At 42.4% G+C, this 72,089-nt stretch overlaps 1 protein-coding gene across 1 annotated transcript; it reads right to left on the bottom strand.

The window, feature by feature from the left end:
• Window positions 1-17,758: 17,758 nt before the first annotated feature.
• Window positions 17,759-66,079, bottom strand: FHDC1 (FH2 domain containing 1). The gene is made up of 12 exons (XM_081925948.1): window positions 65,928-66,079; window positions 52,822-53,449; window positions 43,114-43,175; window positions 42,432-42,534; window positions 35,759-35,844; window positions 35,570-35,670; window positions 32,538-32,608; window positions 32,304-32,411; window positions 31,289-31,359; window positions 29,471-29,588; window positions 26,132-26,296; window positions 17,759-22,089 (listed from the first exon to the last, which is right to left on the bottom strand). The coding sequence occupies exons 2-12, from the start codon at window positions 53,293-53,295 to the stop codon at window positions 20,065-20,067; spliced, it is 3,384 nt and encodes a 1,127-aa protein (XP_081782074.1). The 5' UTR covers window positions 53,296-53,449; window positions 65,928-66,079; the 3' UTR covers window positions 17,759-20,064.
• Between the last annotated feature and the right edge of the window lie 6,010 nt (window positions 66,080-72,089).

Below are 72,089 nucleotides of genomic sequence, written 5' to 3'. Positions count from 1 at the left end.
AACAGGGAGTGGGGACTGGTTAGGGGAGAACATGGAGAAATTGTCTTTGGCTCATCAAAGAGCTGGAAGAAATCCATCAACGGAACCTTTGAGCTATTACGCATTTTAAGCAGCAAGATGAAATCATGAATAATGAGTTCCTGCGTAGACACTGCTGAAACAGGAGTAGTGGTGGTTTAAGGAGCAGCCTCCATCCTGGTGGATCTTCGAGTGCAATTCACATGCACTCTGGATTTGCACCGCACCACAATCAAGCAATTGCTTGGATGGGGAAAAGTGCCCAGGAATGGCTAGTACTCTCTAGCACAAAGAGGATGGAGTAATACCTTTGAGTACAGCTGCCAATGACCCTGGTACTCACATTCATATCTCTCTCTCTCTCTCTCTCTCTCTCTCTCTCTCTCTCTCTGTGTGTGTGTGTGTGTGTCTACATTTATCTATGTGTGTATTTGGCTCTGAAATATTACAATTTAAAGGTGAGGGACCCCTGCCCTCTTTTTCATCTGCCCATCATAACACAACCACATATGGACCCATGTATGTAGCTTTTCCAAAAGGAAAAGGAGATGCAATGTTCCTTAAGAATGAAGTTCATGAGGCTGACAGAGGCCTCCAATCTTGTCTGCACAATTTCACCACTCCAGTGAATTGTTTGGGACCTTGGGAAGAAGATGCAATTAGGAATGATGCTTTTCTGCACATAGCAAAACACATCTCCTTCCTTCTACACAACCTTTGTACAATGGTCAAACCAGTGCACAGAACGAGGTAGTTCAGATTAACTAAACTCACTGATTTAAATTTTTTTTAATCCTCTGCATTACACCTGAAAGTAGGTGCTATAATTTTCTGGGGAACAGTATGTTTGTGTGTGTGTATACAGGATATCTCCTCACACTTAACTCTGTGTTTGATTTGTGGCCATTATAGTCACCATTTTACCTATCTGAAAAGCCATGCTACTGTTTCAACTTATGATATGTTGGTATGTAAATACTTTTAAAACAAATAATAAAGTAAGCTTTCCAAGCAATGGCTCAAACTGAATCAAGGCTAAAGGCTAAATATATTCAGCAGCCTAGAACGAAAACCCTCTCCTTTTCTCTCAAAACTCTTGTTCTCTCTTCAAACTACTGTTTCTCTATTCCCCCACTTCAGTCTAAGTCACTTAAGAGTAAGTGAACAGGGTGAAGTAATATTGCGTGCAATACAAACTGAAAAGAGTACAAGCATGTTAAGAACCTACATGAAACAGGGAGATCTTGATTAAACAACCATAGGAGTTTTGTGTCACGGTCTCTTTGTCACTCACCCTCTGCAAACATCGTCTCATGGCATTTTATCTTCTTGCTTCTCAGCCGCAGGTGAGACTGAGCTCACCAAGACTCTGCAGCCTGGTGGAAAAGATCGTCATTTCAGCTAAAAAAGGAAGGAAAGAATGAATAGCGATATTTACAAGACATCTTGTAACATAAGGGAGTGTTCACAGAGAGACTAACATCTGCACTATACAAATTAGTTAAAAATGAAAGCTGGAGTTTCAGATACACACACAGTTTAATTGAACATTTTTCATTTATGTATGAGGTGATGCGTTTTCTTTTGATGGGGGTTTCCCAACCCCCTCACATTTAATGTAATTACTTCTAGGTTAGCCATCTTGCTTATCTATTATGTCGGGCGATTCCCTGCCAACCTGTCCGGGTTGTAACGTTTTTCATTTAATGCAAATATAAAGCAAAGGTGGGAAACTTGTGTCCATCCATATATTCTTGGATTCCCATCAGCCCCAGCCACAATAGCCAATGGTTAGAGACAGTGCTATTTTTATAGATAAAGAGGTTCTGGAACTCACCATGAATGCCTCCCTTGTCCTCTTATAATGCCAGTGGTGCCCACCTGAGAGGTGCCAGACTAAGTTCCAGCAAGTTCCAGCTGAAAAAAAGTCCTGGCTAGAGATGATGGGAGTGGATGTCCACAGGTTCTCCATTTTGGATATAAAGGATATGAGATCACAGAAGACTAGAACAACCAACAGCAACAGGTGCTTGTTTGTAGGATATTTATCTGTAGATGATTAAAAAGAATTTACAGTGTAATCCTTATTCAGAGTTAAATCCCACTGGACTCTGTGAAACTTTCTCCCAGGTAACTGGGAGATACATTGGGCACCTTAGATACATTGTCTTTATTTAAGTATGAGTTAATTTCAAAACGATTATTTAGTGAGTGAATGTTTACCACTGGATTCTTTTCCAGCTGCATCTACAGAAGCTGTTTGGATGGATTTACTAGGAAAACAGGGTCTCCTAAAGCACAATATCACGCACTGTGTTGTTGAACTGCCAGCTGAATGTACAGCAGCTCAAAGGTATTGGAGAGGCAACCTAAAAATGTGCTAATCCTCTCTTGTCTAGCCAAACTGAATTTACATCTGGCCAATAGCCAATAATAATGTACAGAAACCACACTCATTTCAATAATCGTCAAACTAAAACATTAACTAGCTCACTGTTGATCCAGCACAAAAGGAAGTGGATCCCTTTCAATTGAGTCCTTGTATTAGGGACAAACAAAGGGTTCTTTGAACAAGCCTAATGAATGAGCCTTGATGTTTAAGATGCCCATGACTGTCAAAGATTACACTTCAGAGTTTAGCATTTGCATGAATCCTAGGAAAATACATTACACTCATCAGTTTTGAAGCCAAATGAAATATGGCATTCGTGTAATTACTAAATGAGTGGCTTTTTTGTTTCAAGAGTAAATATTAGCTCATCCATATTGGGCGCATGGCTTGAAGCTTCCTGTCCCTCTCCGCGTCCCCTGGTGCTAGTCTGGATCAGCTAAAAAGTGAACAGAAAAATAACCTAAGACCAAAAATGATGCATCAATTAATCCTAATGATCCCTTTTGCCAGCGGAAGTAGTACTGTAAGATAATTGCCAGTTGATGGGTTTGTGTACAGCATGTGTTTCAGGAGAGGTCAGAAACTTATGTCTGTTACATTACCTACACTGAATTCAAACCATAATTGCCTAAACCCAAATGTAGGTGGTGCCCACACCCAAATGTGCAAACCTGCCCCTAGCCTCCAGGTTTGAGCATGAATTACCTTAAATCACCCCTTTTATAATCCAAGCTAAGTGCTAATTAGAGGAGGCTTCCAACATCTTCATGCTAAAGTGTGGTACAATGAATCATGGACGTGTGGTTTAAACAAATATAGCTTGAAGAAAGGCAGGCTTCTTGTGCTAACATTTGTCAAGTCCAGGAATAAAGAAAGAATGTAGCAGAAAGGTGTTGTCATGGCTCAGGCCATGCATGCTATCCATCAAACTGCTGGGAATAGTAGGGAAGGAAGCTCTGGAGGCCCCAAGAGCTCTTCCTTCTGGACAGAAGATACGGCTTATATTATAGGGAGCACAAGAAATGGGAAAACAAACAAGATCCCCAAATGGCCAAATCTTGCAACATGAAAAAATGCATTTTTGAAAATTGTAGTGAAAACAGGAATTTGCAAAGCACATAATTTTAAGTTTCTCAACCAGCTTTCATGGACTTAAGCATACTTGAATTAAGTCATTGCAGGCCTGGTCTCATCCATTTTAAAACTCAAATAATCCTAGATAGTCACTGAGAGGTTTCCCTAGAATTAGTTGCTGACTTTATAGGCCCTCTTTTGTTAATCTATTCTTAGGGTAATCGTTCTGTATGTTTTCCAAGTCAGGATAGGGGCAGGAAAACAACTGACCTTCTTTTGAAGAAGAGTTAGGATTCTCCTATTGCAATATGAATATTCTGACACGAACCCTCCATTTTTCAAAGATACTGTAAACCTCAGAGCAGTTTAGTTGTGCTTAAGTTCCATCAGTTTCAGTAAGTTAGTCATGGGAAACATTTCCCAAGGATTTCAATCAATTTGGGTCTATTCCCAGGCATAAGAAGAGCCTGCCGTGCCTGTGGGAAACCTGCAAGCGGGACCTGAGCACAAGAGCACTCTTCTCTCCTGGAGTTTCCAGCAAGTGGTATTCAATCTCTGACCATGTAGGCAGAGCATAGTCATTATCACTAGTAGCCACTGACAGCCATATCTTGCATGAGCTTATCTAATCCTCTTTTAAACCATCCAAATTGGCGGCCATCATTGCTTCCTGTGGGAGGGAGTTCCATAGACTATGCGCTATGTGCCTTCTTTTATGCATCCTGAATCTTCCAACATTCAGCTTCACTGGAGGTCCACCCATTCTAGTGTTATGACAGCAGGACAAAAACTTTGTTCTACTTTCTGCATGCCATGCATAACTTCACAAACTCCTACGATGTCTTACTCACCTTTTGTCAAAACTAAAAAGTCCCAAATGCCACAACCTTTCCTTACAGGGCTGTTGCTCCATCCTTTGGTTGCCCAGCACATTCCGACTAGACCACATGGTTTAATATAGTCTAATGAGGAAGTCACAGAGCACTTAACTGCTATTTATCTTTTCCACACATAGCGTTGTGCTCCTCAAAACGATATCAAACTTGTTTTCCAAATACAATTGCCCTAAACAATATTGCTGGCTGATGATAGTTTTCATCCTGTGCACGGCCACAACAACCTGTTGCTAGGAGGACTCAAGCCCACTAAATATAGGACTTGGAAGATGCATAGAACAAAAATTCAGCCTATGTGCAACTGCCAAGTTCTGGCCAAGCAGGGAACTACAAACCCAAAGAGCCAGACGTGACAAGAAGCCATTTGCAGAGGAATAATGCAAGGAGTCTCCTTGAATCCTACAAGAACTTCCTGGCCAGTCTTCCTCTCCATTCTGAGCAATAGCAGGACTCCGTAGAGCATGAGATTCTTAATCTCAGGGATATGGGTTCAAGCCCCACGTTGGGTGGAAGATTCTTGCAATTCAGGGAGTTGTACTAGATGGTTCTTGTGGTCCCTTCAAACTCTACAATTCAATGATTCTTCTTGGTCTTCACCTCTGCCTTGATCTGCCCCACCCCGCTTCATTGATGCCTGCTGCCTGCAACCCACCTGGCCTTGCTCCCAGGACCTTGCCTCTTGATTTAGTGAAGGTTAAGCCTAACACCACTAGGGGGACCCCGATGGGGGAGGAAAACTCCTATCATGATCCATTATTTGGATGCCTTTCAACAGACATGAGAGCAGGGAGATTTATGCACGGTATCCCAGCTCTGCATCATTCTGCACTGCAAACTAGAGCTTGTGTACATCATATCTTCCACTTCTTTTTGTTAGTTAATAGTAGGAGCACAAAGATCCTGCAGTGTAAACCCGCTCATACCATTGTCCCCAATCCTGCCATAAATGGGGCACCCAATATATATATTACAGACCATGGGAAAGAACAGAAGCAAATTCTTTCACCTTGTGCTATTTGTTCTTTATTTAGTGATGGAAGTGAGATTGTTCCACCTCTGCAACACTGAGATTGAACAGTCACACTTTCTGGAAGGCTTCTTCTTCCTGCTCAGCTAGAAAAAGGAAGAGAAGAGTGTGAAGGCAAGACTAGCAAGTTTTTCAGACAGGGCAATGCTGAAACAGTGGAGCCAGGAGCCTGCAGCTGGGGTAACAGCTGCTGCCAGTCTCAGAAGCCTTAAGGGCAGCGTCTAGGGACAGGGTTTGGTGGCCCTTGGAGGAATAAACATTGCCTGCAAATCAGATCTCCTAGTGGCACTGAGCTAATCCCAATTCGCAAACACAGGCGCTCCAGCCTTGCAGGTCCTCCCAGCAGGGATATCAAGTTACAAGCATGACATCACTTGCAGCTTCATTGGCTGGGTAAAGCACGGACAGATTAGGAAGTCAGTCAGTTGCATTATATAAATTAATACAGCCGTGGCTAGGAAATCACTTCTCCACGATTGCCAAATCCAAATGTTAACAAGCAAATAATCCCCTCGCCCATGTTCACATATTTAACACACATGCAAGCTCACACACATATTATGGAATTATGTGGATTCGCCTGTGTGTTTTCAAAATCAAACCTTTTCTGAGTTGTTGCATCCAGCATTTAGCATAAAGTTGGAAACTCTATCCATTCCCCCACCCCAGATAATAATGCTGGAATTGTCAGATAAGTGAAAAGCTGCCCTTCTTGTATACATCTAAATCAGTCACTGCACATCATACAGCTATGATCACATTCAAGGCCTGCCCATCTCAAAGTCATGACATTCCATACCACTGTTTCCCAGACTTGGGCCTCCAGCTGTTTTTTGGACTACTACAACTCCCATCATCCCTAGCTAGCAGGACCAGCGGTCAGGGATGATGGGAACTGTTGTCCAAAAACAGCTGGAGAAACACAGTGCCATACGGTGGATTGCAAGTGCTGGACTGCCATGACCTTCTGGCCAGGACTCTGCATTTTACAGCGGATGTGAGTGAAGTGTTTCATTCATTGACATTCCTGTCTATTGCACTCCAGCTTTCCCACTATAAAAAGCCCACTATGGTAGGGTGGGGAACCTATGGCCCTCCAGATATTGCTGGAATACAACTCCCATCATCCCTGAACTCTGGGGCCACTGGCTGGAGCTGTTGCTGTTGCAGGTTGAAGTCCCAAGCATCTGGAGGGCTGCAGGTCCCCTGACCCAGTGCTGGAGTCTCAGGTGTCTCTTTGAGCATCTTGAGGCTTGACTGCAAGGGAAAGTGTCCCAACTTGACTTTTGCCCCTATGATTAATGCATTCCTGGTGCCTTACGTGCAGCATTTCCTTTTGGAATAGCGCTTTGCCTGGCTGCTCACCCAGCTCTACATGTGATCCCGCACATGTTCCATCACCAAGTGATAATTATTGCATCTTTCTGGTAGCCCAGGAAGCAATGCAAGTCTTCTCAAGCTGCGGTGAGTCACTCTGAATCTGCCTGGTGTGGCTCTGGCGAAGCAAACCACCCTATTACTCACCCCACTGTTGAGTAAACAAATGGATTGAAGATCAGGTTGGCAGTGAAACGGGCTGGGGCACAATGGTGTTTACCAGAGCATCCAAAGCACCCACAAACAGCAATTAGCAAAGTGCCCCACTCCTGCCTCCTCACCAACCTACTCCTAACCTCCCAGCTTTGGTGAGCCCATCACTTTGGATGGAGGAAACACTGGCAAATGACCACAGTTGGAAATTGCACCATGGCACCTCGTCTAAGGCACGATTGCAGCAGATGTCCTAATTAGTGCCACGTCAGCTGCTCCGGAGAGGTGTTGAAGATAAATTGTGAAGCTGCCTGCACCTACAAAACAAGGGCACCCTTGTAGAAGTAACAAATAGAGATTGACTTCAGGCACATTCTCCACATAGAAGCCAAGGGCATCAGAAAAGCCCCACTGGATAAAGCCAAAGATTCATCTTCTAGGCTGGCATTCTGCTTCCTGCAATTTCCAACAAGGTGCTTCCAGGAAACTCACAAACAGAGCATGGAGGCAACTGGCCTCTCTCACTGTTGTGTCCCCCCCCAACCCAAGTAATTGACATTCAGTTACATCTGAACACAGTGTGGCCATCATGGCCAAGCAGCCATTGACACATTTATCCTCCATGAATTTTTTGCCTATCCCCTTTTCAAGCTGTGTACCGCACCCTGTGGCAGTGAATTCTATCAATTGATTATGCGATAAAGATAAAAAGGGACTTATCCATTACTATCACTACAAGGAACTCTCAGCCTTGCAGCAATGTGTGTGTGCTGAGGTCCTCCCATTAATTTCATTCACAAAAAGGCAAACTCCCAAGATTCCAGGCAGGAGGGAGCAGGACAATTAAACCACTTCATGCTTATAATATAGACATCAGAGAGCAAGATTGATTCAAAGTGGGGAGAACAGTGCTGAGAAATTACAGTTCATAACTGATGGCCTTCCAAGTCCTTTCACTCGAGATTGATCGGGATAGCTCAAGGCTACGTGCGTTAACCACATTCTTAATGAGGGGAAGGGAAAATCAAAGCTTGCTCATTTAAAAAACAAAGCCATGCATTAATGCTTTGGTCAATACCTACTAATTATAGAACTCCCGGCTGTGACTTCTGAAGAGAGAAAAATAATTCCCCATAATGTCAAAAAGACAACCTCAGAAGGATAGTGAGAGTGTGTACAGAGGATGTTTGCTCTCTGCAGATCAATGGGGGGGGGGGAGAGAAATAGGGGACTTAGCTATCTAGAATGATAAACAGCTACAGGTGAGAATTCCAATCTGACAGCTGTTATGTTCCACTTATTCCAGATTCTTCTGTATTGGTTGGAATCAGATCACATGTTTTTTTAATGGTACTGTTTGCAAAAGATTCGACACCACATACTATGGATAGCTGCTTGCAGGGATATGTGGATTGCTTGAGAAACTCCCAGAGCAGGTGAGATGTAAGATGCATGCATTGTGCCTAAGTGGACAGATTGACACCAGCCTCATGTGCTAATTAGCCTTTGAGCACCTGAAGATGGGAGGAAATAACCTTGCTGCAGGCAATATTATGCAGGGGTAGGGAAATCCATACTCTTCCTTAAAGGTAAAGGGACCCCTGACAGTTAAGTCCAGTCCTGAAGGACTCTGGGGTTGCAGCATTCATCTCGCTTTAAAGCCGAGGGAGCCAACGTTTGTCTGCAGACAGTTGATCCGGGTCATGTGTCCAGCACAAGGGAACACTGACACCAGAGCCATTTACCTTCCCATCTGAGTGGTACCTATTAATCTACTTGCACTTTTTTGGGGGGTGGCATGCTTTCAAACTGCTAGGTTGGCAGGAGCTGGGACTGAGCAACAAGAATTAACCCCATCACACACAGGGATTCGAACCGCCAACCCAAGGCTTAGTGGTTTGGACCACAGCGCTACCCACTTATATTTATATTACACACACACTTTTACCCATGGTTCTAATGCAGCAAGCCCATTGGGCCATGCAAGCAGCAAAAGTGACCTTTAAAGTGAATCTTTGAACACTGAATATATGTACTCTCACACTGTTGATGCAACATATGTCCGTCTTGGGTCACCACACCTACTCTGTAAGAGTAGAGCAAGGGAGGTGAAGGAATGTGGGAGACAATAAGCTGGCTAGTCCAGATCATCCTACAAAATTCATGGCCAATCATATCAGGAAGCAAAAGCTACTTGCATTCAGGAGCTGTTGCAAAGATCTGTTCAAGAATGAAGGAAGGTGTGATGTACGCCAACTTGAATGACTTTAAAAGAGGATTGTACAAATTAATGGAAAATAAGGCAGTCAATGAATGGCTTTGCTCTATTTCCATAGGGAGTCAGTGTGGTGTAGTGGTTAGAGCAGTGCTTCCCAAACTTGGGTCTCCAGCTGTTTTTTGACTACAACTCTCACCACCCCTAGTTAGCAGGAGCAGTGGTCAGGGACGATGGGAACTGGGTTTAGAGTGTTGGACTAGGATCTGGGAGGCCAGGGTTCAAATCCATGAAGCTCACTGGGTGACCTTGGCTCCATCACTGTCTCACAGCCTTGTCTACTGCAGGGTTCAATGAGGGAGCAGAGAATCAGGTGCATCACCTTCAGCTCCTTAGAGAAAAAGGTGGAATACAAATGCAATCAATCGGCAGAAGCAATATGCCTCTGAATGTTGGTTGCTGGGAATCATAAGTGGAGAGAGTGCTGTTGCATCCCAGTCCTGGCGATGGGCTTCCCATAGGCATCTGGCTGGTCACTGGAGAAGAGGATGCTGGACTAGCTAAGCCTTTGGCCTGATCCTGCAGGATCTTCTCATGGTCTTGTGTGTGAATAACCTTAAGGATGGATGAGAAATCCCTGATTTGCTAAGACGTTCAGCTAAGAAGAGCCAGATTACACGGGATGAGGGAGATCCATCATCAGACCTTTCTCTTTTTTATAATTAAAAGCAATCATGAAAGGAGTGGCCGACATCCAAGTGGACGGGAACTGCAGCCTGGGGGAGACCTCCTTTCTCTTTTACCACTATAACTCCTTCCCTAATAGCAGCTGCAGAGGGTGGAAAAGCCAGGCAGCCACTTTTTTCTTTATGTTATTACTTAAATGATTTTATTTAAAAGATTTTTAGCTCACAGAACCCATGGTGTTGCATAATGGTCACCCCAGGCGTTCAGCACTCTGGCACAAAAATCCCTCGTCAATTTATGTTCTGGCACACTTTAAGATTATATTATCTAATAACATTTTGTAACCACTCCTCCTCATATGGTCATATGGAGGTTTCCTATTTTCTTGCTTCTTTTACCACTTTTTTTTTCCTGGCAGCCGTTAACTTGTTTTCCCAGCAGTGTCTTTTATAATACCTCCCTGCAATACATGTCAGGGATGAGGTACCTCAGGCTCAAGAGCCAATCAAATGCAGCCCTCCAGGTCTCTCCCCCTGCTTTGCACCTTCCCTCACAGTTTTTGCTAGGTCCAGAGGTGCCAACTGAGCAGAAGATTGGGGGGGGGAGAGTTATGACATATGCATGATGTGTGTGTGATGCAGGGATGCTGGGAGGAGCCAGGTGTAGATCCAGACAAAGCAGGATGGTTCAGTAGCTGGTGGTTCCTCATCTCTGGTGCTCAGATGAGGAAGCTTCTCAACCATGAGGGGATTGGTTTAAAAAGGGGGAGGAATTGAAAGGGCAAATTGAGAGGGTAAAATCTTTCCAGAATGCTTGGGAATTATTCAAAACTTCAATAATAGCAGCTCATCTAGAATTTATGCCACAGATTAGGAAACATACCCCCAGGGCCAAGAGGAGGCCAGCAAGGTTAAGGAGCAGAGTCAAAGAAGTTATGAGGGGAAAGAACGCTTTCTTTAGAAAATGGGAGCCTTGTCCAAATGTGGGGAACAAAAAGGGACACTAACTCAGACAAAATATATGCAACCAGATAATAAGAGATGACACACACACACATATATGCACCTCATCACTTAAAATATTAGGTCCCACAATTATATAATATTAAAGTAGGAAAACAATTAGATCTTTGAACAACAAAGAAGTCAAAGGTGTGTAAGTGAAGGAAAAGGAGATTGCAGAGAAGCTGAATGAAGTCTTTGTCTCTGTGTTCACAGCAGGAAATATAGGGCAGATCTTTGTGGCTGAACTAAGCCTTTCAGGAAGGCGGCCTGAAGAACTGAGGCAAAAAGCGGGGACAAAACACTAAGTTCTAGCTCTTAATGGCAAATTTAAAAATGAACAGTCAATGGATCTAAATGGCATTTTAAGATGTAATGCTCTGAACTCCCTCCACAGTAGATCCAAGTGTGAATACGTGTAGATCAGGCACCCCCAACCTGCAGCCCTCCAGATGTTTTAGCCTACAACTCCCATGATCCCTAGCTAACAGGACCAGTGGTCAGGGATGATGGGAATTGTAGTCCAAAACATCTGGAGGGCTGAAGGTTGGGATGCCTGGTGTAGATAAATCCTATTTCTTAAAGTCACTAGTCTCTGCTGTGCCTTGCTTGCCCAACTGGGTGAGTGTCTGGAATCTTGTGCATCCGCTCAGAGGAGATTGGGGCATTGTATATCAATATGTTTTGTGGGATGTATTGATAGCTGGTACAGTACAACTTTTTTGCATCAAAGATACAGTGATGGGAAAAGTTGCAGCAGTGGAATCTCTGGCCAGGCAGGAAATATTTTCATGCCTATAACTGCCCTTGAAATATCTTATTAGTAACCTTTATCCATTTTCTGCACAATAAGTCCAGTTTCTCTATTTGGAGTCATTAACCGTTGTTCAGCACGATGGCAGAAAAGCAATGGAGTGGCAGCTTTAAGCTTTAGACACTGTTCCATAAGGTAGTCTGGTATTTCCCCCAGCTTCTCTTCCCTCATACGTTTAGAAGGCTAAGGTTGGTATCATATATTCGAAACTGGAGGATGGTGTGTTCCAGGTTAACAACTCAAGTGTACCAGCTTTGATACCATCAGGTGGCTTGGCTTTGGGGCAGAAAAATGAAAATGAGGATATGAAAAGGCAGCTACACTGGCGTAACCACATTTTGAAATGAATGAAGTAATAAACATTACTATCTATAGATGTGGTCTGGGATGACAGTTATGTTCAGAATTTAAAATTACCGAACTGCACTATTGTGATGTTTTGTTTTTTGTTTGGGGGGAAGAAAGAAGCCGTCGGAGCAAAAAACCCTTTGCAACCTGAACAAAGAAAATATAAGTTACAGCGGGGCTTGTTAGAGAAGGATAGAAAAAAAGAGACAATAAAGGGGATGGGAGTGGGAGGAAATTGTCCTGGAAATAGATAAAGGGAGGGTTGGAATTAGAGAAAAACCAAAATATCAGACGGGTAAGGGAAACACAAAGTGCACGTGCAAACATTTTAAAAATACTGCAACTTTTAAGACTTTTAATTTTTTTATAAAAAAACAAAACCACAATTTTACATAGAATCATTAACAACCTTAGCATTGGGAAAATTCTGTAATCAAACACACCAAAATTAAACCTAAACCTGGACACCCAACAAAAACATTCCTCTTCTCTCAGGCCTTGGTTACGTAATTAAACAATCCATGGCCTTTTAAACTGGGGGAGGGTCTATTGTTTTTGTTTGTTATTATGGTATGTATTTTTATGTTTCTGTACTGTAATGCGCCCTGTGATCTTCAGATGAAGGGCGGTATAGAAAATAATTACTGTATAATAAACAAGCCCTGCGGTAGGTGATGCATTTTTGCACCATTTTTTTAAAAGGGGAGAACCTTAAATGGGGTCTGCAAAAAAGTTATTTACAAGTGCTGTACGTATGAGTAAGCAAAGCTACAATAAATTCTGTTTAAAAGGCCTTGATAGTGCGTGCACTGGCATGAATTTTCATCACTCATTTGTAATGTTGTTTCAGCTCCTGATAAGACATTTGAAGCACTTCTTAGAGCCTCAAGTCAGCGGCAGGAACAGAGGGAAGAGGTGAGGCCATTGTTACCTTGAAGCAGAAAACTTAAAATGTACAGCACTTCTGAAAGATGACCATCTAGACCCTTCTCAAAGGCCCGACACAGGAATAAATTCCTCAACATCCCTATGCAAATTTTCGCACTGCTCACCGGCTCTAATGCTTTAGGAAGTTGCTCCTAATATTGAACCTGAATCTGTTCTGTGACATCTTAATTCCATTTGCATACAGCCAGCTGGCTAAACAAGTTGTACCAGGTAAAGCATTAGATTTAATCTTTGTTATTCGGGGGGGGGGGGGCTTAAGGTGGATTTTGGTTCTTGGGATTCAGATGAGAGTATGCAATGAACTAAAACCATGCTGCATTAGCTATGTCATGAACCGATCACCTAGCCATGTTGGATCTCAGTGCAGTAACCTTGTAGGGAGAATATTTAATAAAGTTATTACAATCTCAAATTTGTGTGTGGGAGAAATAGAAATCTCTGTGACACACGTGGGGGGCATAAATAAAATAATTGGCTGAGTGCCTGGATTCAAAACACAGGGCTAAATGCACCTTTCAGCAGGAGAGAGCCCTAGTAGCAGAGTTTAAATTCACGAAGTCAAACAGCAAGGTGAAGCATTAGGCATGTATGCTGTTAAACCTTTTGCATATCCCATTTAGTCTGCCCCTCTTGCAAAGAGCAGACCACACACTGCTACTTACAAAACATTCCAAAGGTCAGATTCACGCGTTTGTACAAGCACCAGCAAGGAGAACACAGACAGAATACTCTTGGGTAGAACATACAGAAAGATAGATTCAAACACATGCTCTTAGTTTGGGGGTTGCTTAGGCAAGTCCTCCTTGATCAGTTACTGGCACAGGGAAAAGGTGAATGGAGAACAAGAAGAAAAAGCTTCGCTTTCTCCCTTGTTGGTGAAAGAGGGGAGTTACTGAGTCTAGGAACACAGCTCTGTAATTTTAACCCCTTCATGCACTAACTAGCACTTATGCATAATTATGTCTGAATGCAATTCCTCCCCCCCAAACAAACAAACAAACAAAAACCAGCATAGGAGATGGAAGCATTCCTTCCCATCACAAAATGGCCTTTTTAATTTATACTTTTTATTGAATAATATTTTATAACTTTCACCACACACAGATTAGTCTATATGTAAAATGAGTAAAATCCAGATGCTTCAGCCCAAATCAATTTTGGACAGGTTCCTTTTGGACAGAGACAATTTGGCTGGCATACTGCATGCTCTAGTAACTTCTAAACTGCAATGCACTCTACATGGGGCTGTCCTTGAAGAGAACTCCAAAGCTTCAACTGGTCCAAAATGCAGTAGCCAAATTAATGACTGGGTTTCCATTTATAACTCATATTACCCCCTTTCTAAACAGCACTGGCTTCTAGGCCAAATTCAAAATGCTCACATTAGTGTTTAAAACCCTAAAGGACCCCAATATCTGACGGACTTCCTCCTTCCCTACAGAGTCTCTTAGGTCTTAAGATTAGCAGAGGGGCCCTCTTAGTTGTTCCACTGCCCTCAGATGTTTGTGGGTGGTGGTGATCCAAGAGAGGCCCAGGAGAGGAATTTGTGGCAGAAATTCCATCCCCACAGAGGTGTGTCTGGCACCTTTATTATGTAGTCAGTTTCCACCATATGCTGAAGACATACCTCTTTGGTCTTTGACACTAGCAATACGTATTTTAGGACCCATCCTATTCTCGACTGCAATTTGTTTCAAACTTATTTTAACATGGTATTTTTAATACTGCAAACACACACCGTAATGCTGTGATATAAACTTTTTTGCCACTAGGAAAATATAGCTATTTGTATCTGCTAACATTAGTGCTCTTTCCTGCTCCTTACCCAAGCAGACACCCATATTTCCCCTGCAACATAGGAGTAGCTTCAACAGTTCTCACTATGAAGAGGAAATCCCTATGCAAATTTCTCCATTTCCTCAGCATGGGGTGAATACAAGAGCCATATTCTGCAACTGGATTTAAGAACAAACTAATGTGCACTGGATTTAAGAACAAACTAATGTGTTAGCAAACAGGTGGGTCAACATACAGCACACATGACAATTTTATTTTAATAGAATACTACACACTCACCTTGAAAGCTTATTTCTGCTGCTTTCTGTGATAAAACTCCACAGCCATGGGGAGGAGAGAACCAAACCCATTTTGGACAAAGTTACAGCTATTCTACCAGCAGTTTTTTGTTTTGTTTTGTTGACATGGTCAACTCTTAGCTGCAATTATAGTAATCTGCTTCAGGTGGTCTACAGTTTTGCTTGTGTTTCCAATCTGCTGCAGCTGGCAGCAAGGTATTTGAATTAAAAAGATCCTCTTGACTTAGCTTATGGGTCAGAGTATTTAACACATAACTTTAGGAAAGGAAGGGAAATATGTGAAGCTTGTGAAAAAACACAGAGGTTGAATATGCAATGCTGCTCCTATCAAAGCAGCAACATTAAGATGGAATTTTCCCACACTCTTTACTATGGAGTTTCAGCTGACAACCTATGCAATTCCTACCCTCTTCTGAACACCCCACCCCCCTGTTCAAACTGATTCTGCATCTGCAAGAACCCTCCCAACATGAATTCACTATGCTAATGGTTATCTTTGCATTGAAATCCACAATCCAAATCACAAGGAAGGGGTAACAAAGAGAAGGAAGTGATCCTGTTGTGGGGGGAGGATTTTTGCAGCTTGCAGTTCCTTTGCTAGTTTCTCAGGGTCAGTGGATGTCGTGTTTGAAATTTTCTTTTTGACACTGTCAGCAAGTGCAACAGGGAATGGGATAGCAGTTTGATAATGAAATGTTCTGCAACTGTTTGGGGGGTGTATTTTTAAAGCATGCCTTAATTTCACAGAAGATTGCCCATGGTTAGGGAAGGGCCAATTTTTGTTTAAAACACACACGCTCATCTGTACACAACTGGCATTTTCTGTTAAAACTGTGGCATGCCTTTTTCAGCAACAGCCCTGCTAGAGTCCTATTCAGGCCCACAGTGTCTGAAAAAAATAGCCCTGTAATATCCCAAGTGGGAATTGTTCTGAGGCAGTTCATCCAGTTGTAGAATATAAGCCAACAGATCTCACAACAGGTAGAAAAGCAGCATTTAGAATCACATAGGAAAACAAAATCCAGAATTGAATAGGTCCATATGATAGGGATGTTTGAAGATATTCAGGCCATATAGCAGCTCAAACACATATACATCTCCTGAGAAAAGGAACTGGCAATGAGTATCCACTTTATATAAACCCTCAATATTGGTTATCCCCAGATAGAGAGAAAGGATAAGAGACCAAATAAAAATAGTACTAGGTGTGATAGACATGGTTAATATTCTCTTGGGTGGCTGGGAAAGGTTTTAACTTTGGCTGCATGTCCAGGGTTCATGATCTTTCATTGTTGTCCTTTCTGTATCACGGCCGGATGCTGTAGTCCCTCCACATGTAGTCCTTTCACCTCAAGTCCTTTGTTACTGGTTTGTTTTCTTGCTGTTTAATATAAAATAACTTTGGGCTTCTTGGCATAGAGGCACTAGCAACGGGGAGGAGGCTTTCCACCCAACGTTATTTTAAATCCACCCACCCCTTTTTAAAATGGCAATTGGCAGTTAACATATCACGCTTTTGCAGCAATGTCTTTTAATCAAAATAAATAGAGCCATGCCTTTAAAAAGTTATCCACTCAGGTGTGTTCAAATTCTCCAGTTTGCAAGGCCCAGCTGCTTCTAATATCCTTGCTAAGTCTCTACCTCACATGCACACCAGACATTCAAAGCACATGGCTTCCACCCAAAGAATTCTGTAGAACTGCAGTTCCCAGCACCCTTTACAAACTGCAGCTCACATGATTCTTTGGAGGAAGCCATGTGCTTTATGCTGTGGAAATATCCAGCCAAAGGCTACACTCTTAAAAAAAGAAGAAGAGTTTTTGTGGCTCCATGGACTGTTTTGATAACCTCATTCAAACATTCTTCCCCCATTCGGGAAGGTGGAAAGAAGAGACACATTCCCTGATCCTCGGGGTCCGAGTGCTGCCCCCAACAAACGGAGGGCTCTGGGGTGTACCTGGGTGTTAGCTAGGTTGGCACCCATCAAGGGCTCAGGCCCAGGGTGTGTGTGCAAAAATCACACCTCTCCACTCTGACCTTGAATTTTACTAGGCTGCTACAACACACACAGATCCATTTTTGATACCCCCACTGCCAATCCTTAACAGCAGAACAAGGACACATATTAAAGAAGATATCTTATTAGAAGTGTGTGCACTGAAAGAGTCAAAGGATATGCATTCACATTCAAAAAGGCCTCATTTGACCACAGTTGCTATCTGATCTTAGATCTTCGTATTCTAAAGCAGCCTTCCCCAAACTGGTGCCGCCCAAGATGTCTTGGACTACAACTCCCATAAGCCTTTGCCAGAACTCATGATATCTATATGCTACTTCTAGGACCAGAGACTTCAGGACTCTGAATACCTGTTGCTGGGGAGCAACAACATGAGAGGACTAATGCCCTCATGTTGAGTTTGTGGACCTCCTATATGCAGCTGGCTGGCTGAGGCATGGACTAGGATCTAATGCAACAGGGTTCCTTCTGTGTTCCTAGGATGAGGGTGATAGGCATTCAAGATCCATTTTCCAGCACACCTCATTTAGTTTCAGAAAGGCTTAACCATTGAAAAGAAACATGTTCTCAACCCAGTATTTTAGACCTTATTTAAAATGCATTCGTTTCCTTTCAGGGACACCAAATTAAGCATGATCTGCTCCAATGTGAGCCTCAAACACTGATCAAAATTACAATGGAATAATGGAAACATATAGCACAAACCCCCATAAATGGGAACTTTATTAAACTAGCAAGATAAACTCAGAAATGTATAAATGGTCCATTAAATACATCCAGTTCATTTTTACAGATACTTCTTATATAGAAATTTACTTACACTTTCCGAACATGTAACATTTAAATTATTTTCTCTTTTCAAGCTTACTACCATCAAAAGGTAATAAAAAAAATCCAACACCTGCTTTTGCAGATGAGCACACAAAAAGATACAGGTAGCGCCAAATGGACAGATTACTGCATTCAAACCATGGAGGGAGGAGTACCCAAGAAGCTTATAAAACCAACAACAAGGATTCCTTCCAAGCACCTTTACTATAAAGAGGGAGCCCAAGTCAACATTCACACTGAGATGGTGTCTTGTTTGAGAGGGCCCAGTAGCACACTTGGTGACATTCTGGCATACTTTCTGAGGAGTTCCTGAAAACTATTTCTATAATGGGACAAAGAAATAAAAATAAAAATGTAAGGCCATGAACTGAAATGGTAGAATTGGTTGGTTGAGTCAAGTTCAGCATGGTGCCTCTCTGCTGACGAAAGAGTCTGAGCCAATGGAGGCTCCATGAACTGAACTGGAGGGAGTTTATTTTAGCAAATCTCTCCTTTCTCCTGCAGACATCTACCACATCACTCCTGAAGTTCCCCCACTCCCTTGAGCAGATGGGAGTCGGACAGGGGGCTGCAGAAGGAAGAGAGAATGGTCTTCCTTCTGCTAGTGGAAGCATCTGCTAGATCAAAGATTTTCCCATCAATGGAGGGACTCAACCCTCAAGATTCAATTGTCACATCAGTGCAAGTGTCTTGTTGTGACTGATTACACTTCGTATTAGATGAAGGAAGGAAGAAAAAGTGGGGAGGGCTAATGGGGAGGGATGACCAGCTCATAGTCATCTGTCCAACTATTTCCATTGCATGGGTATTTTTAATAAAAAGGGTTTTCATAGATGACTTGGATAGCAACTATTTAAGTACATAGGCTGAGCAGCAACAGCCAGTTTCCCCACCTACTTATATGTATCTGGAAAGGGACCAAAGGGAAGGCAGAACTCGTAGTGACAAGTTTTTCCTCATTCTCTGTATCTTAGTCTGACCTGATGTCATTTTTTTTGCAGTGAACCAGAGTCTTTTTTATATATAAAAACAAAGCTTATCAAAAAGTGAAGTTTAAAAAGTAGTGTTAAAATCTGCATCCTGAGCAAAATAAGCTTAATTTACCAAAAATTGGGGGGGGGGTGGAGTTTTTTGTCACGCAAAGAAGGAACTTGCATGTTTTGGGCCAGCTGGTCATTTTGATAAAAGAAAATAGGCAGCAGGGAAATCAAAGGCTCTTCCCAATAAGAGCCATAGCAGCATTTTAAAGTCACCTGACAGTAGTTAAAAACGAATGGGAATGAGAATTGGCAGGAAAAGTGCTCCGCTAGAGGTTGTAGCCCTCGTAGTATCTGTGATGTGTAATATAAATATGGCACTTTTGTATATGCCAAAAGCTGGCAAGTTTGCATGTTAACTGACACAAGGCAAGTCACCTGTAGCCATTTCCCCCCAGCTACTACTTGTGGTTTCTGAAAGTCACAACCTTCAGGCTAATCCTACTAATTCCAGCACCAGTCATTCCATTAACTATTCTATTTGTACATGCAAGGCAGTTTTGTCACACTCTTGGAGAATAAACCTTCTGCCCAGCAGAGTTTCCCCTCCTTCCTACAGACACACATACAATTTAAGACATGCTGCAAATCCCTCAGATGATATTACAACCAACGCCCCGCCCCGCCCCCCGCAACACAGCAATATCCTGTTTGATCCTATTATAGGCCAGAGGTTCTTTGTGTCCAATTGCCAGCAATGGACCCAGCAACAGACACTTTTTTTTCTTGGACCCAATGAATTAAAGCGATCCACATCTGCTTTCCATACTTTCCCAAAAAATAATTCAAGACGGCATTTTCAGAAAAGCAGTGTTCATACAACTGGCCATAATCCCTAGCTCTGTTTTCCTTTCCTTTTCATTAAACAGATGCATTCCTTTAGCGTGTAAAATTCATGTAGAGGTACTATCTCCCAAAAGCAAAGGAACTTTGTTACAGCAATTCCATCACAGTAATGGTCAATACATTCAGTTCAGACATACAGCAGGATCCACACAATGTACCTTTAGTTTGCATTTGGTATTATTAATACATTAACATTTGGGGTTATTTCACACAGCAGGAAAATGCAGTGTTTAAAAGAGCTGGTTTTCACATTCTGTATTGCCAAACACTACACACACTCTTTATTTTCAAAAGTGATTCAGCAGTTTCCCTATTGTAGTCTGATTTCCATCTTTACATTTGAGAGATGTTGACTTTTCCATTATCATTTGTTCCTTTAGCACGGGCTCCGCTTTAACACTTAGAAGGTCACCATTGTCAGTGTTCCTTTTGATAAACCTAGCACTATTTGCTCGCTTGAGCGTGCCTCCACCACTTTCCCTTGGATAAGAATCGTCAGTGGCTGTTGTCATCTTCATCCTAGGAAGCCTCTGAGACAGAGACCTTGTGAGGGCTGGAGCTTTGGAAGGGGCTGGCAAATCCACCTTGGCACATTTTGAGGAAGAGGCCACTGTATTCCTTGCAAAGCTCGGAACTGGAGCTGGTGTCTTGGGGACAGGGGCCGTTGTGCTTTTGCTGGCTTCAGTAGGGGATGGGGGTTTGGTCAAAGAGCGGCACATCTTTGTTTCGTCATTCTTCGACTTGGGGACATACCTGACTGGTTTGGAGCTTGGCTTTTTGAAAGAGCCCTTGTGCTGGAGCGGCTCTCTCTCAAAATGGCCGCTACTTGAAGCTGCCGTCCCCCTCTGGAATTTCGGCTCCTCTACAGATGTGCTCTGCCTGTACTGAGGTTTTGGCGCTGCCTCTGCGGAGTTGCCCCGGATGGAGTTGCGACGCGTGAGTCGTGCTTCAGGTGCACCGGTGTCTCTGGGTGCTGGCTTAGGATCTGGCTTTTTGGTACAGCTCGGGGGTGCTGCTTTAGTTGACCTGGAAATGGGCACTACTTTTCTCATACTCGCATTCTCCGAAGAATTCAGCGTTCTGACTGACGGTCTGGGGGGGTTGAGAGGACCACTGCCGGGTTTTGCAGCACTTGAAGATTTATCTTTCAGAGAATTCCTCTTTGGCCCCACTGCATCTTTGCTTCTCACAGGTTTTTCCTTCGGGAGACCTGACCTGCTGCCGGAGTCATCCTTATCAGCAGAAAGCGAGTTCAGGCCCAAAACGGCATCACCACCAGCCTGAAGATCATTCCTAAAAGAGGCAATAGCACCGTCTTTGCTGTTCACTTGGTTGTTGCCCCCGAGCCTTGGATCATTTCCTTCTGGCAGATCAAACATCAAAGAACAGTCAGAAGTCTCAGATACACAGAACATTGGTCCATGTGCCTTATTTCCTGAAACACTGCCATCTGAGGATGTGGGGCTATCACTGCCTGGTTCCAGAGCTTCAGGGGCATGGCCTGCTACTTTGGCTGCATGGTCAGCTTTTGATTTTCTGAAGGCTGGTACAGGAGGAGCTACTATGCCAGGAGTGTATAAGCTTGAGTCACCCAGAGTCTCCAAACCCCTCGCATCAGCCTCAAAATGAACTGCAGATAGGTCCTCCACATCATCTGGTTCATGGGGGTCAAGCTTCAGCAGCCCTGGAACATGTTCATCTTCTTCAAGGGACAAGTCCCAGGGGGCTGCATCTGTGGCTTTCGTACAAGGCACATCAAATCTATACTTGTCATTGTCAGCACTCTCTTGGTCGCTGTAGAGATTAGCATGGGCAGTGCTATCGTCCTCGAGGCTTACCACGTGATCAGAATGAGATGGGGGCAACTGGAAGTAGCTGCACTCCACGCCTTCTTCCGGTGCCTGGTGCAAGTGCAAGTTGGTTAAACCAAGATCTCCAGGCTCTCTAGATTCAGTCCAGGCCACGCTGGGTCTTGCTTGACCTGCATGCTCACGAGGAAGGCTGTTGGACTTGTTTGGATCCTCACCCTTTGAGGTCTCCAGGAAACTCAACAGCTCTCTGTCTGCAGTGACTCCCAGGGAATGCCGGGAACGCCTGGTGCTGACATTTCTGTAAGAAGGACTTTGCGGTCTCTGCTGCAAGAAGGGCAGAAATTCTTCAAGTCCTCTCTTGGTCAACATCCCAACATCATTTTCACTGCTGCTCCTGCCAAAAGCTCCGAGATCCCCGGCAACCCAGGATCGGCGTTTTAGCTCCAACTCCTTTAATCGCTGTTGTTGTTGAAGTTCTTGGGCCTCTCTTTCCTTGTTTTCCTGTTTAGAAAGAGAAAAGGGGCGGGGAAAAGGAATTCAAAAATTTTAAATTTAACATTTTTACATTTTTCATGTTCTTCCCTGTCATTTGAGTTTGGTTCTTGAGTACAAATTACTATGACAACAATTTTCTGCTTAGGTACTGGTTAAAGCAGGAAAACACTCCCTCCCCCAAAAGCATCTATTTAGGCCTGGCTGGTGAAGATGTTATGACATACTTGCTTCCCATGCTCAGGTTCATTATCCTGCAGCTTTCTTTGCAATTCAACTTAATATGACTATTGTTCTGAATCCTAGTTAAATGGTACTGCTTAAGTAAGCCTCCAATTAAAAAACAAAACAAAAAAACCCATAATGCAGGTCAGCCAGGTAAATGTAATAAAATTCTTGGTCAGGTTAAACTTTCACAAACAGAGTATATACAGAAGGATAAATTCTTAGATATTTATTACTTTACTCTCAAAGTGCTCTCTCAAATAAGAAGTTGTTGTTTATTTAAAGGGCAAAGGTGCCTATGACATGATGTTTCTTGCTCTTTCTTGAACAGGAAACTCTAAACCTTTGCTCATACATGAATGTATGCAACCTAAAAGCACTAAAACAAACTAAACATTTTGTGGTTTTGGAACGCTTACAAGTGGAGCATGTGAAGCTGTCTCCTACCTGGTCAGACTGTGCGTCTTTTTAGACAAGGGATGCAGCTCCTTTCCCAGGCACACACTTCCATGGGAGAAGGAGAAGTTTAAAATCCCCCACTGTGATCTCCTCCTTCCCTCCAGATCAACTATTAGGAAGCTGCTGAGCAGTGGCAAATAGAGAGCTGCTCCTTTCAGAAATGCTATTTTGAGGTACCAGCTCCCAACAGAACAGCAAGGGAAGTCTTTAGGAACCTCTGCTTCCTAAAGCTATAGTAGCTGAAGAGGGAGGCAACTGGAGCATTGCAAACATCAGAAGAGATGGGGCATGTCCAATATCCTCCAAGGCTTGCAATACTCTGCCTACTTCCCACTTCAACTACTGGTTGAAGGGGTGGTTCCTAAGAGTGGCAATTTTTCAGCACCATTTGGACAATCACTGAGAAGAGGCTGCTGGACTGATCTAAATAGCGTATGGGCAGCATACATCCTGCCAGTTCCTCGCTTATTGTCTCATCTGAGGCTTCTTCCAGACAGTTGCTATTTAAAGGTCAGGTTCAATAACATACCAGAAAATTCAGGTTGCACAATTCAGGTTGATTGGGTGCTCCTGCACAGCAATCCCACTCCCTGCCCCCTCCCTAAAATATTACTTTTTGCTATAAGAACCTTAATGGGGAAATGCAAGAAAAGTGTGGGATAATGCTTGAAGTTGACATCCTCTAACCTTCCCACAATCAAATCAGAATGAGTGCTCATTATGTAGCCAAGGCCTTCAAACCTCCCAGTAAACAAATTAGGATGGACAGTTAAGAAGCTCACTCTGGAAGTGACTTGAGTGGCAGTAGCTCTCCAGGTTTTCAGGGAGAGATCTTTCCTGTCACCATCTACCCTATTCTTTATTTTTAAACAGGAAGCACCAGTCATTGAATGCGGGACCTTTTGCAAGCAACCTTAACTCTCCTTTCGGAGCAACTATACTCTCTTCACCATATGAATGATATGCCCCCATCCAAGCTTCAGCAATTGATTAGTTTAGGGCTATGATTGCCAAACAGTATGTCCCCCATGTCAGGGGGCTGCCATCGGAACAGGGGAGGGAGGCATGGGAATACAGAGAGCCGCCCACGCTTCTGAGGAGCAGCTCTTTGTCCAACGGTGGGGAAAGCCACACCTCCAGTGGAGCAGAGGGGGAATGGGAAAGCTGAGTGAGGTGAGGGCTCAAAGATGCTACTGAGAGCCCAAGCGCCTCACCTAGCCCGGCCGGCCAGGAAACAGGCATGCTGTTTTCGTCACCCAGTTTACGCAGAGGTGTGAAACACAAGGAGGGAAGGCGGAGATTTGGGGTGTCTAAGTTCTTATGCTGGGGGGGCGGGAACCGGAAGGGGCCACTCCCGGAATCTGCAAGTGATTGAGACGGACATGAACTTTCTGGTCCTGCACTGTAAATAGTTTGCACAAATAAAAACCTGCTAAACCTGGTTACTCATGAGCAACCACCTCACCACCTGACACCCTACTATGGTTAAATTCAATTTCTGAGCAAGCTCAGAATTTGGCAAGGAAAGTCAAATTCAGTATAAGGTTTCTAGGCCATGTGACAATAGGTTTGAAAGCATGTGGGCATTGCCTGATGAACATTCTGAAGACAGGAATCCATGTCAGTTCTTCAGTACCAAATATAACAACTACTACTACTTTATTTATACCCCACCCATCTGGCTGGGTTTCCCTAGCCACTCTGGGCAGCTTACAGACAAATATGTTTTGCTCACACAACTAGTACATATGTGCAAATTGACCCAACAGATAAAGGATTTCTCCTGTTTTCTATGCAAATCAATAAATCAAGGAATAATGGTTAGGTTTGGGTTTAGCCTCCTGAGCACCCCTGGATCTGTTGCAATACTGTTGCAGCCTGGGACTTCTGCCACAGGAGGATTTAGGGGAGTGTGAACAGTCTGCCTGCAGTGGGTGTCAAGATGAGAGGGTGCCACAACAACAACGGACAATGGAAGGCAAGAGGTGGGGGGGGCACCAAATTTTGGTGCCACACAGGATGCTGCTGAAATCTTAAAGCCCAAAGTCCACCACAGATTTTGATGATGGGGTTTGTTAGGTGACTCCTGCCCAATGGGAGGTGTTCAATGCTAGTCCTACCCAGAGTAGACCAACTGAAGTTAATAAACATAGAATTGTAGAATCATGATTAACCTGGCTTCATTCATTTCAATGGGTGTACTCTGCGAAAGACTAACATTCAATTCCACCCAGAGGCTTACCAAAAGCATACAAGGAGGACCATGGAGGAGTAGGAATTGCAACCCAGGTTTCCTACTGCCATATGTTCCAAACTCTAATGGATACCCCCTCCCATTTAACACTTCTCTCTCTCATGGATGCCCCAGAGCTGAAACATAAAATGGCACACACCACTCTCTTCATCCAGTTAGCAGCATTTTTATTCTGAGAAGCAACACCTGCTGCATACTAAAAAACATACACTGAGTGCACCTGCTTACACTGCTGTTCAACAGTTCAAGGCCACAGATGCATGACCTTTTGGATCAAAAGGAGCCAAATGCTCTTCAGTATACATATATGACTCCAGGCATTTTGCCTATTGTCATTTAAAAAAAGCACAAGAAAGATTGCAGTGTTTGCATGCCTCGGGCACAGAGGCCAGTCATGTGGCCACCTGCAGTTTTATCTCTAGACAATGGCTGGTGGTGTCTTTGCTTCCACCCAAAAAAACTGGGCTACAAGACAATGGACTACACAAGACAATGGACCTGATAATGCCCTTTCCCCCTCACCCATTAATGATAATACAAACCAAGAAAAAGCATTGTGGGGATTTGCTTGCAGAGATCTGAAGCACTATACAAATTTAATAAGTAAGTAAACTAAAATAATCCTAAACTGTGCGCAGCAAACAATGAAATTTAAACAGCTATATCTTAATAAAATCTTTTCTGTAACAAAATGTTGGTTTGAGGTTGGAAGAAGCCATTGTTGCAACAGGTGTCCTACAACACACACAACTTTGTTCCATTATATTAAAGTTACCAGACGCCCCCATTTCCCGGGGACAGTCCCTGGATTTACAAATCAGTCCCCATAGAAAAGCCACTGAAGTTGAAAAGTGTCCCCGGATTCACTGGAAAAAAAATCTGGTAACCTTACATATCATATGAAGGATTACCACTATTAAAATCATCCAACAGTAATGTAGCTTAGTTACATAAAAGTCAGTGGATATTTCAGGTAATATTCAACAAAGCTTTACTCAGAATAAATTATTTAAAGTCAATCAGCATGATTAAGTTAGATCTGTTAATTTCAAAAAGCCAAGTACAACTTAGCTGAATACTACTCTCACAGTTTTGTAGAGATGTTCTTCTTACCTTAACGGCTTTGCTGAACCTAAGACAAAAATCCCTAAATATCTGAAAACACTCTTCCAGTTTCATGGTTTCTTTATCTTCGCATAAGAAGTCCATAAGGGCATGTGATTCCTTCAGCAATTCCCGTTTCCAGCGCTCCAACTCTTTTATCTCTTTTACAGCAAACTTAAAATAAAACCGAAATACAAATTAGATCCAAACAGAGACTGACCAGTTTTAGTATCTGTTAAAGTCTAGGATGAATGTTAACTGGCTTGAGACTACAGGACTATAGTGTTTGGAGCTGTTTGGCTGAAGCTTTGCTGCCCTAGATGAACATATATACCTTTTCTGCCACTGGCCAAACAGGTTTTTTGAAACCTTCAAGACCAGGTTATTAGAAGCAATAGTGAATAAACAAATAATAAACGAAAGGTAGAAAAGATTGGAAGAAAAAGAATTCATTGGGCATACTCAGCACAGCGTCCGGAGTGCAGCGGAGCACATAAAACGCTGGAAAGGCCTTCCTTGCAATGGTGGTGGTGAGTCAGCTCAACCTCTTGCTCTCCGGTTGTATTTATAATATCCATTTTGGAAAATGATATTTATGTCCCGTATTTTGCACAACCAAAGGAGGCAACCCTACTTCCCACAAGTATTTGCTTGGTCAATGTGAGAACAGGATGCCAGACTGATCCAGCAAGCTTATATTATGTTTTTATATGCACACTAAAATTCCAGCACAACACATTTTTAGACAGCTTGCAAGAACTCAGCCTTATACCTGCCTTTTAAACATCGTGAGAATTTGCCTATAGGAACACTTAGTTTGAAACTCAAATCCAGTTTGAGATTTGACAAACACTGTTCAAGCAACATTTGTTTCATCAAGATAAGATGTTGCATCCATGGATTTTAAGAAGATTAACTTGTTGTTTTCCTATCCCCCTTTGTTCATAACAAGCATGCACACAGGTACTTGCAGAAACCTTTACTCATCTAATAAAAGAGCATTATTTAACAATGAAGCCAGTGCCAGAAATGTATTAATCTTTGTTTTCTCGGTGGTTTCCCTTACAAAGCAAGAAATCAAATGGGGAGCCCAAGGGTTTGCAAATGGGGAGCATGTAAATGTTGCCTTCAGAAGGGTAGATAATCTTCGCTTTGTCAGCCATCCAAAAAGAAAAAAAAGAGTGTCACTCAACAAGGTATTTATTGAGATAAGCTAAAGGAGCGACGTGGAAAATTGGCTCCACCTTTCATATTAGTAGCTTATTCACAAGGATGGGAGAAGCCAAATTTTAAATCAGGTTACTCACCCACCATTTTTAGGAAGTGTTACATAAGGTGAACCTTGTAAAATGAAGAGCGATTCATTTGGAATTACTCCTGATGTTTAAAACAAAAAACATGGATGCTAAAGAGATTCCAAACATGGCCTAATACAGCAAATTTAGTAGCAATGGGGCAGAATACAATTGTTCAGATATGGTAACAAACATGCTGAGCAGCGCATGGGAACCTATATAGTGGAAACTATAGGAAATGTGCAGCACAGAATCTAAAGTTCTCCGGAGCAATAAATAAATTGCACCTGAATATCTAAAGTGTGAACACAAAAACAGGTTATGAAATTACTGTTTGAACTGGGTTTGTAGACTCTGGTTTGTGCTAGCCATGCTTATACATCTGCTCCAAGCAAACCAGGGCTAAAGCAGCATTCCAGATTCTCCCGTCTGCCTGCCAGCAAGCAACATGACAAGCAGGTCTTGCTATTATCTCTCCAAGCATACCCACCAGGGAATGAGCTTTGCTTAGCAAGCTGAGCCATGATTTCACTGCATACTCAGAATCTTAAATCAGGGGTAAGGCAAGAAACCAGAATTAAGCTGTATCTCTCACACCCAGCCATTGAGAGCAAGATTTGAAGGGTTTTTGAAAAAAAATGTGGTTGCTTCTGTTTAGTGCAAAGCCAACCCTTTTTACAGTTTTAGCAGCTTTTGCTAGAAAACAGTACGAGCAAATGCTGTTTCCTACAGGTGTTTTCAGCCACTCATAAAACAACCTCATTGGTTTAAAAACAACAACCCAGAAACATGGTACTTTGCTTTCCTGAAATTCAGAAATCAAAGTTCCATAGAAAGAAAACGATGCAAATTATTTAAAAATTTGGGAGCTATAAACCAATCAAATCTGATGTGCTAGGCACATATTCTCTGAGACATTGCCACTGGTGAAGTGTTCCTGCAACTACTATTGTACTCATGTACAGAGACAAATGAGACTGTTTCTCATCTCCTTTAACGTCTCCACCAAGCATTTCACAAGAAGCAAACAGGTCTATGGGAAGGGGTCAGAAAGGGGTCAGAAAGCAGCCAGAATCTTTAAGTTTCCCTACAAAACTGGGAGAGCTACAAACTTGTTCCTCTTTACAAAAAGCTGGGGTTCTCAGGATGCATACCCAGGAAAGCCAAGCTGGAAAGCCAAGTTGTGCAATTCACTGGATGACATCAGCATCTTCCCTGCAGACTACCAGTATTTAAACTGAAGCTTTTGTGGAATTGTTTGCAATGGATATCCAAACATGTCAAATTAAAATAAAACTACCCCCTCCAAAAAACAACAAACCCAGGGATAAAGGCAGCACATAGGAGGGGTATCTGCTAGAGGGGGAAATGATTTTAAAATCTTTACTTCTTCATAAGCAAAATATAAAATCAATAATTTAGTTTAGAAGCATTACTGAAATACAGTTTAGGGCCACCTAATTTAAGATGCAATGTATCCTTGCTCTTCAAAGTAGCAGATAAAATTGCAGCTGTGGTCTAAACCACAGAGCCTATGGCTTGCTGATCAGAAGGTCAGCAGTTCGAATCCCCATGACGGGGTGAGCTCCCGTTGCTCGGTCCCTGCTCCTGCCAACCTAGCAGTTCGAAAACACGTCAAGTGCAAGTAGATAAATAGGTGGGAAGGTAAACGCCGTTTCCGTGTGCTGCTCTGGTTTGCCAGAAGCGGCTTAGTCATGCTGGCCACAGGACCCGGAAGCTGTACGCTGGCTCCCTCGGCCAATAAAGCGAGATGAGCGCCGCAACCCCAGAGTCGGCCACAACTGGACCTAACAATGAGGGGTCCCTTTACTTTATCTATTAATGGCAGCTGCCTAAGCCTGATTGCCCCCACACTCAGCATTCTTCTCTGTAAAAAAGGCTCCCTTGAAATGCTTACCAGTAGTATGAAACACTGTGGCAGGGCACTCCTAGACTAAATATTACAGCGTGTTAAGGACATTAGTGAAATTCACCAAGGGTGCAGAATATGGGCATAAGAAGGAACTGAAGTGGCAGAAATCTCCCAACAAACCTGGAGGAAGCCTTCCATCTGGTGAAACAGTTCAGAGTCCCGCCGAATATTATCCTTAAGAGACTTTGTTTTGACTGAGAGTTGATGGAGCTCTGCTTCTATACTTTCAAGAGATATTCTGCAAGGAAAGAGTTGTAATTGAAAACAATTTTAGAGAGAAGAGCTACCCACCAATAAGTGCTGACTACCTAACTAATTAAAAACACACACATGACAGCAAGTGTTATAACACAACGAGGTGAACAAACTGGACCTGCCAGTTTAGCAAATCTTCCCACAGTAGAAGATATGACCTAATAATTTCCCCTCCCATTATTTTCAGTGATCAAGGTTTTATGCCAAAGCAATTTCATCAAGAAGTTTCAGTAATGGACTCTGACCAAAGGGCAAAATATTTCCCCAGACTACCTGTCACTAAATTAAAAGAGCCTGGGATTCCCGAGTCACAGATCTTGGGCACCCAAGGAGTCGTAAGAGTGGTGGAACATCTACAATGTTACAACTCCTGTTCTGTGCAGCTCTGTCCATTCTTGATACATCTTCACAGAAACTTAAGTTTTAAGGCAGGGGCTGAGTGCACAATGTTTTTCTTCTTGAGGACAATATTCCCTTGGGAATAATCTGTCAGGAGACACAGACCAATGGCAGGCAGAACCAGAGAGTAAAGTGTTATGGATGAACTAATCCAGAATTTGCTTCCATTTTCACCTTAGATTAGAATCCCAACCCTATTTAGCAGCAACCTTTTTGTTTTGACGGGTAATTTAGGATCTACAGAGTGGTCTTTTAGTACTGTGTAAGAGACCAATACAGCTGATGTTCTGATAGGCAAGTAGAAGTTAATTCTTTTCTAACATTAGCGTTTTTTGCACATGCATGGCAGAAGCATACCAATATGCTCTCAAACAGCTTGACTGGTGGGGTAGGGTAGGAGTGTTTTTCTCCCCAACCAGAGAAAAATTAAAAGACGGAAACAAAATGTTAATCAAATAGAGTATTGCTCCTTGTTGTAAACCTACACAGAAAGTGAGAAAACACTTTAAGAAGCCAGGAAAAATAAGGAAGGAATTCTAATAGGATGGAAGAATGTGACAGCTTAGTAGGCATGGTTGCATGTGGCCTCTGGGGTCACAGGTTGCCTATCAGATGCTTTAAGAAGCTCTAGTCACTTGTCTCATCACCCCCGTAACAGAGCTTCCCATCTGGTGATGAGAGAAGAAAAGGAACGGGAAACATGTATGTTTTCTTAACAACCACATTATAACTCACTATCAATTAAAAAGAGAACCAATTGTTGTTCTCAGTTCCATAGTTCCCTGCAAATTGATATCAGCTCTCAGTTTTAAAAAAACAAACAACTACACTATTTCTGCTCAACCTTACATAACTTGACTTTGAAGTTTGGTTTTCTGCTTGCAGGATTTTTTAAGGATTTGTCACCAAACCACAGGGATAATTCTTCCCCAAGAGAGTTACCCTACCTAGGTCAGTTGAGGAAAGTTGTTAAATCACCAAATAATCCCCTGTAATACCAATACTTAACTCTAATCAGTTGTTCTATCAACAAAATTATGTGGAGACCAATAACCTTGAACGAGTTAGCAGTCCTTCTGAAAAGCCCTTAAAGATAAACTCAGAAAACCTCTAAACATGAAGGCATGCTTCAGGCATCGTTCTATCCACAGTGAAAATGAAACCACAGAGTCTATAGTAAACACTTGTTAAGATCTCAGTTTTCACACCAAAACTTTGTGCATGTATTGAAGTGCTTCACAAAGAAAAAAGTTCCCAGTCAAAGTTCTCAGTTTTCTTGCTTACCTGGCTGCCTCCTGAACATGCTGTAGTTTGTCTGAAAAGGCTAGAAGACCTCTATCCTTCTTTTGGGCTTCCTGAAACAAACAAAGTGACCCCATAAAATTCCACTCCCATGCTGAAACAGTACATAAACTTAGAGGCCTTTTTGGAAGTGCAGCCGAAGAGGTTTCTGTTTTAAACCTGCTGTGTTTGTTTTAGAAGACTCTCTTTTAGAAGGCTAGGAAGGATCTAATTAAACAAGGTAAAAAAGACATTTTCTATTTTAGAGAGCCTGAGAATTAATAATCCTTCAGTGAATTCAACCCAGGTGCACTAAGGAGAGCTATTAGGCAAAAGCAGTGTACTAATGCCATGTATGCAATCTAATACAATATTTCCTGCTTAATCTCCACCTAATATCCCCTCTTTTCTCTGTCCCCCTCCCCCGGCGCCTTCAGATTAGCTGTTAAACCTATTTGCACAGGGATATTCACAAAGTCACAGAAACTAATGCTAAGACTTAGAACAAACTAGGCAAAGATTAACTATAATCACCATCAAGGTTAAACTAATTGCAAATTGACAATTATATACATGTAAGGAAAATCTTAATCTATGCAACCAGTTTCAAAAGAAATACGAGGGCATTGCCCTCCTCTTAAATCTTATGAGAATCGCACACACCCTGAAGTATTATCAGCAAGTAATCTATCAGATGAGGTAGCTTCTTCACAAACAACAGTTTAAGATTGGCATAGCTAGGTAGACAGGACAATCTAGAATTGGGAATTTTAAATACAATACCCAGAAAGTGCTTGTTCCAAGACTTTTAACTGCATGCTTACTCTGCACATTTTAGCATTGCAATAATAAATTAATGAAACCTGCGAAGAGCTTAACAATAACCATTAAAATTAAATGTTGCTCTTAAATTCTGTGGCATGCATGCCCCCCCCCCCCCGCGCGCCTATCAATCACCTCCCCCTGCTGCTTAGATTTCTGCAGCCTGCTATCTTGGAAATGATTGTTATTTACATACCAAAGCAACAAAATGAAGCAGATTCATCCCAGGCTTGTTTGCTTTTGTATCTGCCAACTTGAGTAATGAGGATAGCTTAAAGCCAACTGCATTGCCAGCATATCCTCCCTAAGGAGTGGAGAGGGGAGGGGTGATGGAAAAGACAGACAGAAGAGGTACAAGATGTCAATCTGCAATACTGTAAATTCTGACCCTCTCCCCCCAATGCCCCCCAAATGAAGCTTGTCCACTTACTGCATTCATAATATTCCCAGCCTGAAGGACCAAGTGCAATATGGAATGTAACTCTTCACAGCACATTAGCTCTGCAAAAACAACAACAACAACAACAACATAAGGTTCTGAATCCATGGGCTGTTTTCAAATGGCATCCAAGAAAGATTTTATTGCTCCAGAAAAATTGCAGTCAAACCAGGCATTATTATTTTTTTGGAGGGCGATTAAAGGAAAGTTCCCAAGCAAGGCAAGGGAAAAGCCAAAGCCCTACTGGCAAGCCTCATGCTGACTGGCACACTGAGTATTTTGGAACCAACTCTGCAAAGAGTCTGACCAGATTGCCTGCTCACTTAACAGTGATGTACAAACCAGCACTACAGCTTGGTAAGGTGCTTGACATTATTTATGGAATAGTTAAGTCAGCAGAGCATGAGACTCTTAATCTCAAGGTTGTGGGATCAAGACCCATGTTGGGCAAAATATAACAGCATTGCAGGGGTTTGGGCTAGATGGCTCACATGGTCTCTTCCATCTCTACAGTTCTATGATTCTACTCCTAAGTGTTAAATGTTTTCAGCCACTCGCTTACCAATAAAAGAAGGGCAAGAAATCTGAAGAGGCAAAAAAATGCAGTTTTGTCTATTGAGTATCACCAAGGCTGTCAGGCAAGGGGCAACTAACCTGTAACCCTCCAAATGTTGCTGGACTACAACTCCCATCAGCCCCAACTAGCATGGTCAACAGTCAGGGAGCATGAGAGATGTAGTCCAACATCATCTTGGGGAGTCACAGTTCTTTCAATATACTGATTAACCTAGTGTGCTGCATTGGAAGCCAACAAATCATTGTCAGCCTACAAGCACTTTTTATTCCTCAACTTATTAATTTGCACATTTCTGAAAGAGGCCACTGTTATTCTTGTTCAATAGATGTGACCTAAAGGCCAAAGGTTTTCCTGTAACCAGTGCTTATGTACCCAGGCCACAATTAAATTCATACATTATAAGGAGTATGTGGGAGGAAGCAAGAAAATGAAACAGGAACTTAGAATGGTCTGTTTGAGTAAACGCTGCAGTTTCTGGGTCAGTTCATGAACTGCAAAATGCTAATTTGGATGTATGAAGGGTTTAAACAAAGCTACAAATATAGTATGATTTATTTTTCTTAGATCCCACCCTTCCTCTTGGGAGAGCCTAGGAAAGTTAACCATCATAATAAACACTACAAAATAGTTTTTTAAAAAACCACAATTAAACCACTGACCAGCAAGAAATAAAATGTATCAGAAATAGTACTGGATGAATCCCAAGCCGGAATTAAGATTGCTGGAAGAAATATCAACAACCTCAGATATGCAGATGACACAACCTTGACGGAAGAAAGTGAGGAGGAATTAAAGAACCTTTTAATGAAGGCGAAAGAGGAGAACGCAAAATATGGTCTGAAGTTCAACATCAAAAGAACTAAGATCATGGCCACTGGTCCCATCACCTCCTGGCAAATAGAAGGGGAAGAAATGGAGATAGTGAGAGATTTTACTTTCTTGGGCTCCATGATCACTGCAGATGGTGACAGCAGTCATGAAATTAAAAGACGCCTGCTCCTTGGGAGAAAGGCGATAGCAAACCTAGACAACATCCTAAAAAGCAGATGCCAAATAAGGTCTGCATAGCTAAAGCTATGGTTTTCCCAGTAGTGATGTATGGAAGTGAGAACTGGACCATAAAGAAGGCTGATTGCCGAAGAACTGATGCTTTTGAATTATGGTGCTGGAGGAGACTCTTGAGAGTCCCATGGACTGCAAGTAGATCAAACCTCTCCATTCTGAAGCAAATCAGCCCTGAGTGCTCACTGGAAGGACAGATCCTGAATCTGAGGCTCCAATACTTTGGCCACCCCATGAGAAGAGAAGACTCCCTGGAAAAGACCCTGATGCTGGGAAAGATGGAGGGCACTAGGAGAAGGGGACGTCAGAGGACGAGATGGTTGGACAGTGTTCTCGAAGCTACCAGCATGAGTTTGACCAAACTGCGGGAGGCAGTGGAAGACAGGAGTGCCTGGTGTGCCTGGTCCATGGGGTCACAAAGAGTCAGGCACGACTAAACAACAACAACTACCAGAATAATTAACCTATATGCAATTCTTAACGTATTGAAATAGTGTACATTTTCTATGTACAGTCAAGTCCATGCTGATGTTTCCCTCCTCATTTTCAAGAGCTTACCATAAAGCCATTACCCCTTAATGCCAGAACACTGCTCTGTGCACTTGGCAAGTGGGTAGCAATCAATGACCTTATAGCTCTTAAAAGCAGGTTCAAGCCTGAGTGCGCACGCCTGCCAACCTGAAATGGTGGTGAGAAATGCAGTGTAGGGACTGGAGTAACGGTAAGGAGAACTTCTCAAGGCTTTATTGGCTTCTGTCATATAGGATACTAACCTATGGTTTATTTTAACTGTGGTTTGCAGTACAAACCAGGCTTAGTCTTGTAGATGAGCAAGTAACCGTGGCTTGTTTTGCCTAATTGTAACTGCTCTGTAGCCAGGTGGGCAGGGCGTAGAAATGAACTGGGGTTAAATACAAGCTGAAATTTGTAAACCAACATCAAACCATGGTCTTTGATTTGATCACAACCTGATTCAAGGTGGATCACAATGACAGCACTACAACCGTAGAAATAGAAAGTGAAAAAAATGGACACGTGTTTTGGCTGTACGAAGGGTCCCAGCTGAAAATTACCAGAATGGATGTCACTACTCCACAAATGAGAAAATACTGCAAGTTATTTCATATACAGGAAAGGAGTATCATCAGTACAAACAAGTGGGAGAATGACTTCAATAATGTGGCCTTGTGATCAAAGTTAAGAATTTTGAGACACATATCAGACTGATAACACACACGCACCTTTGTGGAATGTGTCAGAGCTGGCTAGCTTCCTTTAAATAGCTAATAGGTACCTGAAATTCCAGATCTCATCTCTCTAGTTAAGTTGATTAACCTGCTAAGAAAAACAAGTGCCTAATGCATGCTGCAGCATGTTTAATTACCCTTTGTAGCCATTCTTATAATTGTCATGTCTTTCTGAAGAGAAGTACAAGATGGGGAGAATTCTTTTTTTAACACCATGGCTTCGAGTCGCAGTGAATAGCTGAAAAACAAACAAATTAAGATTTAGAACTGGTATACAAGTGAGAGAGAATTTATAGTGAATGGAAAAGGGCTTAGCATTTCCTTACTTTGGCACCTGGATTAGTAGGTACATAAAAGAATCTGCTTGACACAGTTTTGATAGGTCTCCAGTGAAATCCTTTAATTTCTTTACCTAGGAATGGGGGGGGGGGAGAGAGAGAGAGACAAGAGGTTGATAAGAATCAAACTGGTCACTGTTCAAACCAATGTTAAAGAATGAACTGAGATTTAAGAGCTCACCATGATTTTAAAAATTGTATTTGGTGCTAGGACTAGATCTTATGGCAGATAGCTACATCAAAAGCAAGGCCCATGCATATATTACCAAGTAACATTGGGTTTGCCATTGTCCTTTAAGTTTCTCTTCCCCAGGTTCACCTGTCTGTCTACTGTTTTTATTGCAGCAGAAGGATATCTCAGCACAACACCGTCTCATTCATTTTCTGCCGCTAACATTTATTGGGGAGAGAGATAGGACACTGGGCTGCTGTTTCTAACAAGGGCCCTTTGTCTGCTGTTAAATCTAGTTCAAGCCCAAGACACTTTGTTTAAATACAAACATTTAGAGGTGGGGTTGGGTTTTTTGTTTCTGTTTCTTGCTTTCTTTTTGGCAAAGCTTGATAGCCTACATCTAGGAAGTATGCCACCATGCCTGAAATGTATTTACTAAAACAAGCTGACACTTTCTTTTGCCCCCACATTTATTTATTTAAATGTTTTTATACTACCTTTCATAGCAAGGCACTTCTCCAGGCACAGGCAAACTTGGCCCTCCAGATGTTTTGGGACTACAACTCCCATCATCCCTAGCTAACAGGACCAGTGGTCAGGGATGATGGGAGTTGTAGTCCCGAAACATCTGAAGGGCCGAGTTTGCCTATGCCTGCACTTCATAAAGGAAAGGCAGGACAAAAGCTTCCCAGGACCCACACTATTGCCAACTGATGACAGGAACTTTGCAGAGCCCCTCTCCCCACATGCCAACTGCTGAGCTATAGTGCACCATTTGCTCCTTATCAGGGAAAAATGGAATTGTGAGTTATGAGTCCCTGAGCTGCTGTGTGCTCAGGCAGGTTGTATGTGTAGCAAGCAGTCCTTGTCTGGAGACTGTATCACAGCAAACCTTCCCAGCTGCTCCTACATAGCTCCTGGTGTGTCTGGCTCCCTGCAGGGCTGAACTGTGTCTGATAAAAGTGCTCTTCTTTCAACCATACTTTTTTGAAAATGTAATTGTCAAACAAGCCAGACTCTAGAAAAATGACCCAGTTCTCTCTGTGGTTAGAACTAACAAGGGGCAAAGAGTTGTTCAACTGTTTATTTCTCAAAATAAGCTCAAAATCTCATGGAAATGTACAATAAAAAAATTAAAACAACCATAAAATAATAAAATACAGAACAAACGAACAACACTGAATCCAGTTAATTATCTAGGAAATTTGGGCAAAACCAGCATTTTCAACAGGTGATGAAATATAAAAATGATAGGAGCCTGGTACATTCCCCCCCCCCACTAAATTTAACTGTCACTCACACACGCCTCTGTTTCAAACATGGGCTCGATTCAGACTTTGCCTGAATGCAAAATATTGCTTTGGGGCAGCAGAAAGCATCAATGAATAAGTGCATTGCTAGGAAAAGCAGAGGTTTCCACAAGCATTAAATGTGTTCATTTGACTGCTTATCATTGAAATGTTTTGTCTGACAAGTATCAGGCATGCAGAGGACCACGAGATCAATCTCCATGTTGTCACAAAACTGGCATAAGGCAAACACACCTGGCAGTTAATAGTACTGAGCGCTACAAGACAGCACGAGACAGCCTGCCAACACATTACCGTGGAAATTATCAAAAACAAGTTGTGTCTCATTTCTCCTTGCCTCCCTCCCTCCCTTTCTCCTTTAGGGGGACAATTTCACACATTCTTGGCCTTTACTCAGACAAGGATATGGTATCTACATTACTTTTGGAAACCGTGAGCCTACATACTTTACAATTTGTGGGTAGATTAATAGAACATGAAGAGGAAAATAGTTTACTTTAAAAAAATTAAAATCAAACTTTTACATACTTCTAAACTTGCAACACCTAAAGCAAACCTGTAAGAATTTTAAAAACCTCTTTAAAAAGTCAATAATTGCTTTGCTGCAAAGATAATTGAAGCACTCCTACTTAGTATGCAAATTAATGATCGTAATATCTGTTATGTATTTGTTTAGTGCTCCTTGAATCCTTCATAGACACTGATTGTGGAAGCTGTGGGTGTACAGATAGCTTCCGTACTCATAAGGTACTTTAGAAAAAAGGCACCCACGCTGAAGACAAGGGTAGGCAAAAAACAAATGCAACGTTAACTGGCTATGCTTTATCAGGGCAGGCATATTTCATAAGGTGTGAAGTTAATAGGCTTGTTTAGGTAGAAATGGAGGTGGACAGCTTTTCTCATCCCATCGTACCCTCACCTTTTTGCACACCTGGTTCTGATTTCTAAAACTAGAAGTGAGAAACATGGCAAGAAGCTGCACCCCTTACTGTATGGATCCATAAACTAAATCCCAGATTTGTAACAGGACAAGGGGGCGGGGTGGAGATACATTGGTGTGATTAGGTATTGTGAAGGCAAAAGCATTCTGCACATGTTCAAAGCCCCTCTGTATTGTACACATTCAAAAACTGAGCCCCAATGTTTGTTTTTAGATCTGGCATATTTCCCAAGAGCTACTTAAACAAACCCTACCTATATCCAAATGTTCTAAAACAGGCATGGCCAAACTTGGCTCTCCAAATGTTTTGGGACTACAATTCCCATCATCCCCTGACCACTGGTCCTGTTAGCTAGAGATGATGGGAGTTGTATTCCCAAAACAGCTGGAGGGCTGAGTTTGACCAAGCCTGTTTTAAAACTTGGAGAACATTGGAGCAAAGCTTTCCTTTGTTCAATTACCATTATTTTTATAGACTTAAATGTCTGGCTCCCTCACAAAGTCCGTAACACAGTGCTGATGCTCACATGGGTTGTTTGGATTCCTGCCGTTTCCCCCTCCACTGAGACTACGGACACTGGTATGGAAACAGATAATGCAAATATCCAAATGCAGAGCAGAATCTATCTGGTGCCAATCTATAAAACAAGGGTGGTTTATGAACGGGGTCTTTGAAAATATGCAATGTCCACCACCCATTTAAGAGATTGGAGCTCTTCCAAAGAGATGAATGGAACCCATTTCCTTAGTATAAGAATTATGAGTTGGACATCACATAAATTATCACTTGTCAGCCTGGGAGGTGGGCAGCAACTGAATGAAAAAGAATGAAGCAAGTCCTACCTATATAGTTTCTGCTTACAGTAGGATCTTGTTACAGGGAAGGTATTTCTATGCTATTAAGCACAGATTTGGCCCAAAAACAGTTTGCACATTCATGATTTGGTGTTATTTTGTGTATACAACAATGCAACTCATGTGAATATTTCATACCCCCTCGAACAAATGTTACAAAGTAAATGATGTATTATTTAACACAACACAAGCCACTTGTCACTTCTCTATCTTCATGCTTGATTTTTATTTTTCGTTCCCCCAACCTATTTGCATTTCAGTTTTCGTACATCTTTTTAAAAGACAACCCAACGACTGAACATTGCTTAAGTACTTTGCTCCAAATGTCACAAGCCTCTGACAAATAAGAAATATGCACTTTCTAGCTGAGCAGGTACAATAAGGAATAACTGCTCAAGAGAAGAACTTCAGTAGCCTATTGCTTCCTAATGAGCCATTTGCTACTGATGGATAGATAGATACTTTGGCAGGGAACACTATGCAAAGGAAATATTTCAAGGGCTGGGACCTGTAAACAGGGTGATACATTGTTCAACTCTGAATCAATGAAAGTTGAATTCTTTAACAATGTAAACTAAGCGAAACGGTGTAAACAGGAGTCCATAAATTTAGTCACCATGGAAACTGTCCGTCCTTCCTCTGGCAATCATCCCTGCCCTCATCTTCAACTTCCTTAGCTTCAAAAGGCCCTGCCTCTTTCCTGAACCTAAGCTTGTAGGGGAAGTTTCCTGGTCTCCATACTGCACTTTATAGAAACATTCTGAGCAGCTCCAGCATGAAGTCAGAGATGAGACTCTACTCCTATCCTGAGCCCTTCTGTCTTCTCAGAACTTAGGAAAGGGGCACAACATTTGTGTTCAGGGAGCTACGCAAGAGGATCCTGTAGCGTGACTGCTGCCGCCTTCTGAATTCTGTTTACTTTCTGAACTCGTAATAAAAGCCAGAATGTTTTTTTATTATACACCCAGTAGCAAATACAATGGCTAAAGAATTGTAGCATACAGTACACTGGGTATATGGGTAGTTAAAATGATGCCTTAAGTGCAACAGTTACAGGTAGGTAGCTGTGTTGGTCTGCCGTAGTCGAAACTAAATAAAATGGGGGGGGGGGCGGGGATTCCTTCCAGCAGCAAGTGTGCATGCACATGAAAGCTCAGACCAATAACTAACTTAGTTGGTCTCTAAGGTGATACTGGAAGGAATTTTATTTTATTTTATTTATTTTGTGTTGTTTTAACTGCAATATTTTGGGGATTAACATGCTAGCTTCTTAGCTTGCTCAGATCTTCAAGCTAACACTTAAATAAAGAGCTAGCTTGCAATCCAGCAAAATGTTGCAAAGTGTGACTATTTTAATTACTTCTACACCGTAGCAGTAAAACTGTGCAAGTCGAAGCATGTTGATGTTGAGTTATACCAAAAGCATCCATGATATGGCATACACTTGAACAGAACCCTAATTGCAATACTACTATTCCCTCACTTCCTTTGGCTTTGCACACCACCCTCTCTTCTTTCCCAGTCCATCTGTGTAAAGTCATCTCATTTGGCAGCTCTTCGTCTTTAACAATGCTTACTGTCACTCTTCTCATTCCTGAGAGCTACCCTTGACATTCCACACTTTTCAGACCCAGAACTTTGTGTGTCGGCTCACACATGTGCACATACATGTGTCTCCCTTCTCTTGCATCTGGGACTGAATGAAGAAGTCATTGCTCACCTCCCCCCCCCCAAAAAAAAAACCCAAACACATACACACATCCTATTCCTTTGGAACCACCATTAGAAGAAGAAGAAGAGTTTGGATTTGATATCCCGCCTTTCACTCCTCTTCAGGAGTCTCAAAGCGGCTAACATTCTCCTTTCCCTTCCTCCCCCACAACAAACACTCTGTGAGGTGAGTGGGGCTGAGAGACTTCAGAGAAGTGTGACTGGCCCAAAGTCACCCAGCAGCTGCATGTGGAGGTGCAGAGACGCGAACCCGGTTCACCAGATTACGAGTCCACCACTCTCAACTACTACACCACACTGGCACACTGACATTAGAGAAACCTATTTCCCTTTGTTCTTAAATATTCAACTTTTGCCACATCTTCATCTTTGTTCCTTCCTTCTCTTCTTATACACAAGCTGGAGGAGGAGATGTCTTACAACTTCTGGTTCCTCCCCCCCCCCATATCTAAGAGAAGTCATTTCCCCCTGTTTGTATCTACTGTTGGGACACTCCTTCATGACTGGGTCATCCTGGGCCTCAGCACTGGTCTCTGCTAAAGCCACCTTTCCCTTTAGTGATAACATCTGTAAGCCAGTTTATATATTGAGGGAGGTATATTACATAGTCCTCCATCTGAAAAGAGATTCTGTATGAAGGTGTCAAAGAGCAATTCCACATGAACATTCTGTGGTGGTCCTGGATGTCAGAGTTGGTTTTCCATGAAATACTCAGTATCTACAATCTTCTGTTCTTATAGTTACATGGACCTTTTTACTCTCCAGTCCCCAATAATCTATTTATTTTCTCTCTCTTTTTGTTAGCACATAGAAGACCTTCTCTCAACCATGCTGCTCTTATGCCTGGAGCAACTTCTCTATTACTGCGCTTCAAATTTCTATTCCTCCTTTTAGTTCCTCCACCCAATCCAGTCCCCCCCCCCTAAAGATTTTCCTGGCCTATTCTGTTACTGGCTATTGCCTTCCTACTCCTTAGGATTGTCTTTCCGTGTCCATCAGCACTGTTTCATCACTTATACAATCCTTCCACTAAGCAAGACTGAATACGTAACAAAAAATGTTTTCAAAAAATGCTCAAGAGCACAACAGGAAAGGAGTAATTAAGATCCCTAATGTATACTGACGGTTCCATAACACCACCTTTACAAGATATAGCTTTAGCATCCTCCTAAACAACATTTGCTCAAATTTAACATTGCTTTAAGGCTGCTGTAATGTCTGGTTTTGTGACATTAGTCAGCAAGTCACAGGATAAGCATTATATTTTTGGTTTAATCCTGACCTGAGTTCAGCAGAGTTCCACCGCTGCTGAAGAAAGGGGGCAGGGTTATTTATTTATTTATTTCCCCTCCTACTCTCCACAGTCACCAGGGCTCCCTGAAAAACTGCCCCTGGGAGTTTTGGGGACCCCCTAGAACATTGTTTGAGGTGGTACTTGGGCTGCAGATGGAATAAGAAACTTTTGTGGGATCTTAGCTCCCAGAACCAATGGAAGAAACCCTTCCATCCATACAGGATCAAGTCTGGATCTGACTCACTATCTTGGCCAATTAGAACATCCCCCCCCCAAAAAAAGACATATCTTTCTCATCTTCAAGAACATGTAGCTAATAGTCCCTGTTCAATAGTCTTTCAACACCATCCTCCTCTTACCTCTTCTGTTTCTGGCAATAACTTGATGAGCTCACGTAGTATCTCAGAACCATAGAGATCACTTCTTCCTGAGTGGAGATCTTCAATTATGGATTCAACTGATCTTGGTGGGAAAATATAACAAAAACATACAGTTTGATCTAGGAAGTTTGCATTTCCATAAAACAAAACATTAGATTTCTTGCATGTTCAAGAACAAAACCAAGCTGTTTTTGCTTTATATGCTATGACAGCTTCACTGCTATACAACTTTCAGTGGCCATGCATGGTATTAATATGTGTCCTCAATGCAGGTTCCACTGAAATGAATACAACTGTCTAGAACAATAATGCATTGATGCCAATGCAACCCACAATTCTTACTCTTTGCCTTTTTCACACATAAAATAAATGACTTTAGAAAAATAAAACATTAATCTTCAAACTATAATGGGTTTCAATCCTTGAAGAGAAACACTGAGCTCAACTGAAAATGAAGTATCTAACTATAGACTGCTCAACTTTACAGTAATATTAGCACATGTATAAGAGAAATACAGTACAGGTAAAGTTTACGCATCTGTACCCCATTTTTTAGTTAGATTGGGCTTGTAGCTATATTACTTATGGTGAGGTATTTCTCATTTTCTACCATATTTTTATCACCATGTCTGACAGTTGCAATAGTCATGTAACGTCTTACTTTTTAAACTGCTTAAGAAAGATCCCAATATTCATACTTCTTTTGGCATCCAAAATATTAATCTGGAAAAAAGAGAGCAATGCATTAAAAGGCTTGTTCAAACAGAATGTTTTAATAATGCTGGATTACTTTGCTTACATTTCCTGGCATGGAAAAGCAGAAGAAAGTTCTATCCTATAGCAAATGCAAGGATAATTCTTCTGTGATATGCAGATAATCCCAAATACTGTGTAAACATTCATACACCATTAAAGAAATTGCCATTACAGCCAACTATCTGTAAACCAGAAATTACTTCTCTCTTTTTTTCCTATATAGTACAAACTTTACAATGCATGTATCCAGCAAAATACTGTTAACAGTTCATACTGTTACACATCATCACCTCTACAAAATGAAGCTGACTTTAAGTACTGCTGCCTTAAAACATAAATAATACACTTTAAGCTTTTTTAAAACAGCATTGCATCTTTATGATGCTATTCGTTTAATATCCATCTGACAAAAAAAAAATAGATTGGATCCACGGTTTTCACATTCATGCTAACTAAAATTCATTTTACCTCAGCACTAATACTATAATACTATAATTACTATATCAGCCCCTGCAAACGATCAGGAATTGTGGGAGTTGTAGCCCAGTCAGGGGTTAGCCAACATTGCTGTGCACAGTTGCACATGCACAAATGAATGATAAGAAACAAAGGTGAAAATGTTGTCCGGAGCTTGTCCTACACTCGAGTAGGACCCTGGGGGCTGGGGGGGGGAGATAAAATACAAATGAAACCTGAAGACTATCCTAACCCTCTAAAGTTTTCTTGACTCCTTTTGATATACCTGCCTACCCATTTGAATCTGTGGCTAGTCTTGAAATGCTAAAAGCCCATATAAGTACCGTATTTTTTGCACCATAACACCCACTTTTTTCCTCCTAGAAAGTAAAGGGAAATGTCTGTGTGTGTTATGGAGGGAATGCCTACGGGTGGCATGCCTACGGATTTTCCACCTCTAAAAACTATGTGCATGTTATGGTCGGGTGCGTGTTATAGAGCGAAAAATACGGTATGTGGCTTCCATTTTGCACACTCCAGACACAGTACTTCACCACATTCCACCCTGGAATCTAAAAAAGCCAGAAACAATTACCTGGAATTATGCCACCTTATGTTATTAGGTAAAAACGTTACATTGGTAACTAGGCTTTCATTGCTCCTATTAACCCCCATGCAGTTCATTAGCAGCAGAAAACTGCTTTATGACAACTGTCACCTGTAGGCCAGAAAAGGCAGATATCCAAAAGCATAATGTCTTTTACAAGAATAGCTCCGTCATACACAGTGACTAGTCTAGCAGCCCTCAGTTAAATTCCTCTTAGCATAGCATAACATACCACACTTGATAATCTAAAACTAAAAATATACCGTTTTGTTCAATTCCCTGAAGCAGGGGTGAAAATATAAATTGTGGTTTTTGTGTGGTAGTACTCGAATCCCTGCGACAGGGTGAGCTCCCGTTGCTCAGTCCCTGCTCCTGCCAACCTAGCAGTTCAAAAGCATGTCAAAGTGCAAGTAGATAAATAGGTACCGCTCTGGTGGGAACGTAAACGGCGTTTCTGTGCACTGCTCTGGTTCGCCAGAAGCGGCTAAGTCATGCTGGCCACATGATCCGGAAGCTGTACACCGGCTTCCTTGGCCAATAAAACAAGATGAGCGCCGCAACCCCAGAGTCGTCCGCGACTGGACCTAATGGTCAGGGGTCACTTTACCTTTACTCACAAAATACAGTTGTTTGACTCATGCAAAGTCAGAGTTATCACTTAGTCATTCCAATGCTATAATGTTGACTGATAACAGAAGTGACATCAGAATTCTCCTCCAAACGACTCTATGGTCTAGAAAGTAGTTACAGGCTAACTTGCATTGTTTCTGACTCTTAGTAAGCAGTGAAAATAGCCAAGATCCATTGATCCCTGGTCATGTACCTCCAGATGGTGGAGATGTCAGGCACTATCCTGGCACCCAGGCATCTTCACTTAGTTGCAAGTGGACAATAGTCAAGTACAAAATGCACCCGGCACCTTGCTAATTTTGAACACTGTAACTATTGATAACAAGACCCTAAGTTTCCTGATAAATTACTGTTGGTGTTTATCTGAGAATGTACAAACATTACAAAAGTCCCCACTTGTTACAATATGCTGTTTATAACTAAAACATGAATACTAAGTTTTATTTTTTAAATTAGATGTTTCAAGTCCAGTCTTATATAAAGAACAACCCCTTCTGAATATTTGCCAAAGCAAGGAGTACATGGTTAAGTGAAAACGTACGCATATAGTACAGCCTGAACTGTCATTACAGAAGCTGTATCTACTATCTAATCTGTTCTCAAATGTTTTCCTGAATGTACTTTCATTGACCCCTAGAACAGCAATTTCATTGGCTAACTGGTAAACCCATATTTAGATGCAAGGGAATCCTTTATAATTTTTATAAGATGTGTTAAAAGATACCAGATCACTATGTTAAAGGGAGAGGCAAACATAAGCCCCCAGGGGGGTCATATCATACTATCAATTTTGAAGTTACCACATGAAATAGATAAAAGTACACCATCTCCTTGGGTGGGTACTAACTTGAGGCATATTCTCTCTTTTGCAAACACCTACCTATCAGACCCTCTCAGTGAGCTGTGCAGTCAGATATTGAAGAGGATGCAACAGGCAAGGTGAAAAGAGCTCTCTGTTCAGCTAGCATTACTTTTTCCACACTCTACCAACAAATTTCTCCCTTTTGCTTACTGATTCATGCAACATGCTTTCTTGAACACTTGCCCTCAGATGTTTCAAGCAAGTACTGTATTTAGCAGGAAGCCTCAGGAACTAATAAGCACCCACCCTTTGGAAGTGCTCAAAAATTCAGGAAGACAAGCAAGGACAAAAGTTAAAACCTGTTAAAGTGTTGCTCAGCACATGGCAATTATCATCTGTGCTTTTACATGTAAATGCCACATTTTTATCACTCCTAAATCCTGTTTGGCATTCCTGACAACCATCACCTCATTCTGGGGCTTGGCTCTGCTCTTACTTAAAATGTATGCCAGCATATTTCCACATTTTCATTACTCTACAGTCCTGAGACTTGAGCATCTTTGCAACCTCATGCCTCCTGACCTGAAGTCATATATAAAGTTTAGTCATGCAGATGACCAAGATTAAACACTTGATAAAAACTAAAATTGCACTCAGTGCAATGTTGATAGCTCATTTCTATTAAAGATGTTAAACAGATTGTAACTTGATTCAACCTGAAAGTGAATACACTAGTTCTTTCTCTGCCTTTGAAGCCAAACTTGCAAGACACATGCATTGGACTGAAAGCTCAAGCTACAATTTTCATCATGTTTCTCAGTCTTGAAACAGAGCTCAAAGGCTCTTTCTTCATCATCTTTTATCTGAGGTGTTCCATTTCCATTCTTTTTGGATAACTAGCTGCTTATAGATTTATTAAGCATCATATCTCCTGATATTCTTCAAGAGTCATTAAGTGAATCCCACTTTTATCCCATATTTTATGAATGGAAGGAGAGACAGGGCAGTCAAACAACTGAGTTATTTGAATGTAGAAAAAAGTGGCTTTTGAAGGAAAGATCTATGGACAAAAGACCAGATTCTGCTATTTCAAGCCCAAACATCTTTAGTCTACATAGATTTTTCAATTCGGCATAAAAGTTATGTATTCTTTTAGAAAAATATGGAATTATATTTTACCCCAATAGACATTAATCTTTTAAAATGTCTTAAGTTCGTCATCTGCACAAGAGAAAAACACTGGTACCTCTAGTTATGAACTTAATTCGTTCTGGAGGTCCGTTCTTAACCTGAAACTGTTCTTAACTAGAGGAGAGCTTTCGCTAATGGGGCCTCTTGCTGCTGCTGCGCCGCCAGCACACGATTTCCGTTCTCATCCGGGGCCAAAGTTCTCAACTCGAGGTAACTCTTCAAGGTTAGTGGAGTTTGTAACCTGAAGCATTTGTAACCTGAGGCATTTGTAACTCGAGGTACCACTGCATTTTGCAATGAAATTCCAAGATGTCTTCTCTTCCAGTCATCTCCCCTTCCCCAACCCTTTTGACTAATATCCTTCTTCCTCACTAGCAATGTAAAGTAATATCCACATTCAGCACTACACTACACTCCATTCATTAGGACAGAGTGTGTGTATACATACATATACACATACACAGGGTGTAGATGAATGTATACACCTATATTCTACTTATATTTGAAGAGCACTCAGTTTTCCTCATCTGCATGGGAAAAATTTACTATTATACTCTAGTTGAGTAAAAATCTCCCATTTCTTTCACCTGGCACAAGATGATAGTCCATTAATTGTCATTTGGCAATTCACTTTAAAACTGCTTTTTCCACAACTTTGAAAAAGTAGATTTCACAGCACTTCGACCCTTGCATGCCTATTTTGGATTCATCTTTATGAACAAGTCTGAAATCAAACAAAAACCCTCTAGAGCAGGGGTAGTCAACCTTTTTATACCTACTGTCCACTAATGCATCTTTCTTGATGGTAAAATTCCCTTACAGCCCACCAGCGCTCAATGGAAGGAGGATTCAGCTTGTGCCATAGAGCCCCCGACCGCCCACCTAGAATCCTGAAATGCCCACTAGTGGATGGTAGGGACCAGGTTGATAACCCCTGCTCTAGAGCCATAGATAAAAATCACAAGACAGATAAAGAAATAATATTGGGGCATCAACAAAGACTTGTATATTCCTTTCTCACCGGGGTCACCATTCTTTTGGGCCCCATGATCACATCTGGAATTCTGGAAAGGTGTCATAGTACCTTAGTCCCTATGGTTCATTCTTCCACCTCCCCCTCCCTGTCACTTGTCCAAAACAGAAATACACAATATGTGGTTGTGTGTGCACACATTCTTCAATTTCCATAAGATCTGGATAAAAATCAGCGGAATTAAATTGGATTGTCTTGAATTTGTGTGATTTCCCCAAAACACCAGCAAAATAAAGTTAATGCTTGTAGACTGCAGAGCAAAAAAAATAAAAATAAAATCAGATCCAGTGCTTGCCACAAAGACATCAATCCAAGGCACATATCCACATGGATCTTCATGATTTTCACATAGGCTGACAAGAAAACCATCACCAAATCACAGAACTCATATACTGGGAGGCCTACTTTTTAATAGGCAGAATCTCTTGTAAAAATTATGAGGGATCATATGGAGATATGTCTCAGATCCATGTTTTTTCATCACGGCAACACTGGAAAGCAGGCATAGGGCCGGAGTTTGCCTATGCCTGCTGTAAAGCATTCAGTCATTTCTGGTTCAGCTGTTCAATTGCTCTCTAGGGGCCTGTTCTCAGGATCATAATAGTGGGAATCAAAAGCTTCCGATCAATTTCTGCTGCTTTCCAGTCACACTGAACCAGGCATACACATGCCTGCGCCACATGCTGAAGACAGCATGGAATGACTTTTAGTTTACCATCATAATTGTATACCAGTGTCTGGAAGTTGGTATGCCTACGATGCATCCTAATTAAATATGTGATCCCCCTCCAAACCGCATGTTTAATCGGGGTTTTAAACTTTGTTTGAACATGTAGTTGGGGGCTGGGTAGAAGCATGCCCAATTGCCCAGCTGCCCCTCCTGTTGTGACAGCCCCAGATCACTCCAGGTGGCCTCAACCCAGGGCATTCAGCCTGCTCTGGGGCAAATCCTGGATCAATCCAGTTTGGCCTGATTCGTGATTAGTCCAGAGCCCTAGTATTAATGGTACATCTGTCTGCACTCATACAAATCCATATTTTGGTTAAATATTAAAGATACACAGTGATAGGCAAGCTACACTGTGCCATGGGTCAACTTTGCATCCTTTGCTATAGAACAACCTGGTCTTCACTGCTGATTTTTATTTGGCAGGGGTTTAATCTAACCCAACAGTTTCATGCAAAATATTTAAATTCCTTCAGATCATCACATTTTGCTTACGTGCAGTATGTTTTCTGGTCTAAACCACCGAGTCTTGGGCTTGCTGATTGGAAGGTCAGCAGTTCACATCCGCATGACTACGTGAGCTTCTGTTGCTCTGTCCCAGCTTCTGTCAAGTTAGCAGTTCGAAACCACACCATTGCAAGCATATAAATAGGTACTGCTGTGGCGGGAAGGTAAATGCCATTTACCTTCTGGCTTCCATCATGGTGTTCCGTTGCACCAGAAGTTGTTAAGTCATGCTGGCCACATGACCCGGAAAGCTGTCTGTGGACAAATGCTGGCTCTCTTGGCCTGAAAGCGAGATGAGCTCCACACCACATAGTTGCCTTTGACTGGACCTAACCATCCAGGGGTCATTTACGTTTACCTTTTATGTATATATTGCTTTTCCATGGCAATGAAATAACTTGTTGAGACCTCAAACTATTTTCTGTGTGACAACACCATTAAACATTTATAGAACCACTCTGGAATAAAGTGGTTTGAAGTCAGCTATTAAAATCAACAACAAAAAAACTACAGGTGGGAACCTCTCTGCAGGAAGTGGACAAGAACTTGAAGTAACTTTTCAAATGTACACACAGCTATGATTAACACACTTAAGTATATACACCCACTTCGCTACCCTCCCTTTCAATCTTACCAAATATGTGTATGTGTTTAGTCATAGTATACAAACTCCTTTACCAACTTGTAACAATCTGTAGTCAGACAGAAAGATGCTTCCAAGTAGATTTTTCTAAATGTGCTCCTAGAATTATCAGGTGGTTCTTGTTTAGTTCTGTATGCATGAACTTGTCTTTTCTGCGAATTTCTACCAGAGACTGCATCATTATTTTCTTCTAATTGTGCTTGCACACTATCTTAGACATTTTTCCCAAACCACATGATGACGTCCCCACACAGACACCCAACCTAGCAAAACCTAACATTAGCAGCTTTCCAAAAGTCTGTCTAGATTGCATTTTCAACACAACGGTAAAGCTAAGAGGCAAAATCTTCAAAAGGCACAGCCCAAACTTATTAGCGTATTATAAAAAAAGAACGATCACTTTATAGAACACACACTCATGAATGATAAATAAGCAGTGGAACTGCTTATGATATACATTATTTTTTTCGGAAACACATAATTTGATAAAATATTTACACAAGGATATTTCCACAAAAACGCAGTGTTGTTTTATGGATTTAGTCTTCCTTATACATTTGTAACAATCTCCCATGTTATTTTAGAGGCATTTGCCACGAGATAAAAGTTAAATGGGTTTTAATTTTTCAAGAAGAGCTAACATGTTCCTATCATGTGATGATTTTCAGTAAACATGCTTAGGATTGCAAGTCCACAGAGCTCAAAGGAGCTGACTCACTAATGTGTGGGCTTAGGATTGGAACCCTAACACAGTTTAGGATGCATGGCAGCAAATGTGCTGCCTACCAGCTCTTCTGGCTACAATCCAAACAACTAACTTTATGAGGGTAATGGCAACATGCACCATTTTCATACAGCATTTCCTGAAAAGAATGCCACTTCTGACACAAATATTTCTTTGCTGAAGGAAGCCCTTCATGCATGCAGTACCCAACTTCCAAGTTTTAGACTGCTTTTACTTCTTTCTACTGTCCATAGTTACTGGCCCAACTTCCTTATCCCTTTAATATTCACCAGCTCATTAGTACAGATCATATAATAATAATAATAAATTATTTATACCCCGCCCTTCCCGGTTCAGAAAACCAGGCTCAGGGCAGCTAACAACAAATTCAAAACACTTAATTGATGCAACAAAAAACAGCATAAAATACAATATAAAACGTGAATAACAATAAATTCAGAATTCAAAAATCAATTTAGCGGGGGAAACCATCCAATTAACATTAGATGATCACCAGGGCTAGATGGCTAAATTAGTCCTATTTAGGCCAGCGAGGAGACCAGGGGAGAATTAGCTGTGAGATCCCAGAGTGGGTAATCTTCATAAAAAGGGGAGGGGGAGGGAAGGAAGGGGAATGAAAGATCAGGCTAAGTTCAAATTGAAAGCCAGGTGGAATAGCTTTGTTTTACAGGCCCTGAAGAAGGAAGTTAAATCCTGCAGGGTCCTGGTCTCATGGGACAGAGCATTCCACCAGGTTGGAGCCATCACTGAGAAGGCCCTGACCCCAGTGGAGGATAATCTGACTTCCTTGGTGTGCATTCACTAAGCAAGACCTCAATTTTCCTGAATGAAGAAATGAATGATGTGCAAACAGATCTAACAAGTAGCCAAGACAAAGACCTTAAGAACACCAGAAACATGTGTACCCATACTGACTCAGGAAGGTTCCTTGCTTCATGAACTAGGGTCATCTCCAGTGCCTCAAAGTCAGAAAAAAAGAGGTGAGTTGCAGACTACAGAGCCATGTATTAAGAAAAATACCACCACTCTCATGTATTCTGTGTCAAACAATGTGAATGCTACACGCAAAATAATGCAATAAAACAACCTGCTTTAGTTTATCTATTTTACACTGCCTCAAATTTTAAAAATTAAATGAATCAAGATGGGTAAAGCACCCCTTCCCAATAGAGAAACTAACTATAGACTGGTGCTGGAATCTTACTTCATCACTAGTGACAAGATTATATCCTCCACTGTACCTGAGACAGCAGGATGGGGTAGTTTTTTTGGCAGGGGAGAGGGCAGGACAGACCAAGTAGCAAAAAAAAAAAAAAAGAGTCTCCACCCACCAACAGACAGGAATGGCTAGGGGGGAGACTTTGGAGAAACAGCCAGGGGAACTTCCTGCAATACCACCACTTGAACATGTGCCGCCTGAGGTTTCACTTCACTATGCCCAATGGTAGGACCACTCTTGATTTACTGGGTGCTGTCATAGATCCATTACATGCCTCTACCTCCCACCTTCAGCTCTGGCAGCTGGGATGAAGAGGTGGAGGCATGAGGGCTCCTAAACACTAGTCAGGCATAGAGGCAGAACCAGCTTCTGCCTCTCCCTTCCAGCTCTGAGCACCTGTTTGCACAGAGGCACAGCAAAACAGTTCACCTCTCCCTTCCGATGCTGGAAGCTTGGAGCTCGAATGGTGGAGGCGCCAAGGAACCAAGAGCCTCAGCGCACTCCAGCTATGAACTTTTGGGACTTTGAGGAGCAGAAGCTGCATTTCAGGCAAGCCTCTACCCGGTAAAAAGAGTGTGTTCTGGTAACAAATATTGGGTTGGTTATTAAAGCATAGAGTCCACTCAAGCTCTAACAAATAAAAAACTAGTGGGAATTCTGAACAGCACAAGTTTTGAGACACTGTCCAAGTTTTTCATGAGAGCTAGGGGCTTGCCCTTTTCATAAAAGCAGATGTATCTGAACCACACAGTAATATACAAAGTCCAAACAATCCTTAAATACTTCAGGCAATGTCAAATTACAAATACATTAACCCCATATCATTGCATGAAACATCTTGATTTACAGACACCTTCAACCATCAATTCTGAGCGATGCACAAATTTAGGCTCTAGCTACAGATGAAGAGTAGTATGCAGATTTAATAAACAAACATTTTTCCTGATAGGAATAAGGCTACAGCACAAGAACAGTGGGCAAGGCAAGAAGTTCCATAGCAACTTCCAACACATAAGATTTTCTTTAACGAAGAGGAAGTATGCTCACACTTACCTCTTGTTTAGTATCTTTAAAGGACCTCCTTAAAGTTTTGGTTTTGGAACCTCGGGGTGGCGTCTCTTCTTGCTGGCCAAAGAACTCCTCCATTGTCTTTGTGTCAATCTGATAATTCTGCTTAGCACCAATAGTCCAGATATTGTTTTTGCCACGGACTTGTTCTTCAGGTATAGTTTTCCAGAAGAAGCTACGTAGTCTCTTTTTCTTGCTCTGGTGGCCATGCCCGTTTACCAGCTGTGGCAGTGGAGGTCTGCTCAGTGCTAGAGGTGGAGGGGGTGGAGGAGGTGGCACCACTTCTAGTGAAGAAAATCCAGCTTCTGCGGGTGGACATGGTAGAGGTGGTGGCGGCGGTGGTGCTGGAGGCAGTTGTTCTTCTGGTTCGGTCGTATCTCCAATCATTAATCCAGTTTCAACTGAAATAGCTCCATTTTCTTTGTCATTGACCAAAGAGACACAATTCATAACGTGCATTTTACAGCCTCTCTCTCTATGAGAGAGAGAGACTTACTTCCTCAGATGTGCATGGAGCACCAAACACACAGCGGTAACTTATTATCTGCACACCAGAACTGTTAATTTACCATCAGCGACGGGGAATGCAGGAAATCAGTCATTTCTCAGAAACCTGCAACAAAATAATAGCAGAGAGAAACAAAATTAGACTGGATATGCTGAGTAGCATGGTTGAAGCATCAATTTGTAGGCTGTGTGCAAATAGGATGACCAATCCAGACACACCAATTAGCAGCCCCACCCTATGGCTCTTGGGCTCGAGGAAACACCCCAGTGCCATGTTTGTAAACAACAGAGGCAAGGACCATTGCTTTAAACCTTCATGCCCAAGGCTTGTTAGCCTAGTCTTTGAGTGTACAGACTATGATCCAAAGGAGGAGGTCATGCACATGAGGGATGTCTATCATTTTACTGAAGTAGTTCCATTCCTAATGGGTCAATGTGCTGTTGAAACACCAAAGGACCTTGCCTCTTTGGCTGTAAAAGTGAGCAATGAAATCAAGACCCTACCAATGGAGGCAGCACCTTTATGAAGGAGACAGCCATGACAATCCACAGGGATACTCAAAGAAGTTTATTATGCAACCAGTGTTAGGACATTGTTACTTATTTTTCAGAAGCATAGGAAACTACCTTACACTGAATTAGACCATTGGCTCAGTATTGAGCCCAAGCTCGGCCCTCCAGATGTTTTGGGACTACAACTCCCACCATCCCTAGCTAACAGGACCAGTGGTCAGGGATGATGGGAATTGTAGTCCCAAAGCAGTCGGAGGGCCGAGATTGAGGGTGCCTGGTCTACACTGACTGGCAACTGCTCTCCTGAGTTTCAGGCAGGGATGCTCTTCCAGCCCTACCTGGAGATGTCAGAGATTGCACCAGGGACCTCCTGCATTCAAGGCAGATGCTCTACCACTGAGCTAATATGGGATGTTAATTACATATACAGCTTTGCAAAAGGACAAGTATTATTCATTCCATTAATTGAGTAAATATAAAATTTATTTTAGCCTTGGCCTTGGCCCAGTATACCTGAAGGAGTATCTCAACCCCCATCGCTCAGCCCAGACACTGAGATCCAGCTTCGAGGGCTTTCTGGTGGTTCCCTCACTGCGAGAAGCTAAGTTACAGGGAACCAGGCAGAGGGCCTTCTCGGTAGTGGCACCTGACCTGTGGAATGCCCTCCCATCAGATGTCAAGGGAATAAACAACTATCTGACTTTTAGAAGACATCCAAAGGCAATCCTGTTTAGGGAAGTTTTTTGTTTTATTCTGTTTTTAATGTTCTGTTGAAAGCCACCCAGAGTGGCTGGGGGAACCCAGCCATATGGGCAGGGTAGAAATAATTTCTTCTTCCTCTTCATCTTCTTATTATTACTGTATTGCTATAGCCTGTACTTCAAAAGTTAAGACAAATCTCCATTCACCTAATGAGTGAAAATTCAATATTGTCTAACACTTTTATTTTGTATTTCCACTTGAAATGCAGCTTCCTTGTAATCCAAATGCTTAATAGCTACTTTTATGATAACTAGATCTACACTAGCTTAATGAAAAAAATATTGAGGTAGTCTTCTCAAACTCATCATACCAACACTTAAAACCTTGTTATAACTGCATTAAAAACCAAAAGTTAATTGTAGACCTTGGACTCATCATTTTATCATCACTGCTTATCATTTACATTTCTTTCATATCATTAATATCACAAGTATGGATGCCAAGCTACAGTAGGAAGGCACGCTTTACATATTGCATAGTACTATCTAACATTGTTATCCTTAAGCATGCAAGACTCTCCACAAAGCTTGCCATGGGAACTTGATGACTAATAATAATAGAACAATGCGCCAAACATTTATTTAATTGCATTGGAATTGTTTAGCAATTTAGTCATTTCACCCTGTACAGAGTAACATTTGTATGGAGCAGCAAGTTTAGAATTATCCTGAACTGAGTGTAGAAGTCAAGGCTTCCTATGAAAGATATGTACATATAGGAAGCCACAGTTTTCAAACTCTGAGAAATTAATAAGAAATCTTGTGAACTGTCTACTTTCTGGAGTCAGGTGTTTACCAACTATAATCCTCATTTTTAAAATTCAGATTTTAAAGGAGAATCTGTACACAGCCATAGCCACACACTGACTTTCCGAACCACGGCCCACATACATAGCAGGACCTGAAACGTATATTTAACCAAATGCCATTTTTCTTGCCTTAGAAAATGGTTCTCTATTATAAAACAGATTAAAAAACACCTAATTGTGTAGCCAGTTACCATTATAAAGATTAAAACTAGCTATTTAATTGAAATGTAACAAAGTATACAAAGAAAATGATCTTACCCCTCTATCACCATGGCAATAAAAGGAAATGCTAATAAACTGTCCAAATGTAATATAGAGATTCTGTACAATGGACTAATTTTTAATTCATTCGAAGTATTTATATGGCACTTTTCAGAGCCATGCTGTCACAATGCAATGTACACAAGATGTACTGTTTAAGACACATCAGAATGGTACACATTGCTATCTATGTGAAAGCTTCCCTGAATCACATAAACCATGTACACTAAGGTGGTTAATTTGTGGTGCTATAGATGTTGGTGGACTACAACTCCCATCATTCCCTACCACTGGGCATGCTAGCTGAGTGCTGGTGGAAGTTGGAGTATCACAACATCTGGACGGCCACCGGTTAGCCACCCGATTTGTACCTTGGGGAAAGGGAGCATTGAAAAGAGAGCCTGCACTATAGTGGGGTTCAGTATACTTCAATTATTCAGAAGAGAGTTCTCTAACTGTGGTGCCTCCACTGAGAAGGCTGCTTCTGTCATGCTTGACAACCTAACCCTTTACTGATGGGCACAAGAGCATTTAAAATGATAAACTAGTTAGAAATTCCTAATATATATTTCACTCTAAATGTAAGAGGCAGTTTATTGCAGAAGCCATGGTCTTAATCTTAAAACCCCACACACTAAGAGTATTAACAATTTTGTAAAATTAATATAATTGTTGAAGGCCAAAGTCTGGATATTGTATAAACCCAAGCAATCCTGATATATTTTGAGAGCAGCCCAACAGTCCAACACCTGTTGACAAAACTACATAATGAAATTCAGCAGCATTGGGTTTAAAAAATAATAATTCCATGGACACATTTCAATGCTTAGACTGCTACTGCAAAGTCAGTAAAATAAATGATCACATGCGGAGAGGAAGATGTGTACCTTAAACTCAACATATGTGCAAAGCTAAGAATTTACATAGGCAAACCTGTATGTCCAGATTGCCTCATACCAGTTTAATGGGAACTTTAAAAGCCGGGACAACAACCATATAATTGTACTGCTGTCATCCAGCAAGTAAAGGTGGCATTGGAAGCAAATACATATTTTTAAAGTTAGTCTTTTATGGTTTTGAAATCTGAATCATCCTAAAGTGTAAATTCATTCTCTTTTTTTAAAACAACAACTTTATTTTCAGTCTTTACCAATGCTTCAGTGAAACCCTATCTAATTCAAATGATGAAGCAAAAGAATCAGATAAGGAAGAGGGCTTAACCAGGGATGTGGTAAACAGCACAACTGCATTACAGGAACACTACAACATTTGAAAACAGTGAACAGAAAAAGGTGAATGGAAAACCCACAAGAAAACAAATGTAGCAGAACTGGTAGAAAGGAAGCCAAACCAGGATTGATGCAGTTGCTAAGAACAGAAATTTTAGCAACCAATTACCCTACTTGCATTCCCTAAACATGTGTGGAGAAACATACAAAAGTTGCTAAATATTTTCATTTTAGTAACATGCAGATGGGATATCAGACACAGTTATAGAAGAAAAAGGGCACATATTCTTAATTTCTAAACTGCCTTTCCTCCCATGGGATCCCAGGGTGGTTTATAGACAAAACACACATAAAACAACCAGTTCTAAAAATAAGAGTATTAAACTATATCCATCAGCCAAAACAATTTCCATAACACAGCAATTAAAAAAGACTAACTTTGAGGCTCAATATCTCTATCATTACCCACAAGCCCAGGTGACCAGTTGTGTCTTCAGTGGATACTGGGAAGTTGTCACTGAGAAGGACAAACTAGGTTCCACAGAGAAGGAATTCCACTGCTACAGAGAATGCCCTTTCTTGTGTCACCAGTGGCCAGATAGGTTTCAGATACATCCAATGAACCATGTTTTAAAGATTTGTGAAAGGTACAGCTTAAAAAAAAAACAGGCAAGGAAAACTAACACTGCAGTCAATAGCACTGGACTTGGAACTACACAGAGCAGGTTTAAATCTTAGATGAGCATGAGACTTGTTGAATAACCTTGGGACAAGTCACCTAAGAACCTCACTCCTAGCCTCAGTTTTTGAGTTCCATAAAATGGGAGTAGTAATTATCTATATGGCTGTTGTGAGACTAAGTGAACTGAATAAGGGCCCATTCATGCTTGATGCAGCAGGTTTTTGGTGCCATAGTAAGTATTATGGTGTGACACATAACTATGCAGTTGTGGCCCCCAGGGCATCCAGGTACATGTCTACTAGATGTTTAGAAACATGCAAGCCATACTTTAGATCATTTCCCCCTGCATATAGCATATAGCAAATGCTTGCTATTATTGTCTCTAAGTGATTGACAATACCACTACAGAGTTTTTCTTGCATGCTTTCTCCTTTCCTTTGAAGAAAGCTATTGGAATAGCTCAGTCAGTAGAGAAGCAGACACTTAATCTGAGAGTTGTGGATTCAAGCCCCATGTTGGGCAAAAAAATTTTCTGCATTGCAAGGGGTTCGACTAGATGACCCTCGTGGTCCATTCCAACTCTACATTTCTATGATTCTATTGAATGGTGATACTTCTCTTTATTAGTGTCCAATTTTATCATTAAAGCAAGGGCAAAGCAATTTACGTTAACTTAAAGATGAAAACACCATCTGTAAATCAAGTCTGCTATATGCTAGGTTGCATCTCAGTGGCAGAGTTTACTACACTATACTATACTACACTGCACTGCACTACACTACACTACACTACACACATACATTTTTTTATTAGGGGAAAAAATGTAAGTTTATCAAAGCAGTTTCTTCCCCTTGATAGTTTGGGGAAAAACATTTTACTATACTGGCACATGGTGCTTCCTTCCACAAGTATGAGCTACTAGGATAAAATATTGAAAACGTAAGATATCTTTCCACAGTAGTTAGCGGACTCCCAATTTTAGCTTTTTTAATATGGTTTTTATTGTGTGGGTTTTTTGCACTATTGTTCTAACCTAGTCTGATATTTATGAATAGAGATATATAAATATTTTTATAATATTTTTTAAAACAACAACACACAACAGCGTTGTTGTGCAAGGATGCACAAGTGGGCTTTTTTTCAGTGTCTAAAGGTACACAGAGCCAAGTTACTAAACTGATGGTAACCAGGAACCAGTTAGCAGACTTGAAGAAGGACCCTTATCCTGTAACTTGTTAGATCTAAAAATTCAACTTCAATACATGATGAAATATGGATTACAAGGACCAAGAAGTGGGCTTGAGGCATACGGTGAAATTAAAACCATGCTGGGCAAAAAAAAGGCATATTAGCTGGGGTTTTACTCAACTGTGCATAACAGACATAGGATAATAAGATCACAAGCAAGTCTTGGAGAAGAAAAAGCTTGCAGCAGAAAGAGCACAATTACTATTCTGCATTAGCACAACAATGTAGTTCTTTGTTACAGGAATACTGAAAGATTACTAAAACTTCCTGGGAGTGGGGGAGACAGAATGAAGATGTTGGATTAAAGGTAAATACATCCTGGACAAAGATCATCTATAAGAACAGAGGTTTATTTTGGATTGCTGGGATATTTAAAAAATGAGTTTGATTCTTTAGATTATGCAATAATTATAATGAAATATATCAAGGATTTGCCGGCATGGCAAGTGGCTTCAGAAGCTATTCAAGACAGAAATGGATATTTTCCCTTATTCTGGTTATTCTCCATGGCTGTGACTCATTTTTTCTTTGCAAGTCACACAATGTTGGTTTTTTTTAATGCAATTCCCAGTCACTGCAAATTTGCATGGGTTTGTGCCCATTTGCTGAAGGGTGCTGGTACCTAACCATCAGCTCTAAAATATGTTTTGAAGAATCATGTTGCTTTTTAAATGAGATTACTGCCATTCTTCCAAGACTGGCTTCTTTGATCTACAACTGATGCATTCAAAAACAGAGCAGGGGTGCTTGACAACATGCTACTTAATTGAGAAAATCGTAGAGTGGTTAAGAAAAAGACATCTAACTTAGGACATTTTGTTGCAACAGGGAGGACTGAATTGAAGTTACCTTCCACACTAGACCGTCTAGCTTTCAATATGTGGATTAATAAGTAACCTCTCTAAATGTATCACATTTGTATCACACATACATACATACACACAAATGTATCACACATACATAACATTCACAGAAGCCCAGTAATCCCAAATTACATCTCATGTGCAAGATAAGCATGAATGCTACAAATTATTCTCTGCTCTGTCCATCAGTAAAGGAAGCACGTGATGGATGATCTAAAAGGAAGTGATTAATACATTCCTAATACTGCACTGATGTGCAGAATGAATAGATGCAAGAGGTTGAGGAAGGAGATTCCTTTATAGTCAAGAGGAGAAGACACAAAACACGCCTCCGGAGCAGCATCATAGAGAGGCAAAGACGTTGGGAAGTGGCAAGAGAAGCCACTGCTTTGTTTAATAATTCTATTCTACATATCACTTCGATGCAACTTTTACAAACTGAATTGAAAACTGCCTTCTATGTACATAACTTTATGATACAACTGTGAAAAAATTCTCTCTGAAGCTCCTCTGCCCCCACAAGAGCTGAGAAACAGCAAGGTGCGAAAGAAGATATGGTATCTACATACCATGAGCTTTCAGCGGTTATTTGGGTACCATGCACAATTTGCAGTAAGTTCTTTCTGCAGTATTGCAACCTTTTTTCTTGGCAAAACTAGAGAAGGTTTTTGGAAATCGTAAGTTAAGGTAGTAGTGAATTCACACATGCAAGATATCCACAGATGGGCTTCACCATCTCCCCCACCAAAGACACACCATTCAAACAAGAAGCACAGCAAATGGTAGTAGCTCCCATACATATGGATTTTCCATGGTCACACGCCTAACACTATTTCACATGTTACTTTCTTTTTCCTCAGGGATTGTGTGACCATCCTCAGAGGAGAAGACTAGAAGACATAACCTATTCTATTTTAAGATTGACAGCAATATAGGTTTTATTTTTACTGTAAGCTGCTTTGACACATTTACATCTCTGACCCACTCCAGATTTTTTTTAAAAAAATAGGATAGGAATAATAGGATTGTAGAGTTGGAAGGGACCTTGAGGATCATCTAGTCCAACCTTCTGCAAAGCAGGAATATGCAGTTGCCCCATATGGGGATCGAACCTGCAACCTTGGTGTCATCAGCACCATGCTCTAACCGACTGAGCTGTCCTGTTGTCAAATCCACCTAATGCCAGAATTTTCAAGGAAACCAAGAGTTTATAATAAAAATGAATTTAAGCAGACACAGATGAAAATCTGACACTGGTATTTCAATTCCAGATTCTGTAGCTAATTTTAGATTTGGGTAGGCTTCTCCTGGTAAAATGTTTCAGAGAACAAAACTTAATATTAAAACAGTACAACCCAATAATTTTGCTTCCAGAATATATTTGAAGTATCATATTTCAGTTCAATTCAGGTTTGTTACAGGCACATTTCTTAGTTTTGCTGAAGGTTCGCTTTAGATAAAACATCCAATTTTTGTTTATTGCAGGGTGTGTGTATATATATATATATATGCACACACACACAAACATGCACGCAAACTGTTGTGTCAGTTGTATCTGCTTTAGGCAAGGGTGTACTTCATTGTGGCACAGCACGGAAACCCAACAATTGGAGAAGGAATTATATGGTTTTATTTTGATGCTCTTGTTTTACCCCGGGTCTGCCTTAAGGCAAATTCACCATACAGTCCCCAGCGATTCAGGAAAACGAGACTTATCAAACTACACAGCAGCCTGGAAAACTATTGCTCAATTTGCTTCAGCAGGTGTCTCCTACCCTATAAGCAAGTACAAGAGTAAAACTGGAGGCTATTGCCACACACTTTGCTGCATGTGGGATAACAGCCTGAACAACCAGTCTGAAAGGAACTGGCGTTTCAATTCTAAGCGGTCTTAGGGTTGGTTCCCATACAACCCAGGTGTTCAGGTTACACAGGTGAGGTGCGGTAGTGAGCCTCACATAGGGCCCTGCTTTACATTAAAGGGTGTGAGTGAGTGCTGGGCGGCCAGGAAGGGGATGTGCATACCCAAGGCTCGCTCTCACAGCGCCATCATACATAGCATATACACACCTGTGTTCTGCACAAAAAAGATACTCAGAGCTGCTTTGCATTGTAAAAGCTGATGCACAATGGCACAGTTAGGTAATTCTAAACTCTGGAGAGGAAGGGGGCACCTTTCAGTTGGTAACGTGTATCACTTCACATGCTTCAAAACTGTGGTGTGCTAGCTCTGCTATGTGTGGAGAGCCTCTCTGCTCATCCTCTTCCTTAGTGGGACCAAGGACCTCTGTACTGATGGTACCACACCAGGGGAACTTGAACACCTTGCTGCAAAAGTGACACGCAAGGCTGAGTGGAATCACAGAATCATAGAATTGTAGAGTTGGAGGGGACCCTGAGGATCATCTAATCCAACCCTCTGCAATGCAGGAATATGCAGCTGGGGATCAATCCTACAACCTTAGCATTATCAGCACCATACTCTAACCAACTGAGCTATCCATACATTTAAAGCACACGACTTTCCCCAGAGGAACCTGGAAACTGTGGCTTTGGGGACACACACACAACAGTTTCCTGCATTCTTTTAAGGAAAATATTTGCTTTAAATGTATGTTGTGTGCACAGCCAAGATCCCTTTGAGTACATTATGCCAAAAGTGCTAAAGGGACAAGACAACTGTGCAATGGAATGGTGCTGCTTAGAATATGTAAGACCAATTTATACTTTATTATTTCATAGAGACAAGACTAATGGGAGAGAACAGAATTCCAGTCTACATCTAAAGCAAGTAGACCATCACCAGGTTTAGGCAACAAATTACAAATTGTTCATTCATCTGGGTCTGTCTGATAGTAATCAGCACCAGGGATCCATAGACAAATTGGGATTGCTCCAGAAATAAGTTACATTTGCCTTTTCACCATTTGTTTCTATTCTTCCAAAGAAACGGGCTACCATTAAAATATCTGTAAAATAAAACATAAGGTCTACAGCAATATTCAGCTGTATTCAATATAAAGCGAGCATAGGAGGCAGAGATCTTGCCAGAAGCAATGAGTGCAGAATAGACTTCAAAATACCTGCTTCCATATCAGAACTGTGATGCCTAAAGTTTCACATATACCACAGCCTTTCAATCAACTCAGTGCTCCAATGTAACATATCATCATTCATACAAAATTGGTAAAGAGAGCAACTAACCACAGATACTGCAGCAACTACTGTTATGCATTAGCAGGAGCTCAATGAATGGCACTTGAAATCCTACTCATTCCCAAAAAGAAACAAACACAAGCCTGTTTTGCTTAGCACAATAAAAGATATAGCTCAATCCTATACATTTAAACTGAGAACAAAGTCTGTGTTATTTCCATAGAAAGGCCCTGAATCCTTCCATGCAGTGCTAATGCTAATTGTTCCTTGCCAGCAATTCACATAATACCCCATTGCTCAGAAGCAAATCCATTGCTGGCAGTTTTCAGTTTGTCATTACTGAAAACCACAATATTGCACTAACCAGGTGACTATTACTTCTGGTAACACAACTACTGAAAGCAAAGTGATGTGTGGATTGTTATTGGCGATTTTGCTGCTGGCATCTACTGGCAGGCACCTGTAACCTCAGAGCACCCTCTTCTTAAATGTTGCTTTCCAAAATTGAATTTGCAAAGTTGGAGAGAATATCCTCCCCAGAAGCCTACGTACAATTCTCTTTAAAGAGGATACTGAGATATAATGATGCACTGGTGTTCTTTGGGGCTACCACCAGTAAGCCACTAAAAGGATGGGGTTTCAGCACCTTGAATTAACCTTCAGATACCTTCTGGAATAAAAAAGAGTACTCTTAAAAGCAACACACTTTGTATAAATCAGACCAAAAGAAATATTATCGTCCTAGCTCAAGCAATTAACCCAAATGTCCCTCTGGCTAGCAGCACAACATGCAATTTAAGGCTACTGGAGGTTGTAAAAAAGCATGTTTTTGCAACAGGAAAAAAATACACCCCACCCTTAAATATGTGAAAAACAATTTTAATTTCTCTTTTGCCTACTTGCAACCTGCACTTCACAAGCTAAAAGGCACCTCCTCCGTGCTAATAAAAGCAAAAGTGGAGGGGGCATGAACTCGGAAGAATAGAATTGTCTTGTCCCCCCAAGACCACCCAAGAGGGGCTGGGCATGAAAATGCGACTACTAGTTGATCATTAAGAAAAAGGTTCACCTACGTTTGCCCCGGTCCTGGTTTGGTTAACAATCGTTGCCTGGATGCAACACTTGAAATTGGAAACTCCATTGTTAGCCAGTGTTTTATAGGGAGTGTGGTGTGATTTAAACAACAAAAACACAAAAAACCGAGACAGACTCTTTTCCCTCCTCGCTCCCCCCCCCCCACCTTTCAGATGAACAGCAACAAAAGTGTAAAACGCCCCTTCCCTCATCATCATCATCCTCCCCAACCTTTATTATTATTATTATTATTTCTTAATTGCTTGTTTTGTTTCAGGGCGGATCCTGGAGGGGGGAGATAGAAAGACAGAACAGGCCAATTAAAAATAACAAGCCCACCGCCACGAGAGACCAAGTTGGAGGAGAGCTCCTCTTCTCTGCAGACGGGGCGAGGCGGCGGCATAGACCAGATTGCCGCCCCCTCGGGAGCCGCGGCGGCGAAGAGACCTCGGCCGCCGCCAGAGCAGCCCAGGCGGCGGACGCCCCGAATCCCCCCGCTGCCCCGTGCGCGGTCCCAAGACCTCCGCCTCACGCCGGCTCAGGAGTTCCTTTCCCCAGGGGCGGCGGCGGCGGCGGCGTCCTCCTCTCCTCACACCCCTTCCTCGACGGGGTGTGAAAGGAAGCTCGCTCTCTCCGCAGCCCAAGCAGCCCTATTGTTTTCCCGGCGCGCTCCCCGGGGGGCCTGTCCTCCTCGTCGCCCCCCCCTCCCCACACCAGCTCCTCAGGCACCTTGCGGCAGCAGCGCCTGGCCGGAGGCGGCGGCGGCGGCGGCGGCTGCTCCAAGGTGGCCTCGGCGCTTTGTAATCAGATCTCCGCCGTTTTCCTCCCCTCACAGCCCGAGGGAAGCGCGCGAGGCTGGCCGGGCGGGGGGAGACAGAGCGGAGGGCGACTCCCCGGGAAAGGACACCCAGCGGCGGCTTCCCACTGGGCCAGCCGGCCAAGTCCTCTCACGTGCGCCGTCTCGCTCGCTCGCTCGCTCGCTCTCCCGGCCTCACCCCGCGCCCAACTTTATGGTTCCCAGGAAAAGGGCAATAAGAGCATCGCGTTTGGCAGCCTTAGGTCAGCCCTGAGGAGATAAGAGGCGGCCGGAATCAAAGGGTCACCAATACGCGGCGTATTTTAAAAGTGTGGAGAGGGCGGCGGGGGGGAGAGAGGTCTTTTCCTTCCCTCCCTATTTCGCTTCCACCTCACACTAATTGGAGCGGGGGAGAAGCAGCTACAGACTTCCAACTTCAGCAGAAAGAAAATGATCTTGCAGCGCCCGGAGAGCCGATGCTGCTGCTGCTGCCGCCGCTGCGCTCCCTCTGCCCTTGCGAGGGCTGCTCAGCCTCCCCTCCCCTTTCACGCTCGCCAGCCGAGTCGCGCAAGCCGGCGGGAGGAAAGCCTCCCCGGAACGCCAGCAAACATTGCTGCTGCCCTCGAGGAGGACGCAGCAGACCCCAAGCGAGCGAGGAGAAGTCTGGGAAGGAGATTCACCCGGGGAGCGCCGAGGATCCCCGGAGAGCCCGCCGGCCGCCGTCGAAACATAATTACAGGAGCCTCTGCCGGGGCTCAGCGAGGAATCGGTCTTAAATGGGCCGTGGGGAGGGGAGGTTTCACGGCTTCTGTTATTCTAGAGGACCACAAAAAAAAAAGCCGGGTCGTCCCTCGTCCAAGGCCCCGTGCCCGGATTTTAATTCCCCCTCCCCGGACACCTACAGATCGGATTACTAGATTGCAGTGCCCAGGATGTCGCGCGGGGCGGGAGAGCTACCAGATCGCAATTTCGAGGAAAGCAGCTCCGTGGTCCCATGGAAGATGCGCACCGAGACACCCCTATGAAGCGGAGGGGTGGGGGCGGGCGTGGGAAGCCCCCGCTTAGCCGCACGGGGCTCGAGAACCTGTCCCTGGAAATAGACACTGCCGCCCCCGCCCCCCCCCCCGCGACCCGTCTACGCGTCGCCTTCCCAGACGGAGCGGCTGCTGCTGCTTCTGCTGCCTCGACTTACCCGGCCCCCCCAGCTGTGTGCGCGCTGCCCTCGGCCACCCGGGGCTCCTTCGCGGACGCCGGACTCGCTCTGGCTGCCTGTCCAACTCTTGCGAAGAGAGAGCTGCTCCGCCGCCGCCGCCGCCGCCTCGCCTGCTCTGCCTCCTCCCTTCGCTCTCACTGCGGCCCGGAGGAGGGAGGCGGCACCGCGCAGGCGCGGCGTTAGGCGGGGCTGTTTCAGGTAACGCCACCCGCCTGTTCTTCGAGTCGAGCCGAAAGGCGCAGTTGCTGCTCCTGCTGGTGCTGGAGACACTCTGGCTATATAGGTTCTCTGATTCCTCCTCCCAGCCTCTCGGTTCGACCAGGCTCTCGTGGGAATGAATGGCCAAAGCTGAGAGGCAAGCCGGTGGTGCCCCGGATGCGAGCTGGGCGTTTTCTATGGAGAGGACCTCCCATTGAACTCAATGGGGCTCACATATCCTACAATAGGTCCCCACTCAACGGACCCTTACAGATCCTGATTTGGGAGTGGGGGGTCCCATTGAGCTCCATGGGGCTTGCTTCTGAGTAGACCACGTGTACAAGGGCCATTGAGGTGGGAAAGTACAGGGGGAAGGTTCTGGAGCAAAGCTGGGGTCACAACAGTCTCTATAGGGCAGTGATTGGTAAAGAACGAAAGAAGCCAGGCCCATTGTCTGCACACAAGCAAGCCTTTTTGCTGCTGCATCGTAGAAAAATGTAAAAGGATCCCTGGCCATTAGGCAGAGTGAAGCAACCACCAATGGTGCCCTGTGCAACACTACACTTCAGAGCCCCCTGCCTCTTCCACTCCATTCCACAGTATTGTTGTGACACTGTCTGCGGAGTGGCACCCTGTGCAGCTGAACCAGTTGCACTACCCTAAAGCCGCCTTTTGCAAACACCTTAGATGACAGCTGCTGGTTGTTGTTGTTTAGCCGTTTAGTCGTGTCTGACCCCATGGACCAGAACACACCAGGCCCTCCTGTCTTCCACTGCCTCCCGCAGCTTGGTCAAACTCATGCTGGTAGCTTCGAGAATACTGTCCAACCATCTTGTCCTCTGTCGCCCCCTTCTCCTTGTGCCCTCCATCTTTCCCAACATCAGGGTCTTTTCCAGGAAGTCTTCTCTTCTCATGAGGTGGCCAAAGTATTGGAGCCTCAGCTTCACAATCTGTCCATCTAGTGAGCACTCAGGGCTGATTTCCTTAAGAATGGAGAGGTTTGATCTTCTTGCAGTCCATGGGACTCTCAAGAGTCTCCTCCAGCACCATAATTCAAAAGCATCAATTCTTCGGCGATCAGCCTTCTGCTTCTGGTAGGCAGTTACTTTAGTGTTGCACAGGATGCTGTTGAAATTTTTGGCCCCAAGGTCTGCCACTGCTGTGCTCCCCACTCCCCACCATTAGTCTGTTGCGTCAGGTGTGATATGGTAGAGAATGCTATCCCATTGCTAATGTTGAAGTAGGATTCAACTTTCAGACTAATTGGCTTCCATAGCTAAGAATGTACTCTACTTTGGAGAGTAAAATGTCTTGAGCCACACTTTTGAGAGTTTCTGTAAAGTTTTGAAGAGCAATTAGAATGTGACCAACAAAGGATAAGGTGAAGCTACGGTATATCCTGTTCTGCATTTATTCCCTTCACTGCAGTCCTTTTATGCTGGATTTCACTTACATGCTAAAAGTCACTGAGATCCATGTGGGAATCTTTTTTCAGCTGGGTGCTGCATTCCATCTTCTGCAACGTTTCACGGACCGCATGCTAGTGGAGGGTGAGGCAAGAGAGAACAGTGTGTGGAGCAAAGGATAGGATTTTTGGCTTTGTACAGAAAGCCTGCCATCCTAACCCCCCTTATGTAGGAGATAGCCCCACTGAATTCACTCTACGTTCTATGTAGACAGGGCTAGGGTTCCACTGTGTAAGCTGCAAGCTACAACTGGTCCTAAACCAATGGATTCATGTTACAAGAAAAAAGATTCTGACTAAACATCAGAATGAACTTTCTGACAGAGCAGTTCAACAGTAGAACGGTCCTCCTTAGCAGAGGATGGACTCTCCTTCCTTTGAGGTTTCTACGCAGAGGTTGGATGGCCACCTGTCATGGATGCTTTAGCTGAGATTCCTGCATTGCAGGGGGTTGGACAAGATGATCCTCAGAAGTTATGCCCAAAACAGGTACAAGGGGGGTGGTATTTGAAAGGGGATATGAGTGAATCACCTTGTATATAGCTCCACAGGAAAAGAAGCAGAAGGCTAAAATAGGAGGTATTTAAATCTAAAGGAGATGGGTGATGGATGACAAATAAGAAACTTCTACCAGGTCTGTGACTGTGTAATATTTTTGTTGTATAATATGAAGCGAACGCAGAGGGATAAAAATGTATTACACAATGTAAAGGAAATTAATTATGTCTGTGGATACTTGGTTGCTTGGTAGTTGAATAACAATTTAAATTGCAATTAGCATGCATTCCTGACATTCCACACTTTGTGCTCAACCAGCCTGACAATTACATGAAAGCAATCCCTTTGAAATCTATAGGCTACTCACATAGGAATAAAATATCATATTGGACAACTGAAAAGGGATCCTGATAGTCAGTGTCAAACTCTCTCCAGGGATGAAATTTCCCACTACAGTCACTCCCAGAAGATGCTTATCATCCCATCTCCTGAAGAAACTCTAGGATAGATAATTTCCACATCTTCTGTTCCAGGCTCTAATGCTGCATTTCATTATTATTCCTGATCATTTGATAGTCATACTTAGCGTAGATCCACAGAAAAAAAATTGACTTTAAATCTATTGATTTCAGTATGTCTGATCTGAATCAGATTTATATATATGTGTGTGTGTGTGTGTGTGTGTGTGTGTGTGTGTAAACAGAGAGAGAGAGAGAGAGTGCGCGCGCTACTACAACCTGAATCCATTCATATTTCATTATGTGTACCCACCCACTGTCATGAGGTGCCAAGAATGCTTACCCTTCCCTTCCCCCTTGAAAAGTGCTGAAGGAGGAAGTTCAGAGAGCAACACTCTCTTCCACTTCTTCCTTTACCTTCATTTGCTTCTCAATATGTTCAGGTATGCTCCTGAAAATAAAGCAGAGTGACCAAGGGCCTAGGAGGGGAAAACAGAGTGATCTAAGAGGTTGGGTGGCCATACTACTACTACTACGAATTTATTATTTGTACCTTGCCCAGTGGACTGGGTTGCTGCAGCCACTCTGGGCGGCTTCCAACAAATATAAAAGCATAATAAAGTGATTGAACATTAAAACATCCCTATACAATAGTATGGAGTGAATGAATGAAATGCCACAGGGACACACACACACACACACACACACACACAGGATCCAGTTAAACAGAGCCACTTGAGATGCCGTCATGTTTTCACATTTACTCTTTCCACTATCAAACCGCAGTTGAAACGCTATGCCATGTGCCACTTCTCACTAATTCTTTTTGCACTTGGGTACCCCTTGCTCAAATCCCCTGCATTTGCTAGAAGAAGAAGAAGAATTTGGAACCCAGTTCACCAGATTACGAGTCCACTGCTCTTAACCATTACACCACACTCCACTCCAAAAAGCCTCTGGTTTTAGTACTTTGAATATGTAAAAGATCTTGCACAGTAGCTCACATACACATGAGAGAGAAAAAGAACTGCGTTTCTCAAGCTGAAGCCACTGCAGCTTCCATTCTTGCTTTCAGTTAAATATTGTTTCCCATTTTATTTTCAGTTCCAAATCCCTGCAGTGTCAGTAGTGAGGATTCCTAGGTCCCATACAGCAGACCCAGCCTATTTGTGTGGATAGGCAAGGCTGGGACGCAAATTAATGCTGGAGGTAGTACCAAAACATGTTACACCGGATTCACAATGGGAGGGGAGCACCTCCTGCCAGGTCCACCTTTGTAAACAAAGCATGCTCACGTTTATAAGCAGTCACCCTGATCACAGTATTGTTACTTTGAGAGTCTGCAGTGTGCACTTCCTACACACCTGCCCACAAATATATGCCTTCCCCCATTTTAGCTATTTGGGTGGAATTGCCCCTTGGTGCAACGTGAAGGTTGTGGCGCTTATGCATGCAGAAACCCTGCATGCACATCGAGAGATGAACTGGTTTGGGGGCAAGTATTTCACAAAACATTACATTTATGCTGGAAGTATATAGAAAAAATAAAACATGAGAAAATTGGCACAGGCTTAAATAAGGAAAAAATAACTTGGCTTTACAATGGCACCTCTGTTTGCAAACTTTATTCGTTCTGGAAGTCTGTTCTTAAACTAAAACCGTTCTTAAACTGAGGCACACTTTCCCTAATGAGGCCTCCCGCCGCCGGTGCCCTCTCACCGTTTGATTCCATTCTTAGACTGAGGTAAAGTTCGCAAACCGGGACACTACTTCCGGTTTTGCAGAGTTCGTAAACCGAATAGTTCGTAAACATGGCTGTTCTTAAACTGAGGTACCACTGTATTGTTTTTATTACCAAACAGGAATACAAAAAATAAAATAAAAAATAGAAATGAGTGGGACCTGCAACAAAAAGTTGCAGAGTGGAGAATTCCTGTTCAGGATTCTACCCATGCCTTCTTCACAGATACAGTGGTACCTCAGGTTACAGACGCGTCAGGTTACAGACTCCACTAACCCAGAAATAATACCTCGGGTTAAGAACTTTGCTTCAGGATGAGAACAGAAATTGTGCGACGGTGGTGCAGCGGCAGCGGGAGGCCCCATTAGCTAAAGTGGTGCTTCAGGTTAAGAACAGTTTCAGGTTAAGAATGGACCTCCAGAATGAATTAAGTTCTTAACCCGAGGTATCACTGTACTGTATTGCACAGTCCATCTCCCTTAGTTTTCCAGTTCCCTCATTCCCATACAAAGACAGCATTCCATGGCCACCAAAAATCAGGTTGCTCCATGTTTAAGGTTTTCCACTCCTATTCTTTTGTTGCTGTTGTTCTTGTACCTCTAAAACCTTGGGATTCCCCTGAGCCTGCTGACAGTGCCATTTTGCCTGAAGTCAGATATATATGTCCCCCCCCCCCCAGGAAAAGATTCTTATCTCTGTGGAGAAAGCACATCTATGACTTGGGAGCATTTAAGATTAAAACTCAAATGTTTTACAGTATTTGAAGAAGCTGGTATAAATATAGCTGCCATGGGCAGTGCACATTTGGATCAGACACACCTGGGTAATGTAAAACCATAGCTCTGTCCTCCAGCTTCACCGGTTCACCTTATGCAAATCAGTCGCTCCATCTCAGTTTCACATTTGCAAAACAAGCTGTCAAATTGTTGAGACCATTAATAAGGCAGTTTGCAGATTGGGAAGTATTTAAGAACTGATAATATGCAAATACCTTAAAACACATTGGCCCCCAGTACAGAGGTGCTCTCTCTCTCTTCCCCACTAAATAAACACAAAACACACTCAAGTGTTGTGCAGAGGGAACAGCCAGAGAGGTATAAGCCTTTCTGTAGATGCAGACTTTATTGCCAGTTCAAGTGCAGATAGCCTTCTTTGGCTAAGGCCAGATCCTGGAAGCCAGTCTTGGAAGACAAGCTAGCATTTATAAACCACTTTATATATTTAAAATCTCTAAGCGGTGTGCAATATCAGAACAATATCACTAAAATGTAAAAAATACAACCAAAAGCCAATAGGACAGCAGCATAACCGCAAATAAAATAGGAATTCACTGGGATTCTGATACATAAATCAGGGGTAGAAAGCCTGGACCAAGTCTTTACAAGGTACCTGAAACTACCTCACATGGTCAGACTTTCTTGAAGACTGCCTTCTCCAGTATCACACCCTCCTCATGGGACTGCCTGCTTGTAGAGTCGCATTAGGCGTCTTCTCTGTTTCAGCTCTGGATATTGCTTATGAAGCACCTTTTTATTGGTGTCTGCAGGTGCTTGTGAGCTTGTGAATAATCTGACTGTGGGCACTCTGAGAAGTGTTTTAGCTTAATGTATTTTTATTATTTTTGCATATTTTCTAAGTCTGTCTGGGTACTGTTGTTATTATTTATTATTAGTTATATTCCATATTTAATGAGGCTTATTGTGTGTCGGTAGAAAATTGGGCTACAGGGAAACTGATGTATAGAAAAAGTTGATATGCATGCATTTTTTACCTGTACATCA

This window comes from Podarcis melisellensis (assembly GCF_964234715.1).
Source record: "Podarcis melisellensis genome assembly, chromosome: 9".
Lineage (NCBI taxonomy): Eukaryota > Metazoa > Chordata > Lepidosauria > Squamata > Lacertidae > Podarcis > Podarcis melisellensis.
The sequence above is the reverse complement of the archived record's forward strand: the minus strand, read 5'-3'. Positions and strand labels throughout refer to the sequence as shown.

Excerpts from the sequence above, each read along its gene's own strand:
- FHDC1 (XM_081925948.1), bottom strand. The coding sequence starts at position 53,295 with ATGCACGTTATGAATTGTGTCTCTTTGGTCAATGACAAAGAAAATGGA. Across the intron at positions 35,845-42,431 it reads TATTGCCAGAAACAGAAGAG|GTAAAGAAATTAAAGGATTT; the intron begins GTAAGAGGAGGA and ends CCCCATTCCTAG. Across the intron at positions 26,297-29,470 it reads AGATGGAAGGCTTCCTCCAG|TTTGCTGTAAAAGAGATAAA; the intron begins GTTTGTTGGGAG and ends TTTTATTTTAAG.